Here is a 72089-nt window from a genome sequence, read left to right on the forward strand (position 1 = left end):
GTAAGGTTATTTATCCAACCGACTAGACTTCTGCTGGGTTAAGTATGATCTAATCTGAGTTCAGCAACATAAATGTATACAGACTGCAGGCCAGATGTATATAATCTATTAGCATGAGATGTATACCTGTTTTCTTTCCTACATCATTTCTCTCTTTGTGGATTGGAGATTATCCTTTCTAAGCACATCTGCCCATATGAATAGTTATAAAGGATTAACTTCTATTGTATTAGAAGGTTCTTATCCATTATAAATCCAGACAAAAAGCATACAAAAAGGATTTGACCCCCAAAATATGTTAGTGAAATATACAGTAATCATTAGTTTTACTATTAACTGCCACAAAGGGAGGATGGGGTGCCCGGATTCTGGAACCATTCCACTTTTGGTACTTTGAAATGGACGTGTGATAGAATAATACATGTTAATCATACAAGATTAGTTTATTAAGGCATGACTCTGGAGTATAAAACTATATATAGGAACTTTGCTAACTTTCTTTATTCCTTCTACCAAAGTTATAGCTGGGCTTTCCAACACCCAAGGAGATTTGGTTGTAGTGTGCCACGTGGATGAGAACAAAGCAAATCTTTTTTTTTTTTTTTTTTAATCCTCACAAATCCTCCTTAAATGGTGGAGTGAAGATCTTAATACACTTGAAAATGTAGACAAAATCTAACAGCCTTCAGTCCTCATGTAGATAGTACCCACTGATCTTCTCAACCTCATCCAAAATAGCATAATCTGATAGTCTGATGTAAATAACACCACTTTCCTCCCTTTAGCCTCCTCTAACTTGCAGCTCCATGTAGATTGCATCAGTCCTATGCTTTACCTCTACCATACTGCTCCTATTTTCTTTGTCAGCAGTGCAATGTAACCTGGGACATTACATCTGCAGGAAAAGCCCCCTGTTACACAATGAGTTGTTCCATACAGTTGCCATACAGTTGCTGGAGTCCTGACACATAGAGCGCCCTGTATATATAAGTGCCGAAGAGTGAAGTACACTAAACACACTTCTTCTGTTTTGTACAGAGCAAACTTCAAGGGCCCAATACAGTGCTTCAATGCAGCTTCGAAGTGGCAAAGAAAAAGCTTTGATGTTGTGCGTAATACCTTTTCGTAACACTCATGCCATGTTTTCAATGATTATGTGGCTAGTTAATGTGCATTTTATAATTTCAAAGTTGCTAACAGTCCCAGTTGTGAAAGGACAGTCCCAGCAAATTAATGTCCTGGGTATGTCCAGGCAAGCCGCGCCCTGTGACTAGGGATAAGCGAACCGGCTGAGGTTCGGGTTCGTATAAACCTGAACTATCGGCTTCTGATTCCCGCTGTCTGCCCGCTCCATGAAGAGAGGGTGGATACAGCCTGAGGACCGCCTAGAAAACTGGGATACAGCCTAGGCTATGGATGTATCCCAGTTTTCCAGGTGGTCCTCAAGGTTGTATCCACCCTCTCCACGGAGCGGGCAGACAGCGGGAATCAGAAGCCGATAGTTCAGATTCATACGAACCCGAACCTCGGCCAGGTTCGCTCATCCCTACCTGTGACATTAGGCCATGCCCCCAATACCCACAGCGAGAGGGATACATCAAGTGGGATATTAACTCTTACTGCCAGTTAGAGGTCACCCAGCTTTCCCAGCATGTTTTACTCAGTATGATGAAGGTCATCCAGCTTTCCCAGCATCTTGTACTTATGTGTATGGTTCTAACTGTAAGGGTCATACAATGAAGACAATATAGGGAAACTTCTAAAAACATTTAACACAGATGACAAGCCACACCCCAGCCAAACACACCCACAGTAGGCCATGCCCCCATAGAACACACCCACTATAAGCCACACCTCTTGTTACCAAAGCCTACGTGTCCTTGGGGAAAAGAATTTAATTGTTGGCACTATAACATTTCGATTTTTAGTAAAGAATTAAAATGATGCATTTTATTAAACAAATGATTGGTTTTAAACCTAGTCGATCTCCTAAATAAACGAGAGGAAGGTCATCAGTCAAATTGTGATTTTACTGATGCTTCTCACAGCAGGAAAAGAAGAGAAAAAAATCCATAGGGTAGCAGGTTAACGTTTAGCTTTTACTTTTCTCTTGTGCATAAAACACCTGCTACTGTTAACTGCTGGCATTTCAGAAGTCCAAAGAGAAGCCTTCTGGCATTTGATCCGACATTTAATGCAAAGTCATAAGAGAGGTGAAAAGGAGGAATGCAAACATTAAACTGAAATGTCATAAGTATTATTTTATGGAATTCTAATCCAATATTTTAAACGCCAGATATAAATAACTCCAGACCTCTCTTCGATTAAAAATATGTAGCTGGGTTGAAAAAAAAGAAAAAACTTGAACAGTTTTAAAAACAAGACTATCTTAACCCTTTAAGAGGTCATTCACATAGCCTGAAGCTGTGTAGTGGAATAATAGACCTCCCGTTGGCATGTACCAATTTGATGACGGGAGAGTCGAAAGTGTTTAAATGTTCATAGGACTGTACTGATACTAAATAACACACATTACAAAGTTATACAACTTTGTAATGTATGTTATGTATGTGAATGGCCCTTTTCCCCGTGTTTCCCCCCACCCACACCAGACCCAGGAGTGTGATGCACTATACTCACCTGATTGGTGTCGACCACCGTCCGCCATCTTGGGACAATGATGTCATCTTCAGGCGTCCGGCCAAACCGCTCCATCCGTCCCTCGTGCCGGCCCCCCTCTGCCGCGTCATCAGCTGCTCAGCCGCGATTGGCTGAGCATAACTGTGCTCAGCCAATCGGGGCTGAGCACAGTTATGACGCGGCAGAGGGGGGCCGGCACGAGGGACAGATGGAGTAGTTCGGCCGGCCGCTCGAAGATGACATCATTGTCCCAAGATGGCGGACGGGGGTCGACACCAATCAGGTAAGTATAGTGCATCACACTTCTGGGTCTAGCGTGGGTGGGGGGAAACAGGACATGACTACAAATATTTTCAGTATTTGGAGATTGTTAATGCACCGCTCATTGCTGTACAATGCAATAAAATAACTGAGGGCTTTGTTATCTAAAACAACTTATTTCAGACCCCTGTGGTCTGCTAGTCCCTGTGGTTTACTAGTGATTATCTGTGTGCAGACAAGTTAAGGTCTTCTACACCAAAGTTCTTACATGTTGGAACAGAATAGAGCCGTCTCCAAACTGTTCCTACAAAGTGAGTAGCATATTAATATCCAGAATGTCTTGGTATTCTGAAACATTGAGATGTTCCTCCCCTGGAACTAAAAGACCTAGCAAAACCCCTGAAAATAAGTCCAATAGCATGGAAAAAATTGTCTTCATGGAAAAAATCAAACTGCGCGCTGTTTGCTATGATTTGTTACCTTTTTATGGCTTGTTTCTGGATGTTTAGGCAGTTTACCTTGTACATTGGCTCCTTTAATATATTAATTGGCGCTGCCCTCAAATTTTGTTTTTAAATGATCAACATTTTTTGAGACCATTAGTTTTTTGATTATTATAATTTTTTAGGTTCCTACATGCAGAAGACTTCCTAGTCTATCTTCCTTGCGTCCTTTCTGTATACTCAATTTATATTGGACTAATACATATTAACCTATCTTGCATCCTCTGTATTTTTTCTCATAAACTTCCATAGACTTTCTCATAACTATCTGCTCTGGATGTCTAAAATCATCTTCTCTATGTCCACTCTGACAACGCTCAGCTTCCTCTTCCCCATCCCTTTGTAGACACAAGACATGTTATCTCCTCTATAGTGGCCAGGTTAGCTGTCTATTGACTTAAAGACATCATCTGCATCATCACCATGCACCTTTGCTGCTTCCATAGACTTGCATATGTCCCTAAGCTTAGGTTTCTGTAATATGAAAAGTTATAGTTCTATCTCTGTTTGCTGTCAGTGAATGCATGCATACTGTATGTATCTGTCTTTGTGTCACAGCTCTGTATATTGTAAGTGTTATGGGTGTTCCTAGAGTCTGGATTGAAATAGAATGTTTTCATTCGCAGTCAGCAAACAGAGATCTAAAACAACACCCACTGGTAAACAGATGCCCGTTGGCAAGCACATAGCTACAACATGCGTGCATCAGCTCTGCTACATCATCAATAAATATGGAATACATACTGGGGTGATGTGATGCAAAATCAGTGAAAAAGACAGTTCCGTGTTTACTGTGCAATAGTAATGACCGCAGTGGGCAGGAAAGAAAGCTAAGGGGGTGTGTACACAAATGGACCAATCAGGGAAATGTAGTTTCCTATCTTGGATAAAGATCGGCTTTTAGAAAAACTTGTAACTCAGGAATGGCAGCAGCTAGAAAGACAGAAGACAATTTAAAATACTCAGGGGGACTTAGAGAGTAAGACCAGTTAGCATTTAATGTTTTAGCTCTTAGGTGGATAACCCTCTTAAAGGGGTGGTGTCACAAAGCAAAGAAGGTAAAAGAACAAATGTGCTGTTTTTACAACTAAACAATTATTATTATTATTATTATTATTATTATTATTATGGAAAAAAAAGCTTACATCCAAGTTTTACAGTTTTTCTTCCCTATACATCTGATAGCCTTAGGCTATGTTCCCACATGGTATTTTTGGTCAGTATTTTGGCCAGTATTTTGCAACCAAAACCAAGAGTGGATTTAAAATGCAGAAAGGCTATGTTCACACACTTTTGAAATTGAGTGGATGGACGCTATTTATTGGCAGATAATTGCCATTATTTAAAAACTGGCTGTTGTTTTGAAATAACGCCCATTATTTGCCATTAAATAGCGGCCATCCACTCAATTTCAAGAGTGTGTGAACATAGCCATTCTGCGTTTTAAATCCACTCCTGATTTTGATTGCAAAATACTGGCCAAAATACTGACCTAAAATACTGTGTGGGAACATAGCATTAACCCCTTAGCGACCCATGACGTATCTGATACGTCATGGTGCCGCAGGGGGTGTTCAGAGCGGGGTCCCGCCGGGACCCCGCTCTGAACGGTACCGATCCCGGCTGCAATCTGCAGCCGGGCAGTGCCTCTATTAGCCGGCGCGGTCCCCGTTGCCGCGCCGGCTAATTAAGCCCTTCAATGCAGCTGTCAAACCTGACAGCTGCATTGAAGTGCTTTCCTCCGTGCATCCCTGGTGTCTAGTGGCACGGATCTCCCCCGTTCTTCTGCCCGGAATGACGTCGGAATGACGCTGATCCCGGCTCGGCAATAGATTGCTATGGCCTGCAGCAGGCCATAGCAATCTATGACCGATCTAATGGATCTTTGCTGTGTATATACACAGCATTGATCTCTATGAGAGATCAGTGCTATGTATATACAAGCCCCCCAGTGGGGCTTCTAGTGTATGTAAAAAAAAAAGTAAAAAAGTGTTTTTATTAATAAAAAATCCCCTCCCCTAATAAAAGTCCAAATCACCCCCCTTTTCCCATTTTATAAATATAAATTAATAAATAAATAAATTAATAAACATATTTAGTATCACCGCACACGTAATCGCCCGAACTATTAATTAATCACATTCCTGATCTCGCACGGTAAACGGCGTAAGCGCAAAAAAATCCCAAAGTGCAAAATTGCGCATTTTTGGTCGCATCAAATCCTGAAAAAATGTAATAAAAAGCGATCAAAGAGTCGTATATGCGCAATCAAGATACCGGTAGAAAGAACGCATCATGGCGCAAAAACTGACACCTCACACAGCCCCATAGACCAAAGGATAAAAGCGCTATTAGCCTGGGAATGGAGCGATTTTAAGTGACATATATTTGTTAACAATGGTTTGAATTTTTTACAGGGCATCAGATACAATATACGTTATACATGTTATATATCGTTGTAATCGTAACGACTTGAGGAACATGAATAAAAAGTCGTATATGGGCAATCAAGATACCGGTAGAAAGAACGCATCATGGCGCAAAAACTGACACCTCACACAGCCCCATAGACCAAAGGATAAAAGCGCTATTAGCCTGGGAATGGAGCGATTTTAAGTGACATATATTTGTTAACAATGGTTTGAATTTTTTACAGGGCATCAGATACAATATACGTTATACATGTTATATATCGTTGTAATCGTAACGACTTGAGGAACATGAATAACAAGTCAGTTTTACCATAGGGCGAACGGCGTAAATGCAAAACTCCCCGAAATCAAAACAAATTCATTTTTTTTTCAATTTGACAGCGCAAATGATTTTTTTCCGGTTTCACAACATATTTTATGGAAAAATTATGCCTGTAATTGCAAAGTACAATTGGTTTCTCAAAAAATAAGCACTCATATAAGTCTCTAGGTGAAAAAATGCAAGCGCTATGGACTTTTAAACATAAAATGGAAAAAGCAAAAGCGCAAAAACGAAAATTGGCTTTGACCTTAAAGGGGTAGTCCACCCAAAAAAAATTTCTTTCAAATCAACTGCTGCCATGAAGTGCCAGAGATTTGTAATTTACTTCTATTAAAAAATCTCAAGCCTTCCAGTACTTATCAGCTGCTGTATGCCCAACAGGAAGTTGTATTATTTCCAGTCTAGAGAGCAACAGAGGTTTTCTATGGGGATTTGCTACTGCTCTGGACAGTTCCTGACATGGACAGAGGTGGCAGTAGAGAGCACTGTGTCAGACTGGAAAGAAAACACCACTTCCTGCTGGACACACAGCAGCTGATAAGTACTGCAAGACTTAAGATTTTTTAATAGAAGTGAATTACAAATCTCTGGCACTTTATGGCACCAGTTGATTTGAAAGAAAAAAATTTTGGGTGGACTACCCCTTTAAGGGGTTAAGGGGTTTTCCTTTCTCAAGAAATTTAGTTAAACTTGTAGGGCTTGTCAAGTAAAATAGTTTTGCAAATACATTTACATGCATACATGCTTTTTCCCTCCTATTGTTGACAGTCCATACATCAGTGTGACCATTGCTTATAGAGCACAGTGGTGGTCGGTAACCTAGACCAGCGCTTATCAGTTCCAGTCCTCAGGCCTCACCAACAGGTCATGTTTTGAGGATATGCCATACAAAGAACACCTGTGATAATACCTGATGCACTGAGTATAATTATATCACCTGTGAAATACTAAGGAAATCCTCAAAACATGACCTGTTGGTGAGGCCTGAGGACTGGAACTAAGAAGCACTGACCTAGACAGTAAACTGTCAACATTAAAAAGGGAACAAATTGCATGTCAGGAGGAGACAAGAATGAAGATATGTGGAAAAATATTTTACTTGATGAGATCTACAAGGGGAGTCCAGCATTTTAAAATGCCCTGTCTAACCCAAAGTTATATAAACTGCTAATACACAGTAGTCAAGTCTATACAACCATTTCCCCTTTTTTGAACAATATAGTATTGGTAATATAATATTGGTACAAACTTCCAGCAGATGTGGTTGGTAAATCTTAAATAACGGAATTTAAACCTGCCTGGGACAAATATCTATCTGAAGATAATAATAAAGGAAATACTAAAAGGGCAGACTAGATGGACCAAGTGGTCTTTTTCTGCCAACAATCTTTTATGTTTCTATGAAATCATGAAAGTCAGGCTTTTCCCTTAACAGTCGCCCCTGTTCTGACAGATTGGTGCTATTTTGTGTCAATGAATCATTGACACATTTCAGCAGAGTGGGAACAGCCTGGTCTTGGCACAGAGAAATAGACCGCCCTCTCCCATGACGTGCGGCAATGACATCACTTCGCCCTACATCTATGGGCTGATCGTTTTCTCTATTCCACCGAGCGATTATCGGCCGAACGGGGCCGATTTGGACGATTATCGCTCCCGTAGAATAGGCCCCTTAGACATGTCAGAGCACTGTCAGAGAGTGCAGGGTTCCATGAAGGGTGGGTGTGAAGGGAAGGCTTTATTAGCTTGCAGAAATTATAGTAAATGTAAATATAATAAATGTACCAAGGCAGTGAAAACCCACCGAAAAGTTGCACACTTTTTAGTTCAAAAATTTCAGTTAAAAAATACCTCCTTCTGTTTCCCAGTTAGCTCAGTCCTCCCGCACAGACAAACATGCTAGAAAGCAGGTGTCCAGAATTAAGCATGACTAAAATAGGTGCTCAACCTTCTGTTTACACATACATACTATGTCTTTGATGTGCATTTGTGATATGTGTCAGGATATCTGCCTTATATTGGAAATGTACCCATTGAACCCCATCCCTTCACAGTGGCAAAATAATTTGTTTCTGGTTTCTGTATAGATGTTCTGCATCAGGGGGTTCCTATTTATTACTGGATAGAATAGCACAGACACTTCAAAAATGCAGGAGTAAGCCAAACCCAGACTCCCGGCTTATTCCTTGAGAATAAAAGGGTCGTCAGTAAATATCCATCAGACCCAACACTTTTCTCCACCAGCAGGTTCAGTGGTACTTCAATGCATGTCTGAACAGTGGGATCAGTAAAAGTGAAAGTAACAATACAGATTCAAAAAGAAAAAAGGTTTATGAAATTAAATTTTTATAGTACTTAAAATGCACATTTACATAATCTTTCCATATTTCTATTATGACAATATTCAAGAATAAACAATATATTTCTTTATTCTGATTGTGGAGCATAAGGAATATTGAGATAGAGTATTTAGTGCAAAAGATTGCTGACCTGCAGCACATAGGGACTATTATTTACAAAATCAATACTCAATGATATTTGGCTTAGTCTCATATTACTCTCTAAATCTTGCATATCCAAGTTTATTCATTTGTGTCCAGCATATCTCCTCAATCAGGGCAATATCTTCTCTAGGCATATTTATCTTCCATGTGTTTATATTTGCCGGGGAAATTTCCCCTTCATGGGGTAAATAAAATAAGTTAGTGTAACTTGCGAACATTATTTGATTTAAACTTGCAGGAGATAGAGGAATGCCAAAAAAGCTATATATTTTTTGTGTTGTTTCTTCAGGAAAATTTACAATGTCCTCAAATTTAACCAGAAGGTAACTTTTTGATTCTAAATCGTTATTTATTCGGATGGCTGCTGCAGTATTGGCTAGCCAAACATGGGTAAGTTTTGTCAGAGCGTGTGATTTACGATTAGTAAGCTCTTCTTTCGATGACTCATATTCCGGAGCATAGCCGGCATTTGACCTACATTTCTGCTTTTCTTCATCTCTGAACATTGTTGATAAACGCTGGTCAACGTTCCTTAAGGAAAACAAACTTGGACTGCTTTTATATAACATGGAATAGGCCCAAGCACGTGGGTCTCTTACAATAAATAATGCTCTTAACTGAGGTCCAATAATTTTTTCAATGAATGGAAGCTTTAAAGTCCAGCTACCACTGCTTAAGCCGAGCACTGGCTGAGCTTTGGGAAACAATGTTAAATGTTTGCGAAGTTGTCTAACATAGTCAGCATCTCTGTCATAATATCCTTTGTATCTGGTTCTTTGTTCAAAAAATGGGTCTCGTCTTTTATAGCGTTTTTTTTTATCCTTGGTAACTGGTAAATGGTGAAAAAGTTTAGGCTTTAAGGGTCCTTGCAAATCAATATTCTGTAAATGAAGTTTTGTGTTCTGGAGCAATGATTGAAGCCAACCCTGGATAAGTTTAAAATGTCCATCCACAACATCAGAGCTACTCCATTCACATGGATCCACAAATGAATCAATTTTGTATTCTGCCTCTGGAATGTCAATGTAAACTGTAGGAACCTTGATATAAACAAAATCTGAAGTGTTAAAAAAGAGTTGCTTTAAAATCTCAGCTCCCGAACCTGGTAAAGATGTAATTACTACAATGGGTAGATCAGAATGGACTTCACTTTTCTTACTACTTTCTGTATCGGCTCCCTCACTACTCCACTTTGTACAAATAGGCTGAGTGCATGCTGTCCATACATCGATAAATTCAAAAACCCACAGGGTTATAATTAATACAAGGATCCAACGCATCAACTTACCAAAGGGAATATAGAATCTCCAATGAAATACTAAAATGCCCAAGCCTGCACACAATATTAAGCCGATAACCAAATTGAATCTGAGCCCAAAGTGAAAAACATTCATATTAATTGATTTAGTTGTTTTCTTAATATGCTCAGTGCCCAAGCCAAATCGAACTATTCTATTCTGATCTTCTAACTTCCCATACCCTCCAAAGCCAAGAAAGTTGAATCTTACCTCAAGATCATTATAGTCTGTTACTATAGACACAAAATTTTCTGTATTGTTAACTTTAACAGATATTTTGACACCATGGTTGTTACTGTCTAGGAATTTCAAATCTGAAACATTAACGTACGGTCCATTAAATACATAAGCTATCCTTGACATTTTTTGGTTTAACTGAAAGGTGACATTTACAAATTGTGTCCAACGCTTTTTGAATTCCGCTGTCTGCTCAGCTTCCTGAATACTACCTACAGGACTATTACCATTTTGGTCTACCCAAATCATTTTGTAATGTGCATCCCATATATCCATCATAGCACCATTAAATTTATTAAGAAACCTAAATGGAACATACTTAAAATCTATATCTAAATTATGAAAAAAGGCACTGACTAAGGACAGTGGAGAATCTTCATGCTTTTCAATGTGATCGACTATAAGCAGTGTCTGGTGATTTAAAAGCAGCAAGCAACGGTAAACACTTTTTAATTTCATGGAAGACGAGTAGGCAGACACTGCTTCACCACATACAAACATTGTCTCCCCTTGTTGACTTGCTGTAATAACCTCACCAGCTGCATCTCCGGTGTCATTTGCTGTCCACTTTAGCCACTGTGAGCATTCGCCAAGTTGACCTTCCCATGGTTTATTGCACTGACTTGTAGGAGAAGGAGCAAAAACTAAAACATTATTTAAATGACTCAGTTTTGGTCCATAGAGTGCCTCTGAAACAAAAACCTGTCCATTAGGAGCAAAGGTGAACGAATTTTGATCAGGATGTTCATGACCGGGATTAAAACTTCTCCACCCATCTACCCAGGAATATGGCTGAAAATGAACAATGTCATATACTGCTCGACCACCAAGCTTTCCAGACTTAAATGAAACAAATGTGTTGGTTTGAGTGTTGGACAAACCAGCACCATATGTTACAACTCCCCAATTAGGAAACACATGCATTTTTGGTGTGCCATGATCAACTGGCGGATGGGGGGTAAATTCAGGATTATACCACAAATACTCTGTGTGAAGTGTACTCCACCTCTGTGCTGTGGACTGTACCATTGGTCCATCTTTTGGTCTGTGTTTTCTGATCTGACTGGCCAACCAGTTTCCAGCTCCATTCTTCAATATGAACGAATCCAGAAATACTAACTGGCTTTCGGGTCCATAAAACCAATTGTAATTAGAATCTGCAATTCCAATTGTTCTCTGATATCCTGGCAACAACGTAGAATAGTAAAACCAGAAGTGCATCCTCAGCCAGTTGTTGTCAAAATGATTCATACCAAAATGACGTTTTGCTAAAAAAACATATTGTGTAATTGATTTTGCTGTGTAGCTACCATAGGCAACTCCTTCATCGAGAGAGCCATCCACAACATGATTTAGGAGGAACATTGTTTTTTCCAGCACATCAACAACAGTTTGTTTCCATATATTAGCTTGTTTTGCATTGTGCTCTTCAACAACGAGTGCTCCGATAAGCAGTGCAAGCATATTAGTGGTTTGGTGGTTGTGGAGGAATTGTTTTCCCCATGCACGAACTTTGGACCATTCATACATTTCATCACTGACAGTCTCAATTTTTTCCAAATACTTTTGTCTTCTATCATTGTCAAGAAAACGGTATAAAAAATCAAAAGCTGTTGCAAATCCCGTCAAAGAGTGCGCTGGTGGTACCTCATCACCAGGTGCATTTTGAACCAGCCAGTCTTTGTAATTCACCATCCTGTCCATATATTCCAGTGCAAAGGTGAATGCAGTTTTATCATCTGGAAACAGCAAGCAATATAAAGCCAATGGAGGCAAATTGTTCCCATAAATCTCATTCCATTTAGCTGCAAAGTCAGCATGCTTTAGAGGGGGCAAGTAGTAAGATGGATTAGCCAGCATCTTGTTAACAGCATTTCTAATCGCTCTAAATAAGTGTATGTGAGTAGTGTGAGACTTCTGCCTCAATCCCGGAACATCTGCACCATCAAAATATAATCTTGGATGTGAAGGATTACTTTTCTGCTTTACACCAGCAGTAACATGAAATAATCTGTTATAAGGGCTGATATCCCCTTTAAGTGCCATCCAGTCATCGGTATAATTGCTACAACAGACAGGCGACAGAAAAATAAAAAACATCGCAAAAAAAGACTGTCCTGCAACATTTAGAGCCATGTTCCATTTGGCTATAAATCAATGAGACGTCTTTCTACTCTCTTCTAGGGTTTTAGGTATCCTTTGAAGTCTTTTGATATTTGAATAATTCCCTTTAAAATATATTGGTAAAATCATATCAGAGACTTTGTACATTCAGAATATCTTAGTTACAATTATTCCATCTATTTGATGGCTTTCCTTTGAGTGTAATGATTATGTTTGCAGTACTGTAATATAATAAGACATATACATGGTGCAGGTTATAGATTTTAAAAATCTGTGATTGCTATGGATACTTTGCTATAAGCGGGAGCAGTACAATAGTAGCATACTGAGTCTTTGTGAAGTGTATACATACTTGCTCACTTAAATAACTGTTGAGTACAACTGGCACATTTGCTTTGTGTTTTGAGTCGTGTCTTGAGTGACTGCCAAAAAGCAAACGTGAAAAGGGCTTTGTGCTATTAATTCATTTTTCTGTTGTCAGCAATTAAAAAGCCTGACACGTTGAAGAAAAGCTTTTCATTTTTTCTGGATTTGCCTTGTTATATTAGCTAAATACTGCTCTTCTTTGCTGTTTTATCCTTTATGTTGTTGACGCAGAGATAATCTCAGAAATATAACATCTGCTTTTCCAGTTCTGTTTGTTGTTTCAATTTCCCATCTTTAACTCCATGTCCTGAGAAGAGAAACAACGTGTCATGAAAGAATGCCAAACATTACCAAATATGCATGCTTTAAAAGAGAAATAGTAGTAGTATTACTATAATACTATAAGGCCTCTACAAATAATGCATATACATTGATTTGTACTAATTCTATAATGTTGTAATGAGGTAATCAGCTTTAACACAGAGCTGGATTCTCATACTTAGATGCTATAAATATTATATAAATCTCCACCACTGAACATTAGAGTTGTCTCATCCAAGACTCTGTGCTGATAATTTTCAAAATAGTGTTTTAATGGGCACTGTCATTTTAAATTTTTTTTTTGATATGTAGTAATGTTTTAACTGGTTAGGGTCAGAACACTAACTCGTTGCTAGACAGAGTCGGGAGAATTGCGCACTAAGCACATTCTCTCTCGACTGTGTATTACGTGACCAAAATGGTCTCATAGCATATGGAACAGTCTCATATCTAGTTCCATGGACAGAGGATGGTGAGAGAAGGGCTTTTCTTCCAGCTCATTCTAGCAATTAGCCAAGGTCTGAACCAATCGTAAAAAAAAATCCTCAGCTGATCACCTATTTAGAGCTCACTTCACATTTTATCATTATTGGCCGCACATCTTCCACTGTAATCAGGACATAAGCGGCCGGTAGGAAAAGGGAAACTGGCAGCCCGGATATGCATATATGCTGCTAGTCTCCAGATGCCGATCACACCAGAAGTGAATACATACCATCAGTGTCACATGTATCCTGCTTCACACAAGCTCTCCAAGTCTGTGACAGCCGGAGAAGCAGGGGCAGGAGTTACAGTGAACAAAGAGCAGGATGGGAGCAGGACGCATCTGTGACACAGTTATGGAGAAGGTGAAAACGCTGGATCACAGCAGTGCTGATGGTAAGTATACACAGCTGATGTCATGAGCATCTGGAAACTGGAAGCAAGGATATATGCATATCCATGCTGTCAGTTTTCCTTCTGTAAATACTCTAGCTGCACAAAGATGTTGGCATGGTTCATGAAGCCTGGCTGTTCGATACATTGTGCTGTGTAAATTGCTTCCTTGCACATCCCTGGGTCAGTTAGTGTAAAAGGACCCTTAGGGTATATTTATACATTGTATTTTGGTTAGTATTTTTATCAGTACTTGCTGCCAAAAATCAGGAGTGGAACTGACAGAGCAAAATGTAATAGAAGTATTTGCACTGTTTGGCCATGACCCCACAACATCTTTTTATGGCCGGTTCCCTGCATTTTTTTTTTCCAGCCAAATACCATCCGTTATTTCAAAGTACGTTATTTGGCCAGGAAATGACAGCCATTCAAAAGAAAGTCTGCCAAATGGCCAAAAGATGATTATGTATGGTCATGGCCTTTCTGTGTATTCAACTCACTACTGGTTTTGGTTGAAAAAAATACTTACCGAAATATGATGTGTGAACATAGCCTTTAAATTAAATAATGTTTAAATTGTAATTATACTTCTAAAGCATAAAAACCAATATGGTAGGCTAACTCAAGATACCATGGATCTGTATAACTTCCAGTGTACTTATTGAGTTTGTCTCAGTTAATCTTTGCTCGTTCTAGTGGGTTAAGCTCAAGAAGGATGCCCCTGGAGTAGATAAAATTTTAATTGCAATAATTAGAAAAGGATACTTGGGGAAATTATCATTGCTGTACACCTGTGGATTCATAGATTGTGTAAAGTCATAGATTTTAGAGGAATCGCTTCATTGCTCAAAAATATGCGACTATGTGTTACCTCTCATGTTTGTTGCCACTTAAGCGTTATTTGTTATATGTCTTGTTATAGTTGCCTTTCAATCTCACAGCATATTTATTAAAGGGGTACTCTAGTAAAAAAAAAAAAAATCTCATATCAACTGGTTTCAGAAAGTTATACAGATTTGTAAATGACTTCTAGTCAAGTTTTCTTTCCAGTCTGACACAGTGGCACAGATTTACTAATGTGCCTTCACCAGCATTTTGGCTGAAAAAAGTGATGCACTGGACTTTTCTCCATATTTATTGTACATTGTAGACACTTCTCCATCACTTAAATGGTTTAAGCAAAAAGAGGTCATGGTCAACTTTGCAAAAAAAAAAAAAAATGCATTTGAATCTGGCTGAAAATTCTCGCGGACTTCAAGCCAAGAAATAGCTAGTGTAAACTTTGCACCCAAAAAAAACTAGACAGTCTTTAAGTGCAAGAGAGTCTGATCAATCTGGCATGTTTGAACGTTGTCTAGTCTATGTTTGCACTTAGTTTTAGTAAATGTGGGCCAACATTTTCTGATTTTTAAATAGAAGTCATTTACAAATCTGTATAACTTTCTGAAACTAGTTGATTTTAAACAAATTTGTTTTTGATGGAGTACTCCTTTAATTAATGACTTTAGTTCAAAAGTCACTAAGGCTGGAACAAATCCACTCCAGTCCAAAGTACGCCAAATTATGGGCAACAGCCGGGTGGTGGCCGTCAATACAATATTGCTGACCCAGATCAAGATGGGCAAGGTACATGTGCTGGCACATGTTAGGAAAGCACACAACTAGGTGCAACTGGGAGGACTTTTGGTGTAGTCTATGGAGTCTGTGTGTACCAGGTGCTGTTTGTTTTAGAGCACACTGCACAGCCAGGATAGGTGTAGCTGCACTACAGGTCCCAGCAAGCCAGGGTGCAGCAGCAGAAAAAAATGAGTACTGAGAGGACTTTGGGCAATTTCTTTGGGGTCTATGTGGACCACGTGCTGTCCCCTTTCTGGCACCAGTCGCTCTGCATAGTGTGCAGCCAAGATGGCGGTAGCTGCATTACAAGTCCCAGCCAGCAGCCAAGAGGAGGCCAAAAAAAATTTAGTTGTAGCCCTTAGGTCTGTTGGGTTCTTTGTGGATGATTCCCGCCTAACAGACACTATTTTCCCCACCCTAACACTCTCCCTGACAGACAGCAGCTCTCTCCCTAAGCTCATCCAGCCTGCATCTGAAGCGAGCATCGCGGGATCTGGATCTTATATGCCTCGGTCATCTGATCTGGCTCAGCCAATCACTGCTATCGACATATAGGGTTTCCACGTGATGCTACAAGCTCCCAAAGACTCTCCTGCATGATGATTGGCTGAGAAAAAGCCGCCAAACATGCAGGAAGAGGAAGATGCCATTGTCTCGTGTATCGCAAGATGCTCTTCCGAGTAACGAGTACCATCGAGTACCCTAATACTCGAACGAGTACCAAGCTTGCATGAGCATGCGCGCTCATCTCTAGTACTAACCTTGCTGGGTTACTGCAGCTCAGTCTCCATTCAGCAGAAGCTAAGCTGCCATATATGAAGCCATATGATTTCAGTTTCATTCACTGTGTATTGCAGATGCAGTGGCTCTGATGAATAGCTGATTGGTAGAGTCATGGGGTGATAGCAGCACATTTATCAAATAGGATAGGCAATGAATCAAAAAGTAAAGAAAAACATATATATATAATATGTTTAGCACACTTCAAGAAGTCATTTTAATAACTGCTAACTTATTTAAGGAGTAATGATTTTTTTAATACACTGTTTTTATACAGTTGCATTATTTTTTAATAAAACTATATAAAAATGTATTTTATTATTTATTTTTTTTCCACTGCATAGTGAATGGTGTTTCCTATGACTGTTTGTTCTGCCAGTGGCTCTACAAAGCGAGCAGTGATAATAATAACCACTTGTCCTGTAGAGGCTGCCGCTTACAGAGAGATATAGTGGATTACAGCAGGGGTGAAGGGCCAGGGAGTGACACAAACATTGGTGGCAGCAGAGGGGCCTGTACTACAGGCACTCAATGTAAAATGATATCTAAATGTAAAAAACAAAAAGGCATTTATTTTAATGAAATTATACTATAACAAAGTAATATAACTTTAGTAAAGCAACATTTAAAAAATAAAATAAAAGTAAAATCATTACTCTCCTGAGTACCCCTTTACGTCACAAACTTATATGAAAAGGTTTTTTAAACTAACATATTGAGATGAATGTCTAAAATTCTACGCCAAGACTTTCATAAATAAAACAGCAATAAGATGTACTGCCAAACTTAACCCCAGCCAAAATATATCTTTACACTTTAAGGATTTCTAAGTAAGTGAACATTTCTATCACTATGAGTAGTGCTAAGTACTTTACCAAATGACTGATTTAATTCCACAGTCTGATACAGTTGGCTATATGTAAAAAGCCATGCATTAACAGTCCATTTGGCTCTATATATCAAAAAGAACGTCTTGGTAAACCTGTTACTAGATTAAATGTTCAAACATTAAAGTGTACCTGTCATCATAAAAGTCTCAAGGAAAAGTCTTAAAGCGTAACTGTCATGTTTTTTTTATTGCAGAAATCAGTAGTATAAGCGATTTTAAGAAACTCTGTAATAGGTTTCATCAGCAAAAAAAGCCTCCTTCTGTACTCAAGAAGCAATTTCCCAGCCTCCCCCCCTGACTTTTTATCTGTGCATTATCAGGCAAACACGTCTTCATTACAGAGAAGCCAGTGAAGACGGGTTCTGCTCTCTCCATTGTAAGCCTATGAAGGGGGGAGGGGCTGAGGGAGATGAGGGAGCAGGAAGAGGTGACATGAAGGTCAGCTGTTTGTAGACTCTCTGGGCACCTAAAACGCTAAATTCAGGTGTCAGAAACAGTGTCGGACTGGAGTGCTTGGGCCCACCAGGGGAAATCATTCTTGGGGCCCACCCTTCAGCCACTATACTTATCTATGGTAACATTAATAAGGGTCCATTAACACGGTGTGATATGGGGCAGCGTAGGGCTGCAAACGATTGCTAATCAGCAGGGCAGGAATGCACAGAGATGTGCGGCCAACAACAATGATTTATACAGCCGCACAAAAGATCAAATCAGCCGACTAGCGGGCATTTGCGTGTCAGCTGATCTCTGACACTTTTACATGGGGCTTCCTAGGAGCTTTTGTTACCTATAATTGCCCTGTGCAATTGGCTATAAGACAGGTTTCTTTGCATAACACTTTATACAGATACAAAAGTCATACAGCTACCAATAACACCAGTATATAAAGAGCAAATATCCCCACACATATTACCGCCATACTGTTACTGACCAGATCCTGTATACCAAGACTGATATTACCAATAATACCAGTATATAGGAGGGAAATAGTATCACCATACATATTACCGCTATACTGGTGCTGACCAAATCCGGTATACTATGACCAATATTACCAGTATACAAGGGGGAAATATTACCGCCGCTACTACTGACTAGTACCACCACATACTGACTTACACCGTCACCACTGCTACTGAATAAAATCCTCTGTACACAGACCACTATCACCTCATCCAGTCATATAGAGGCAGACCCAGCTCTACACAGGCTCTATACACTATATACATTACACTGCAGTTACATCAGGTGACTCACAGGAGACGTCTTCTCTGATCGGAGTTCTTCGCTTTTCATTTTCTTCTCCATCTGCCCTGGGCTATTAGAACTTCTCCGAGCCACGAATCCACAGAATCTGCCAGACAGACATATTAGGCTTCACACTCTGGCACCATCCTCATCTCTCTACACACTGCACATCTGTATTGGCCCCTTTACTGGTCCCTTGTTCAGTCTTCCATATAGATGGCCCCATGTGCATCTACTATAGTAGAAATCCCCCTATGCGCAGTCCCCCTATAGTAGATGACAACCTCTGTGCATCCCCTATACAAGGGGTAGGGAACCTTGGCTCTCCAGCTGTTGCAAAACTACAACTCCCATCATGCCTGGACAGCCAAAGCTAAAACTGTAGTTTTGCATTAGCTGGAGAGCCAAGGTTCCCTATCACTGCCCAATAGTATATGACCCCCTCTGTGCATGCCCTTTTATATACATATACTGTAGATAGCCCCCTTTTGTTGTCCATCCCCCTATACAGCCCCCTTATGTTGTCCATCCCCCTATATAGCCCCCTTCTGTTGTCAATCCCCCTATATAGCCCCTTATGTTGTCCATCCTCCTATATGGCCCCCTTATGTTGTCCATCCCCCTAAACAGACCCCTTTTGTTGTTCACCCCCCTATATAGCCCCCTTCTGTTGTTCACCCCCCTATATAGCCCCCTTCTGTTATTCACACCCCTATTTAGCCCCCTTCTGTTTCCATCCCCCTATATAGCCCCCTTCTGTTATTCACCCCCCTATATAGCCCCCTTCTGTTGTTTACCCCCCTATATAGCCCCTTCTGTTGTCCATCCCCCTATATAGCCCCCTTCTGTTGTCCATCCCCCTTTATAGCCCCCTTCTGTTGTTCACCCCCCTATTTAGCCCCCTTCTGTTGTTCACCCCCCTATAGAGCCCCCTTCTGTTGTTCACCCTATATAGCCCCCTTCTGTTGTTTACCCCCCTAAATAGCCCCCTTCTGTTGTTAATCCCTCTATATAGCCCCCCTTCTGTTGTTAATCCCCCATATAGCCCCCTTCTGTTGTCCACCCCCTATATAGCCCCCTTCTGTTGTCCACCCCCTATATAGCCCCCTTCTGTTGTCCATCCCCCATATAGCCCCCTCCTGTTGTCCATCCCCCATATAGCCCCCTCCTGTTGTCCAACCCCTATATAGCCCCCTCCTGTTGTCCATCCCCCATATAGCCCCCTTCTGTTGTTCACCCCAATATAGCCCCCCTTCTGTTGTTCACCCCAATATAGCCCCCTCCTGTTGTCCATACCCCATATAGCCCCCTCCTGTTGTCCATCCCCCATATAGCCCCCCTTCTGTTGTCCATCCCCCATATAGCCCCCCTTCTGTTGTCCATCCCCCTATATAGCCCCCTCCTGTTGTCCATCCCCCATATAGCCCACCTTCTGTTGTCCATCCCCCATATAGCCCCCCTTCTGTTGTCCATCCCCTATATAGCCCCTTATGTTGCCCATCCCCCATATAGCCCCCCTTCTGTTGTTCACCCCAATATAGCCCCCTCCTGTTGTCCATCCCCTATATAGCCCCCTCCTGTTGTCCATCCCCCATATAGCCCCCCTTCTGTTGTTCACCCCAATATAGCCCCCTCCTGTTGTCCATCCCCCATATAGCCCCCTCCTGTTGTCCCCCTAAAAATAAACAAAAACAACTCACCTTACAACACGCTCCCCCGTCGGTTGCGGGTGTCTTCTCTCTTCACGACAGATCAGCCGCATCCTGTTGAAGTCCCGAGCAGCACGTCGCCTCTGAGCTCTGTGTGCGCCGCGGTGGCTGAGACTTCCGGTACACGCTCCCAGACGGAAGTCCCAGCCGCCGCAGCGCACACTGAACTCAGAAGCGACGTGCTGCCTGGGACTTCCCCAGGATGCTGCGGATCTGTCGGGGGCGGGAGCGGAGATGCTTGCGGTCACAAGAGTGATTGACAGGGCGGGAAGCCTATGGCTTCTCGCGCTGTCAATCAGCACACTACATTTAACTGGAAGCGATTGTTGCGATCGATTCCAGTTAAAAAGATAGGTGCGGCACCTGAGTGGGCCCCCCGGGAGCACGGGGCCCCGGCTGGGCTTGCTGGCTGGAGACCACATGGTTGCAGTCTTCAGCCCTGTGTCCCCTGACAGGGGGGCGGGGCCCACTCCAGCTCGGGGCCCACCGGGGGTTTCCCCGGCCCCCCGGTGGCCCAGTCCGAGCCTGGTCAGAAAGGTCAGTGCTTATCTATGAACTTACTGAGAGAAGATTGCAGGGTGTTGTGCTTTGCAGGAATCCTCTGTGCTCAGTCACTCCTAACAGCTCCTCCCCTCTCCATAGACACATAATGGAGACAGAAATCCTGCTTCATTTGATGTGAGGGGGAAGGCTGGGAGATTGCTTTTTCAGTACAGAAGGAAACATTTTTAGTACATAAAATCTATTATGGTGCGTTCACACCTACAGGATCTGCAGCTGATTTTCTGCAGCAGATTTCATTTAAATAACTGAACACAGCATCAAATCTGCTGCAGATCTGCTGCAGATCCTGTAGGTGTGAACGCACCCTTACAGAGTTTCTTAAAATCGCTTGTACTGTTGATATTTAATGTTTTCAGAAAAATTACCCTGAAATGACAGTTACGCTTTAACTAAATTATTTAAGGCTAACATTAACGTTTAAAGGGAAAGTGCCATCAGAATATGACCTATAGTTAACTTTTTAATTAAATTTAGTTTGTTTGATAAACTTTTTTAAGAATGGTGATTTTTTTTTTCTAATTCTAGTGCTTGAAAAGCACTATATTGTAATTTTCCATTTTATTATCTATATTATAAAAAAAAAAAATCTAAAATACTGCAGTTTTAACTTTCACCACTAGGTCTAAAACTAAAGGCCCTATTACACAAGACGATTATCGTGCGAACAATCGTTATATTGTTCGAATTTAAACGATAATTGTTCTGTGTAATTGCAGACAGCGATCGAAAAATCATTCGTATGTCGTTGATCATTGATTTAGATCTGAACCTAAAATTATCATTAATCGTTCGCTAATCGTTTGCTGAAATTCCACATTTGTGCCCTAAAGTTCCACATTTCTTCTCTAATCGTTCACTGCAATTGCACATTGTTAATTGTTTTGCTGGGATCAGAAGGAATAAATGATCATAGTAATGATCGCAATAACGATCATAATGAATGATTATCGTTTGGTGTAATATGGTGAACGATTTCAGGTTAACGATAAACAATTGCGTTTGCGATTGTTTATGGTTAGTCGTTAATTGTTAAAAATCGCTCCATGTAACAGGACCCTAACCGTGACTTCCTGTTCCGTCTCTTGTGATAAGAGTAGGTGTCTGTAAAGTGATATGTACAGAATTAGGCCAGGTTAACCCAGCTGATCGGTTGCTAGGGGCAACTGAGCCAGTTTCACTTTACATCATGTTTGATAAATCTCCCCCTATGTGTATACACTCCAGCCCGGATCCTATTGACTGCAGTGCAATGTATCTTTTCTATTAATCACAGCCGTTGTTGCAAATGGGCAACAACGGCCGTGATTAATAGAAAAGATACTTTGTGTGAACTTAGCCTTTCAGAGACAGATGACACCAGTATATAGATAGCACCAGTAGAAGACAATAGCGGCTCCCTGTGGAATAAACCTTTTTTAATGTTTGTCAATGTCCATGAGGATTGTTGTAAAGCATAACACTAAATGCTGTTGAAAGCTGCTTAGGGAAAATGGCAGCCCCCATAACAATGTATAAAAAAATGAAATAAAAACAAAGACAGTCAGAAAACAGATTAGAGAAAAGTTATAAACTTATAATATCTGTCTCTAATCAGTAAAATAAAATCTAGGTTATATAAGTGCAATTGTAGACCTATAATTTTTAAGGGGCAGAGATTAAGGCTACGTTCAAATTAGCGTTCGTCCTTTCGGCACCATTCCGTCATCCTTTTCCGTTTTAGATAAAGCAAAACGGATATTGTCGGATACGTTATAATCCCCATAGGTTTCAATGACATTTTATTGTGCTCCGTTTGACCAAATAATGCTCCGTTAGCATGCAATCCGTTCAAGTTCCGTTTTTATGAATGGACGAAAAAATTGTGTTTGCAGTATTTTTTTTTTCCATTTTCAAAAACGGAACTTAAACGGATTGATGCAATCGTTTTTTTTTTTTATAATGATAGTCAATGGTGACGGATCGAAACGGTTAAACAGTTTGTGTCCGTTGTTCAAGTTTCCGTCCCATTCAGTTTTCTAGTTGGAGCATTCGCAGAAGAGGGGAGAAGACAGGAAGTTCTTCTGGGAAGGAAGGGGAGGAGCTGAAAAAAACTGTGAAAAACGGACACAAACAGAATTACAAACGGATGACAACGGAAGCAAATGGATGGCAAGCTTCTTCTAATTTTACTAAAATAAATAGATACACTAACATTTTTGGCTATCCGTTTACAAAAAATGAATGGATCCATCAGTTTCATGTAAAAAGGCTAGTGTGGCCGAGCCCTAAGAGAGAAACGACAACAACAAAAAACGCTATACCCACCCTTTACCGTATGTTGTGCGGTGGACAAGGAGTCATAAGTATAGTTGTTGGTTTTTTTTTCACCTAACCACTGTAACCTAAATTCCTGTTAAAGTACTAAACATACTTAACATATTTGCTGGGGAAAGACTCCTCAGTAAAAGCCAGGACAGTTTTTTTTATTCCAAACCACCATGCTAAGGCATTTTATAATAACAGCCATAAATATTATTAAATAACATTTCAATGATTTTTAAAGTTCAAGCTCTGCAGCGAACTTTGATCATCATTGGCATATAATTGCCCATTGGCCGATGGCAGTGTTTATGTATACACACTTTTACATAGCTCTGGGTGTGTGGCCTTTTTTCCCTCTGACATCATTTGGAAGAAGCTAGAATAACCAAAACCACATGTTTAAAATACATAAGCAGTTCCTTGTTCGTGGTTTTAATTATAAAATTATGTGAGTGTAAGAAATACTATTGATAATTTTAACCCCTTAAGGACTCATGCCGTACGGGTACATCATAGAATCCTGTCACTTAAGGACCCATGCCGTACCCATACGTCATGGAGTCTGGCAGTGCTTTGAAGTGCTCACTTCAAAGCATGCGGGGACTGGCTGCTTTATGCCGATCAGGACCCCTGCCAGTGTGACTGCGGGGGTTCCGATCGTTCTATCTGACTGTCGGAGATCTTTTACCCTCCTCCTGGCAGTCAGATTGGCAGTCTGGCAGGCTCAATGCAATGATCGCAGATTACACTGATCAATGCTATGCTGTGCTATAGCATAGCAGAAATCAGTGTAAGAAATCCAATCATCCAAGATCAATTTTGTCTCATTTAAACAAATATGGTAAAACATTAGAAAAGCTATGTAAAATGCATATCACTGTATTCAGACTAACCTATAGAGTAAATATATGTCAGTTATACTGTAAAGTGCATTACATAGCAACACAATCACCAGGTGTTTAAAGGTTTCCCACTATGCATATTCATGGCATGGGAGGGGCAGCACGGAAGGGGCATAATGGGCAGGCTGAGCTGGTGCTCGATGTCCCAAATGCTCCTAAGCCCCTGATTAGCATAGGGGTGATTAGGGGCCATCTACAAACTGCAGGGGAGAAGAGAGGAATCATTAGCAGCTTTGTAAAGGTAAAGAACTTCTGCGGCATATCAGTAGGTTCATTGGGCTGAACCTGTTGATAGTGCCGCTTTAGGGTAGCTTCACACATACCGTCTTGCAGCGGACTTGATGGTGTCCGCTGCAGATCTGCTGCCGATCCTGTACGTGTGAACGCACCCTTAAAGTCTCCTTAGAAAAAAAGTAAAGTAAAAAAAAGTAAAAGTAAAAAAAAAAGCTTACTAAGACACCCCACCCCCAAAAGAATAACAGGGGATTTTATAAAGACAGACGTATCTGTTCATTGGTCTTAAATTAATCAATTCCCAGATTTCCAATGGTCTGGCTAGGTGCAGGGAGCGCACCGATGGAATCCCTTACGACTGCTTCACCACCCCTTGTCAATAGGCAATAGGTGTTTTCTATTGTTATTACCGGCAGGCAGCAAGCACCGCCAGTCAGCTGTCTGATATGTCGTGGGGCTGGGACTTAAGGCCCCATAAGTATCTTCCCCATACATGTGTTCCCTGCCTTGTACTCAAAGTGTTTCTTGACCTAGCGTTTTGATCCAGAATTGCTATCCTAGTATCCCTGTCTTCTCAGGTTGACCTTAGACCTTAGGCCTCAAACTGCCAAAAAATACATTGTGGGAGCCTAGTCTGTGTTTTCAACCAGCTCCTGGTTTTGGTTAGAAAAGATACTGACCAAAATACTTAGTGAAGTACTATGTCCGAAAATAGCCTAAGGTTATGTTCCCACACAGTATTTTTGCGCAGTATTTTAGTCAGTATTCAGCAAACAAAATCAGGAATGGATTAAAAACACACATTTAATGGGAAATAACGGCCATTATTTAAAAAGAAACTTTTCAGATCTTTTTCTTCCAATATGCAAGGGAATTAAAATGTCATCTCTTTCAATGGATAACATAGAGACCTGACTCTTCCTCATTTGCCCACTGTAGGAACAAAACAAAGTGGAGATGTGCAGACCTGCTGGAAACACACCGGAAACCTACACATGAATAGGAAAGACCCTTCTACTTTCAGGAGATTTCGAAGAGTTACTAGAAACACTCCTTTGGCATATTGATTAGAAATGCAAAATGCCTCAGAGACAATTGACCCTGATAAACTAGAGAAATTTCATCAGGACTTTGGCTCCACTGTTCTTCAATCTGAATTACATTACATACAACCGACAAACGCTACTGAGATATACAGAAATTCTAATCATCTAAAATGTGCTCAACAACAAATAACTTTTTTTTCTATTTTGTATCTTTGTAATGATATGGAATCTGAGATCAGTAAAATAATTCTATACCGGGCCTTTCAGACATCAAATAACAGATAAATGTAATTTATACAAAGGATGGAAAATGGATTCCAGCTTGTACTTCAATTAGAAGTCTGCTAATGAAAATTAAATAAGCAACAACGAGGTGATGTATGAGCCAAGGAGAGGCAAGGCACTCAATATATTGATTACCCTGGGATCATACCAAAGCATCCAAGGGACAGAACATTTAAATGCTATATAATTGTTTTAAAAAAAAAATCACATAGTTAGTGCAGAATGAGTTTCGGGAGATTTTCTTGCTTGAACAAGGCAGCATAATACAGTAACACTGACAGGAGTTTATTAACCTTTGAAATTATTTGTTTTCATGCATCAATGGCATACTCCATTCTATCTGTCCCCTGCTTCCTGCTAACTTCCCCATTGTATAACATAAAAAAGAAGACGCAAGTATTATATACCGCTTGTCTACTATGTGTTGGAAAATATTGCATGTTCATCCTGCCACTGTGTTTATGGGCCATTTTACATGGGCCAAATGTACTTGCAGTGCCTTAACACAGCACAAATCATTGTGATCGCTGTATTATTCAGGTGGTACTTTAAATAAAATATTATCAACTGTTATCATTTGTTTAGATAAACATATGGCTGATAACAATGATTTTACTGGCTGCACAAAAATCAAATCACCCGACAAGCGGACATTTTCTCACTCATCTGATGATCGCTGGCCCTTTTACATGGGCTGATTGTAAGGAACGTAAAGGAGGGAGTAGATGGCAAAGCATTTCTAAGAATGCACATTAAAGATAATCAGGCGGTGTAAGAGGGCTTTATCCTATGCCAGATTCATAAGAAACATCCATATATAGACAGTGCATTAGTGGGGAAAAATGGAACTAAGTAGGCAGGTGTTGGATTAACGGGTACCTAGAGTTAAATGGGTTTTTGAGTTAAATCTCTTTCTTTCAAATCAACTGGTTTGAGAAAGTTCTATAGATTTGTAATTTACTTCTATTTAAAAAATCTCAAGTCTTCCCATACTAATCAGCTGCTGTATGTCCTGCAGGAAATGTTTTCTTTTCAGTCTGACACGGTGCTCTCTGCTGACATCTATGTCCGAGACAGGAACTGTCCAGAGCAGGAGAGGTTTTCTTTGGGAATTTGCTGCTGTTCTGGACAATTCCTGTCTTGGACAAAGGTGGCAGCAGAGAGCACTTTGTCAGATTGAAAAGAAAACAAAATTTCCTGCAGGATATAGAGCAGCTGAGTACGGTATGACTTGAGATTTTAAAATAGAAGTAAATTACAAATCTATATATCTTTCTGAAACCAATTTATTTGAAAGAAAAGATTTTTGCTAGACAACCCCTTTTAAAAAAAACTAGGAAAAAAAAAACTTAACTTGAAAAGCTGACATATCTTAGCGACATGCCAGAATTTTTAATCAGTGGGAGACCAGGCGATGACACCCCCCACAGATGGCTAAAATGAATGCTCAGTACCTAGGCCCCCTCTGATGAAAACCTCTGGCAACCTCTGGATATACTTTAAAGATCAGATATCAGGAATTTTTTTTTACTCAATATTTTTGAAGAATTTCTTTAGTCATTCTACCGTTGCTCTAAAAGCTTTTTTTTATGCATCCCAATGTGTGGCAGTGGCGCAATTAAAGGTACAGCTGGGCCACATGAATGATCCCTGTGTCGGCTATTTAAATGCATTGTTTTTGGCCACACATAACACTGTTAAGACAGATGTGCAACCGATATTGATTTTAGTGGCGGCACAAAAGATTCAATCCGGCGCCAAGTGGGCATTTGCTCTTTCGTCAGCTGATTGCTGGCCCTTTTACACAGGCCAATTATCGGCCAATTGATTGTTCCTCTGTCTCTCCTCACCCTTCCCCCACCCTTCTGGTACAGATGATGTAAACAAGTCCCTGATTGGCTTTATCAGCAACACTGTAGCTTCTTTGTAATGCTGGGAGGGATAATCACAGTGAGTTTATTAGCAACTTGACTCCAGATTAAGCCTCCCAGCATTACAAAGAAGCTACAATGTTGCAGTTAAAGCCTGCCAGGGACTTGTTTATATCAGCTCTCTCAGAAGGAGGGGGGCAGACAGAAAGACAGGCAGAAAGGCTCCCACACAATTTTTTGTCTTTTCAGCAGAAAGCAGCAGCTGAGAACTAAGAGAAGGAAACTGAATAGATAATAACAAGTATAGGATGAATTGTTAGTCTCACCATGGGCAGCAACATATCAAGTTATGTTTGAGTGGAATACCCCTTTAACAATAACTGGCCTGTGTAAAGAGTATTTAAGGGATACACATTATCTGTTTGGTAGTCTTATTTAAAATAATGGGTAGGTAGGTTGGAATGACAAAATGTCAGTATGACAACTCTATTGGTTTTTTTTATATCCCTAGATACACATTAGACAGTGCACTTTCTTAAAGGGAATGTGTCATCAGAAAATGTAATTTTTCTATCTAAATTATAAAATAATCCTCAAATCTTGCAGTTTTCATTCTCACCACTGAGTCTAAAACTACTAAATGATTATCAGCCTTACTTGGCCGATAACCAATCGTTCAGGCTATTAATAGTTTAGTGTAATAGGACATGTGAAAGGTCACGATCGTGATATTTCAACATGTTGCAGCGAAGATCTGCTGTTCGTCACTCTGCCACTGACTTTAATGGGTCAATAGATCTAAAAAAAAAAAAAATAATCGATCCTCAAACTCCTCCCTGCTCACTGTCTTTGTGTGAAATAGCAAAGGTAGTTAGCAGGAAATGAGAGGGAGGCAAGCTTTGAACTGACAGATTGGCACTTGCTTCCCCTGGGAAATTGTGCCATGTATTATGATCTTAAGCTGAGACTTCCTGTTACGTCTGTGGTAATAAAAAGGAGGCTGCAGTAAAGTGATACAGCATTGCAGCCACAGGTGACACCAGTAGATACAGGAGACAATAGCAGCTCCCTGTGGAATGACCTCTTCAAAGGTCACAGAGTATGCTTAGTAATGTTTCACATTCATTCCAAGGGGACAGACGTTATCAATTGTCATCTCTGTCCATGAGGCTTGCCGACAAACATGTCACTAAAAGTGAATATAAATAGCTGAGGCAAGTTGGCAGCCCCCCCCCATAATAATGTACAAAAAGTTATACTCAGAAAATAAAAACAGATTAAAAAATAATATTTTTAAGTATTTGATTCTAATCAGTAAAATAAAAAGTGACATATTTCCTTTAACCCTTCAACCCCTTAATGACCCATGACGTATCTCAAACATCATGGTGCTGTTAAGAGAGTTCAGAGAGGTGGCGCGCTACAACCCCCTTCTGAACCGCCGCAATCCTGGCTGCTTTCTGCAGCCCGGGATTGCGGCTATTAGTGCCTGCTAATAAGGACATTCAAATGCAGCTTTCAAACATAACAGCTGCATTTAAATGCCCGCCATAGCCTCTCCATGGTGGTCTAGTGGGACAATCGTGGAGGGGGGATCCCTTCTCCTTACCTGGCCGGGCCTCAGCTTCAGAATGACGCTGATCCCAGCTCGGTATTCTACATTCTATAGCAGACCAAAATGATAGAGCACTGATGCAATGGATCCATTGCTGGTTCACAGGTTTGTGGCTGGGGACGTGTGATAGGCGTACTGGTCAACCCCCCTGTTCTTATTACTTCCTATTGGTTGTATTAACCATTTAAGCCCTGTTACATGGTTTGAGCACTTGCATGCATGTATATATATATATATATATGCTATAGCATAGCATAGATCAGTATATGCAATCTATTGATTGCATGTTTTGAAGTGAAAAAGTGTAATAAAGTTTTTAAAAGTATTTTAAAAAAAAACTTATAACCCCCCCATTAAAGTTTAATTTACTTTCTTGCCCATTATAAAAATATTTAAAGTAAATAAACATATTATATATTGTAGCGTGCAGAATTGTCAGATCTATTAATATATTACATTATTGTTCCCGTACGGTGAATGGCGTAAAATGAAAAAAAATAAAATTAAAAAAAAAACACCAGGATTGCAGATTTTTTTTAAATTATATATCAGAAATTTTTTTATAAAAAGCAATCAAAATTTTTCTTTTACATCAATATGATATTAATAAAAACTAGAGATCATGGCGTAAGTGGAAAAATAAAAGCGCTATGGCTCTAGAAGGCGGGGAGGAACATTGCATTAATTTGAGCCGGACATCTGTGCATCAAAGGGCTCTGTCTTGAAGGGGTTATATAGAAACTGTAAACTTTCCAAAATAAATAGCTTAGCATCAAGAAAGAAGAAAAAGGTTACAGAAAAAAAAATACTTTTCTATTCTTACTGCCTTCCAAAGCAGCCCAATTTCTTTATGGCACTGTTGTATGAAGCAATGCAGCAAGTTCATTTCTAACAGCTATTCAATATAGAAGTGTTTATAAAATAGTGAGCTACAAAAAAAGTGGAAAAAAAAACAAAACATAAACACTCACTTGAGTCTATTGTTCTGCTATCATACAGCCCATGTCCGTTCAGTAAGGCATAGCCATAAGCTAAATATCTGCACAACTTGTAACACAAAAGCCAAGGGCAGAGATGACTAATTTACTATACATGCTTCAGCCCAGAATGAAAAAAAAAAAAAAAAAGTAGCTAACAGAACAGTAAAACTTGTTTTAGCATTCAAGAATGTTAAAAGAATGTCTTATTTTTTCTACTTGGGAACAGAATGACAAGTTACATAGATTCATTGGTCAGATGTACAAGATAAACTACAACATGCTAACTTACTATTGAAATTACAAGCACTCTAAAAGGGACAATAACATTTTATAATGGTCGGTACCTCCTGTTATGTGATATTTTGTTGGTCCTGCAGGTAACTAGAGATATAGAAAACCATTTATCTCCTTACCCTGAATATCCATTAACATTCAACAAAACTCAGAGATTGGTATTCTTTTAGTTAGCAATGCAGGCAAATCGAGTACCATGCCCAAGATGAAAGGAGTTACAACCTTTTAATATATAATATGTAAGTAAAAAGGTATAAATAACTTCTGTTACATATTTAAATTTGTTTTGTTGTAGATACTTTACAATAAAAAAAACCTTTACACTCTTGTTCGAATAGTGGGAGTAACTGGAAGGTGGAGGCCTTTTTTTTGTCCTTCCTATACTGTAGTAGCTGTATTGGCAGACCTACAGTATGCACGATACGAGCACCAGTCTGTTGGATAGGTGCTCCATATATAGGCCTATTATAGGGCTTCACCATCATATAGGCAGAGGCGCTTTGGCAATCACAGGATCATTTGTGGAGCCCTGTACTTTTATCATTGTCAGCCACCCAGCTCCTGATACACAGATGTGTGGCTGATAGAAGAGGATAGCTATATCAGAAACACTGTCCATTCCACACTCTTGGCCCTGCTTATAAGTTGACCAATGAAGCCACACGTGTGAGCACTTTGCCCTTTTCCCTATGTACATGGGTCTGTACAGTATATCTGCATGTCCCCCATTCTGTAAGGGAAAGTATTCAAGCCTTGTCCAATCTTATAAATGACACAATGCTGCAACACTTAAAGGGGTTGTCCAGTGAAAATCTTTCTTTCAAATCAACTGGTGTCAGAAAGTTATATAGATTTGTAGTTAACGTCTATTAAAAAAATCTCAAGTCTTCCCATAGTTATTAGCTGCTGTATGTCCTGCAGGAAATGTTGTTTTATTTTCAGTCTGACACAGTGCTCTCTGCTGACATCTCTGACCAATACAGGAACTGTCCAGAGCAGGAGAGGTTTACTATAGGGATTCATAGAAAAGAGAGACAGAGTTCCTGTCTCGGCCAGAGATGTCAGCAGAGATCACTGTGTCAGACTGAAAATAAAACAACATTTCCTGCATGACATACAGCAGCTAATAAGTATGGGAAGACTTGAGATTTTTTGATAGAAGTAAATTACAAATCTTTATAACTTTCTGATATCAGTTGACTGGAAAGAAAAAGATTTTCGCTGGATAACCCCTTTAATACCAGTGGTGCACAACCTGTTGCAAGACTACAATTCCCATAATGGATGAGCCCTAGAGATGAGCGAACTTGCTGAAACCCAAATAATCAGCACTTAAATCCCACTGCCTGGAGAAGGTAGGTGCAGCTCGAGGACTGCCTGAAACTTTTGGTGAGTTCGCTTGCTGTGGCAGACTTCTGGGAGGAAGGTAAGAGACTTCCGGCAGTCAGTAAAAACAGTCATGCTTTAGGGGTTCCAAACGGACAATGACAGGAGTCACTGTTTTAGATGCGATCGCGGCAGCCCGTCTTTAACAGTGAGGACCCAGTTACTTATAGCGAGGACCTGGCGTACGTCATAGGTTCTTAAGTGACAGGCTCCTATGATGTACCAGTATGTCAAGTGTCCTTAAGTGGTTTAAAAAAACAAAAAAACTTCTTTTTATTTATTTTTACATTTGGAACAAAAATCCTGAAATCACATAATGAAAGAATCACAAAACACAGGGAATTAAATGCTTATACTAACTTATACTAATTAAACTAAAATAAAAAAATGGCAGAAAATCATGGCAAATGAAGGAACAACATTGTAGGTATGCAGTTTTGTATTTTCCTACTCACTTCCAGTTAACATCTGGCTACAAACCGTGCATTTTCCTGGGCGTGTGTGAACCATCCTAAGCATCTTTGTACTTTGTACAATGGGTAAACATGCACCTACTTTTATTAATATATAAATAAAGTAACAGTACCATCCAGATGAACTCAATTTCTTTTGAATTGGAATGCGGGCACATTCAGGGGTGTCCACGTTCCAATTTACCATTGCAGACAATGTAAAGTACGGCTGGGGACGTACTATACATTGTCTGCACTGTCAATTTCTTGCGGCTGCTATTCAATGAATAGCAGCCGCACAAAATTGACATGTCAGTTTTGAGTGTGGCCGAATGGAATCCCAGACCGGAGTGTATTCTGTGTGTATAGCTTTAGTTGTCCTGGTCTGATTGGAATTTGCAACAACTAGACGGCTGCAGTTTAACACAAGTTCTCCAGATGGTATAAAAAGTTAATAAAGTTTACATGCCAATGTGAGCCCCTGTAAACTTTGGCACATCCCTAGGCCAGTTTCAGATGAGCATAAATAAGAAGCATTATTGCAACTACAGGTCTAGTAAGCTAAAAGCATCATAGATGCATCCACATTACGTTTGTCTGAAACTGGCATCAGACTATTTTAAGTTTAAAGTGAGCCTTAACTTTCATACAAGTTCTGACATATTATAGTAACATGTCATAAGTTGTGAATAGTGAAGGTGCAGAGTCCCCCACCAATTGTTACACTAGGGTGGGTTGACAATACCGAATCCACGCAGATAATTTCCAGCGGATTCTGTCGCTCATACTCACTCATAGCAGTGCGCCTATCCGCCCGTGCCATAGCCACCATTCTATGCATGGACGGATTCTGCTGTCCGACATGTCAATTCTTTCGGTGGATGGCGGAATTTGCCTGCCCATAGAACTGAGTCTTTGGGATGGGCAGGGTACGAGCGATGAAATCCGCTGGAACTTATCCATGTGGATTCTGTAGTGTAAACCCACCCATACTCTGTAAACTTCGCTTTCTTAGGAAAGAAGAGAAGAAATGAAGAGAAAAAAATATGTATCTGTCTTTTCCTTATAATGATCAGTGAGGATCTCATCCCCCTGGACTCCAACCAATCAGAACTTCAGATGTATCACTGTGACATATCACAAGTTGCATGAGGCTATGTTCATGTGCAGCAAAATAATAACATAATACAGCCGTAATTTTGAGTAAAAAGAGGTAAAAAAAGATTTGTAAAGATTGAGCATGTTCAATATTTGTATGGTCATAGTTACAGCCCTTATTCTATACTGTGTGTACACTGCGGACAATTTCCCATTGACGTACATGGAGCGTATGCATTGAAAATACAGCCTCATTTTTACTTCAAAATTACAGCCGTAATTTGGTATTACTTTACTGTGTGTGAACATAACCTAAAAGTTTAGATACATTTCACGCTAAGATTAGTACATTTGCTCTTATTTGTTTGAATCGTAAACATGGTGTACCCACAAGCTGTAACCTATTTTAATGTAAATATAATAAAGATTAATATTCAAAGTGCTAGAAACTACCTATTTCTTTTGTATGTCTTTTGTAATTACTATTTTATAGCCTAAGGTGTTGGTTACTATTCACCTTACTGTATTTATTAGACATAATTCCTGAGTTATGCAATGGCAGGTCACTCTACATAAAATCTAATTGATTTCACTGATAGACTGATCAGTAGGCAGTATTGCTTGCACATAAAAGTCCTGCCCTTTAGTCCTTTAGGCTGGAAGCTTATATATATATATATATATATATATATATATATATATTCACAGATCCCAGGGTCACTCCTTACAGAGGACCTGTAACTGGGAAGTTTTGGAGATAGATCTGGTAGTTGTCCATAAGGCAGCAGGCACAAACATACACAAATCTGGAGTATACAGTACACCAAAGTTTGTTGTCATTTACATTTTATGGCCACAGAGAAGTTTTTCATAACCCAGAAAAATTCCTGGCAGTCAAACTTGATGGCTGTAAAAATTTATTAAACAAAAAAAAAATATCACTTCCATTCACGTGAATAGTAGTATTTTGGTTGCATTCACACAGATATCTGCAAAAAATCTGCTGTGTGGTCATACTCATGTACTGTAAACCTTCCGTATACTCGGTTTCCTTTTTATCATTTATTTATGATATTGAGCAATATGAACTTTTGTCAGCCATGGCAAATGATTGCTTCACCATAAAACACAAACACTATTCAGACATCAAAAACGACCATATAGTAATTAAAAAAAAAAAACAGCATCCACTAGCCGGTGTCTAATCTTAATGATTTTCTAGCAACAAACAAGATCAAACAGAATTCTTGAGATACACCAACCCCAAGAAGTAGAAGCATATTGTATACTCACCACACAAGGCAGAGGAGAGGCTGGTGTTGCATGGGAATTAAGGCTTCCCTGTTGCTGCTGCTGCTGATGTGATGACAAGGGGGGCATTAATATTATTAGATTGCAGTGTATTATTTTGTTTTGTTTTGTCAGCAAAATAGAATCAGCAACAAAACTTAAGCTCTGCATTGAGATCAGGAAGGTCTATGTAGCATGGTTGATGTGTGGTATCTGCAAGCAGTGCAGCAATAATAGTCTACAGCTCAAAGTATAGGGAGGAAGTAAGAATTAGATTTCCAGTGTGCAGCAGGGACAAGCTTTCTTGTATGACTGCAGCAGCAGCAGCAGACTGTGTGCATTCCTTCCCAGCAGCACAATAAGAGGATCCTGCCATCCCTGTGCAGCAGGCTCCAGCTCTGAGACGTCAGCACAGGCGATCAGCATTCACCAGGGAGCACATACACATAGCAGGACCGCCACATCCAAGAAAGGGGAAATAAATAGATGATTCTGGAGTGCAGCAAAGGGTGAAAGCTTCAATGTGATGGGGATGTGGGTGGAGCTCAGCAGACAGCTCACTTACTGCCTGATGTCCCCTGGATCCTAGTGCTGCTCTTTATAGGGAAGGGAAAAACAAGCCAGAGGTTTTATACAGGCAATAGAAGGAAGGAAGCATGTTATTACTTCATAGGTCATTACGCTGCATGTCATGCATCTGCCGGATGTCAGTGAAGTCATGGGATTCTTAATGGAGAAATGAATGATACCAGTCTGAGCAACGCCTGTGTCTCACTTATTGGGACTATTTATTGATGTAAATTGAGGCCACATTAGAAGGTTACAGGCAGCACAAAGAGTTAATGAAATCTGTCTCTTGAAGAGGACAGAGCCGTCAAATGATTAGTGACACATAAATAGAGATGAGCGAACCTGGAGCACGCTCGAGTCCATCCAAACCCGAACTTTCGGCATTTGATTAGCGGTGGCTGCTGAAGTTGGATAAAGCCCTAAGGCTATGTGGAAAACATGAATACAGCCAATGACTATATCCAGGTTTTCCAGACAACCTTAGAGCTTTATCCAAGTTCAGCAGCCGCCACTAATCAAATGCCGAACGATCGGGTTCGGATGGACTCGAACCCAAACCCGGTTCACTCATCTCTACACATAAACAATGAGATTAGTCAGGGTTCATGCAAAGTGTTTTATGGCAGTTCTTCATTTAGCCTAACCCAGGACAGGGTGAGGCAAGAAGTACAAGTCCTTGCTTTATTTTCCCCATTCCATTAGTATCTACTACTGGCTTTAAAGGGAACCAATCAGCCCAGTTGGGCTGATATGGTTCTCTGGAGCACTGTATAAAGCTGCTCTTTCTCTCGTACAAAGCTGACGATGCAGTCGCACCGATACGTGCCACTGGCTGCTCGGGAGCTGTATACAGTGCTTCACGGAACCATATCAGCCCAATTGGGGTGATTGGTTCCCTTTAACATTAAAACCTGAATGATGAATCACCACAAAATGCTGTTTGTGGAACAACGTTCATGTTCAACGTTCTGTCCCGATGCTAGTAGGTGTCAGTACTCAGGTGTGGTGGGGGTATCAAAGGAGGGGGTATCAAAGTCTAAAATTGAATATGTTTGGTCCATTGAAATCAGGGTATCAATAGTACATTGTCGTATTGGCTGGCATAGCATTCTGCTGAGTTGAGGATGTATATCATAACCAGAATGTAGAACTAAATGTGAACGTAACCTTAGTCTAGTATTCTAGGTTTATTTATTTTTTTCTTTTATATCCACTGTCATTGCAGGTTTTGGAGTCAAAGTCAGAGGTGGATTCAAAACTTAACATGGGCACTGTCATTAATTAAAATAAATAAATGTTTGATACGTCAGTGAGACAGCGAGAGTTCAAACAGCGACCCTTCCAAAGAACGAGTCAGGAGAAGTACACGTACAGTGCTTTCACTCTCGACTCTAGACGGCCCTACACAGACTACCAGTGCAAGTCTATGAGGCTGTCTAGGTCCCAGACACAGAGCAAGGAGTCTTCTCTCCACTTGTTCTCCTGGTTGCTGTGTGAACACTCAGTCCGTGAGTGATAAAACTTTTTGATATATCAAAAGTAAATTGCATATATCAAAAGTACATTGCATCAAAAACTGTAGCAGCTTTTATTTGAGAAGGAAAAAAAATGCTGCATCTGATGCTTCCCTAATAGATCCCCTATGCGGCAATCAAATATATATATATATATATATATATATATATATATATTTTTTTTTTTTTTTTTTCATTTTGGACAGTATAAGCCAGTGTTCCTAGGATTCTATTTTGCTTACAGGAGTGTCCTCTAGGTTTGAGGTACCATTTGTGGACACCTCTAGTATCAGCCAGTTGGCAGGATATTACTTTACCTTCTTACCACAATATATGGATGTGTATGTCACAGTGTCTCTGAATACCCTCCTTGGTTCGTCTGTGAGTTTAGTGACCTACTCTTGCTAACGTACTAGTTGAACATTCTTCACATTTGGTCATAACAGATTTAATACTGCTCAATGGGATGTTCAAAGTTCTATTTTTACCTGTTTCGAGAACTCCTTGTTATTCATTTTGCTTACTAACTGGTGTTGCAGACTCAAGGGACTTTCAGAACAGGTGTCTGACGCATACTGATGCTTTCGCTGTACACATTACGACCTCATTCAGTTTTTTTACTTCCAAAGTAGAAGTAGTCTTACACTTTCAGGAACTATTGGCCGACAGTTATCTCTCCTTACCTCTCCATACACATACACATTGTGGCTATGAGGAGGATAGGGGTAAGCTGCAACCAGTTTTAGTGGCTTATCCCCCAGAACAATAGGATGCCAGAGGCAGCAGGTCTGGACCACTTAAGTCTAAGATATATAGTCACTAGTAAATCCAACAGGAAGAGGTACAGTTTAAACCATTCTATACAACTCATTCCTTACAGAAGTTCAGTGTAGCTGTAGTAATTTGTGTACCTGTCCTAGGGAGATGTCAAAAGTTTTTAGGAGTTAATATCTAAATGCTCAGACCCCAACAAATGAGCAGCGGGAGATACACCCTTACCAGTCACAAGGTGCGGCCATGCCCATCTCTCCCCACTTTGTTTCTATGAGACCAGGAATAAACATGCTAAGTGTGATCAGTTGGGATCTGAACCCTCCGAACTCGACCAGCAATAACTTTTCATTTGTCTGTACTACATATTCAATGTTTTTTTTAATGATAGGTACACTTTAAGGTCATTATTGCTCTGCTGGAGTGTGAACAACAATCCTGTCTCGAATCTCATCCTGAGGTTTTCCTCAAGAATTGCCCTTCACTTACTGCCATCTATCATTTACTTCAATCTTGACCAGTTTTTCAATCCCTGGCAGTGAAAGCCATCCACGACCTATTTGGAGCGCTCCTTGGTCTTTATGTTGCTTGTTTTGTGGGGTTCAGGGGCTTTTCAGAACATTGTGACTTCTTAAGTTAATTGGTTTAACCAGATCTTTTTAGATATTTCTTAGCAAAGGCTATGTGCACACTGAGGAAAAGGCGAGGAATTCAGCTTGAAATTCAGCTTGAAATTCCTCTCGTAAAATATGTACAGAGCAAAGTCCCATTGTGTTTAATGGGTTTTCTGCTCTGTTGTTCACACTGCAGAATTTCCAAGCAGAATTTTCTGCTGTAGATCTGCTAGAGGAATCCTATAGAAGTCAATGGGGGGGCTTAAATTCTGCTTGAATTCTGCCTCAAAGCTTTCTGCTTCAATTCCTCGAGAATTGCTCAGTGTGCACATACCCAAAGGGGGTAAAAATATACATACAATCAGGGGCGACACTAGGCCTAAATATCCAGGGCCCAAGCCCCAAAGAAAATTAGGATAGCCCCAAATGTTTTTTGCCTCTGCAGCAGAATAAATAAATAAATAAAAACTAACTTTTTCTGTGGGCTGGATCCGGGTTTTCGTCTGTTCCCTCAGGGCAGTGGGGGGCTCATGATATAAAAGAAAAAGTGCGGGATCTGGTGCTGCTGGCTGCTGCTGGCACATAGGACGCTTTCCCCACAGGACCTGTTAGTGTACCTGTCACCAGCCACACTTCCAGATTTGCATTGAAATCCACCACAAATACAAAAGTTTGGGCCTCTATGGATACGTGCCTCACCAAGACACTGGGATGGCCGCTCCGGGACATAGGAGAGCTGCTGAAGGCCGGGGAGCACCAGAAGGCTGCAGGGCAACAGGTAATGCCCTGACTACACTGGCAGCATGCCATACCAAGGGGGAGGGTTAATTGCTGGTAATGGTGGGTAAGCGAGGTTTAATTGCAGGCATGAGGGATGGAGGTGGTTAATAACTGGCAGTGGGGAGTCAGAGAGGGGTTAATTGCAGGCATAGGGAGGAACATAATTACTATGGGGGCGACAGCAGGTGGCATTATTACTATGGGACTGCACAGTAGAGGGCATTTTACAATGTGGGGTAGCACAGCAGGGGGTATTATTACTATATTTAGGGCACAGCAGGAAGCATTATTATTATATGAAGGGCACAGCAGGGGGCATGATTGAGATAGATATATATATATATATATATATATATATATATATATGCTGTGTATGTAAAGTTGTTGATGCCAGGACAGTCACAATACAGATTATGTAAATCCTGACACCAGCTTGTACAGGGTAAAGTATCTGCTGTTCTATATATGTCAATTGTGCAAGCTATATAGCATTCAATCAGAGATTACTTTAACTACAGAGGAATTATTTTCCCGATTTAAGTCCCAACTGTCGGAAGTCACACAGGATAGTAAATCTCAAAAAAAGGAGGGGGACACTAGAGAATATTTCAAGAAAGGGTCTAGGAAAGCATATTCAGAGGAATCTGATGGTGATGTTATTGTTCTTTCAGAGAGAGAAATTGAGTCAGCTAAGTCAGTCACAGAGGTCTCAGAGGATTGTTTCTTTTTCCACAAGGACAGAGCTGCTAAGATAATAAAAGCTGTTACAGACATAAATAGAAACATATGAAGAAGTGGAGGACATGGCTAATAAAGATTTCTTTTTCAAAAGCTGAGACTTATACCAGGACATTCTAAATTAAAGACCCATTTAGAGAATTACTGTAACTTTCCAGATTGCAAACAATTGGTTCCAGATACAAAGCAGTAGATCTTCTAGACCAGAAAGCAGAAGCAATGATGAGACGCACTCTAGTACACAAGGATTCTCTGGTAACTGTATTAGTGGCAAGATCCCTCCAAATGTGGATAAGTAATTGAGGGTGTGATTTTATAAGATAGTGTTCCTAGGAATCAGATTATTGATATTCTCCTCAGGTCTCCTAATGGTGCGTTTACACAGGCAGATTCATCTGACCAATTTTGGAAGCCAAAGTCAGGAATGGACTTGAAAAGACAGGGAATCTCAGTCTTTCCTTTATGACCTGCACCCTGTTTACAGTCTGTTCCTGGCTTTGGCTTCAAAAATCTGTCAGATAAATCTCTCTGTGTAAACGTACCATTAGGTCCTAGGAGTATTATATTAAAAAAATTATTTTACTACCATCAAGTCTCCTTGAATCAGGATTAAAAAAGATTTTAGATCTAAGAAGGTAAAGGTGACAGTTTTTTCTCAGTCGCCCCAAAAGTATATAAGATTATTCACGTTCCAAATATATAATCAGTCCACAGGCAAAATAAATTTTTACAGGCAATAAAGAACATACAAAAATCTTTAAAGCTTTAAAGCCTTAAACACAAGAGTTCAAAATCAGAAATCTGATATCAGGGGAAAAGCCAAGGACCTAGAGCAGTCTTAAAGGGCCAGATGCGCCATGTAAGCAAGCGCCGATCTGCTAAAGCATATTATATGGCTTGATTTCATGCATCAATGGCTGTACGAACATTGTTAACAATGTCGGTGCAGTCCTTGCTTTATATAGAAAGTAACAAAAGTTTTACTTACCTGTCCGTGCTCCTCAGTGTCCTCCTGAATGAAGCCACCTAAAGCCTTTATACCCATCATTGAAATGAAAGCGGCTCAGCCAATCACAGGCCGCAGTGCTTTTCTGTCTCAGTCAGTGAAACAGGCAGGAGGACATCGGGGAGCATGTACAGGTAAGTATAGATCTTTATTATTTTCTATATACTATAATCAGCACACCTCCTATTACATGGACCACTTTCTCCCAGGTTCCAGTGTCCTGACAGGAAGCACCCACTCAGCCAGTCACTGACCAGCTAGGAAGGCAATCCTGAGCTGTGTCATGACATTGCAGATGCAGGAAATCCATAGTTCCGTTAGGGGTGATGCAGCACTACAGCCGGGCTCAGGACGGGTAAGTATAGATGCAGCAGATTTTTCATTTTGGCTGGATTTCTCCTTCAAAAAGGAACTTTGCAAAAACAGGTTATAAGCATTTTATGAGAATGTGCGTATTTATTATTTGTACAATCGTATTCAACTACAGCTGTTATTTCTCATTGACTTCAACAAAGCACATTATGGTGTGTGTATATAAACACAGCCTTAGCGTGTCATGATTATACCTCATAAACCCTTGGTTTCAAGCTTTGGTCACCGCATACGGCCGTTGCCGCAGACTTCCATTCTCTGGGAAGATTTCTTTCAGCAAGTATATGTTAACACCCTGCCTTGCATAGTGATTAACAGCCTGTTCCTCCTCTCTGGTTTCTTGTTTCTCTGCTCCAATCACCTCTGTGACTGGAACCTTGTATCATTTAAAACTCTGTCATTTCCTATGCCTGATGCCTGCTATAGGATTACACTTGCTGTACCTATTTCATGCTCCTTATCTTTGATTATTCTGAACTACTGTTATACCTGACCTCAGCTTGTTTATGACTACTGTTTAGCTTCGAAATTTGGTCTGTATTTTGACACTTCTGGTCCTGATCGTTTTTTTTGCTGTCATTGTGTTTTTTCTGCCCTTGCCCTGTCTTTTGTCTCATCATACATGCCACCTTATTCTAGATCAGGGAATGGCTCCAAGTTGTCCACCATCATTTTGGGTGGTCTTGAGACAAGAAGCCAGGGACAGAGCGTTTGGGACAGCGTCAGGGCTTGATCTGTCTGTGTATATTCCCTTTATGTACCCTGATCTATCCTGTCCTGACAGTGTTCCCCTGGCCTGTAAAAGCCCAGCAATGGGTTTTTGCAGCACATGAAGCATGCTCCATGTGTAATGTAATTTAAATGTTAGAGTTGTCAGTTGAACCTTGTACTATTTCAATGGGCCAAGTGTATTTAGCTGGTGACTATGTTCAGAACAAAAATGCTAATTTCCAAGACTCAGCAGTGTGGTCTGCTATGTTGTGTCCTGGTAAATTAAAGCATACCAGCATGAAGTGGTCCAAAGACTGTTGACTATGGGCTCTATTCCACAGTAACGATAATCGGCAGGATCAGCCCCATTTGGCCCGATTCGGCCGATTATCGTTCGGTGAAATAGAGAGAACGATCAGCCGATGATCGTGTCATCAGCTGATCGTTCATTTAGGGCCAGACCTAAAATCATCGTTCCCCCACCGCGCATCGCTACGGTCGGTTGAATAGCGGTGCGTGGCGGGCGACCGACGATTTGAGAAGAAACAGCAGCATCATCATACATTACCTGGCTGCAGGGCTTCTTCTCCACACTGTCTTCATCCCCGGGTCCCGCGCGCTCTATCTTCTGAATGGCCGGTCAGCTGACAGAGCGCTCAGCCAATCACAGGCCGGGACCGCCGCGGCCTGTGATTGGCTGAGTGTGGCCTGTCAGCTGACCGGCCATTCAGAAGATAGAGTGCGGGGGACCCGGGAAGGAGACGGAGCGGAGGACAAGCCCTGCAGCCAGGTAATGTATGATGCTGCAAGGGCAGCAAGGACATTGGTAACGATGTCCTTGCAGCCCTCGCTCAACGATCATCGGGCCGTGGAATAGGCCCAGTAAACGAGCGGCGATCTAGCAGTTCGCCGCTCGTTTACATCGTTGATCGGGCCCTCCTCGGCCCGTGGAATAGGACCCTATGTTTAGGGCAGAACTGCCAGTCAAAATTAAGCGAGAGACACCAAGCATTGTGAAGATGGTACACATCTTTCTTGTATCTGCTTGTAACATGAAACATTAACAGTTGATATTTGGCAATATAGATCTTTCTTTATCTGCAGCCAATTATAAGTCCACATAACCACAACTGGAAACAACATTCTTTAGTAGGAGCAAAAACTTTCTCTTTGACATGTTTCAGGCTCATTAGTCCTTAAAGTGGTTATCCAGCAAAATTCTTTTTCTTTCAGATCAACTGATATTAGAAAGCTATATAGATTTGTAATTTACTTCTACTTCTCAAGTCTTCCCATACTTATTAGCTCCTATATGTCATGCAGGAAATGTTGTTTTATTTTAAAGGACAACTCCCACAAAAAATTTTTTTTGCTCATTTAACACACATTACAAAGTTATATAACTTTGTAATGTGGTTAAATACCCGGCCTGGCCCCCTTCCCCCACTTTCGGACCCCCGACCCCCCACCCCGGAAGTTAAGGAATGTATACATTACCTATTACGATCGTCACGGTCCTCTTCTCCGGGGCGGCATCTGGTGACGACGACGTCAGAGCCGAGGGGCGGTCCGGGTCTTCTTCCTCCTCGGCGTCTTCATGCAAAGTGAATGGGGATGAAAAGGCTGCTGGTGCACATGCGCACCAGCAGCCTTTTCATTGGCTGGAGCGCATCACATGGCTTCCAGCTTGCTCAGCCCTGATTGGCTGAGCTTGCTGGAAGCCATGTGATGCGCTCCAGCCAATGAAAAGGCTGCCGGTGCGCAAGCGCACTGGCAGCCTTTTCCATCCCCTGGACCCGGAAGTTGGAGTCATCGCTGGATGGCGGACGGCGGCGACGGAGAGGCGGATGGCGGGCGAATCGAGTGGCGATCGTCACCGGAGAGATGGTGAGTATGGTGTCTGTGTGTGTCTGTGTTTTTTTTTTTTTTGGGGTCCCGAGGGAGTTGTCCTTTAAGTCTGACACAGTGCTGTCTGCTGACATCTCTGGCCGAGACAGGAATTCTGTCTCGGTTTTATATGAATCCCCCTAGAAACCTCTCCTGCTCTGGACAGTTCCTGTCTCGGCCAGAGATGTCAGCAGAGAGCACTGTGTCAGACTGGAAATAAAACAACATTTCCTGCAAGACATTTAGAAGCTAATAAGTACTGGAAGTAAATTACAAATCTATATAACTTTCTGACACCAGCAAAAGATTTTCGCTGGACAACCCCTTTAATCATAGCTGTTGAGTTTGAAACATGTCAGAGGCAAAAACTATTTGCACCTGCTAAAAGGGACAATGTGGTCTTAAGTTGTGGTAAAATGGGCATTTAATTGGATGAAAATAAAGAAAGATTAATCTGTGAAATTCTGCTTATGTAAACTGTATCCTTACCTTCAGGATGATGCTCAATGGGAGTTTCAGCTGCTGGACGTTAAATGGTCATGTTTAATTATCTAGACAGAGCTCCAAGAAGAAGCTTCAAGGCTAGAAAGACTCGTTACCTAGATGGCTGAAGGATGTTATAATTGACGCTTACAATCAACAACCACATTTTATTGCTTGTTGTGTCCCCTTCATCATTTCATGCTGCCCGAAGGAAGAAAAAAGTAAAATTTCATTTTGCTTTCCTGCAATGTCTGTTTTTTTCCTTCACAAAAATCATTGCATGGTGGTAATGGTGGTGGGGGTCTATTATAGGGCTGGTTACACTAATTATGTTATGTTGCCATTAGTTTTATTTTGGTTTTGTGTTATCTGCCACTCACTTGTAATCCATATAGACGCACTTGTAACTGTCCCATCTATGATATGAATGATTTCTGAGTATAAATATCAGCAGTGTTCAAAGTTAACTATCATTTTGAGCTCTTTACTAATTTTACAAACACATTTTCTTACAACGAAGGAAAGGAAATAACTAATTTCCTTATAAAACATCAGTATTCAATGCAAAACATCAAACTATTTACCATATACTGCATTCATCAACGGTGCACATTTAACAACATAGCAAGCAGGTACAGTAAGGGTACATGCACACAACGGAATGTCGATGAAAAATCTGTTGCGGATTGCACAGCTCGCACTCACTCGCAGACTCTGCCGGCCACGCACATTTCCGCCCGTGCCATTGACTCCATTCTATGCACGGGCAGATACTGCCCTCTGTCCGAAGAATGAACCTGTCCGCGATCAGGTGTGAGCTGCAGAGTCCGCAATTTGTTTTTTAAGTCGCCATTCCATAGTGTGCACGTACCCCAAGTGAGAGTACTTCCATCAAAGTATCAGTTTTGCAATAAATGTTAGAATTGGACAACTACACACGTTATGATACTGGTGCGCAGTCTTTGAGTGAAATGAAGAGGTAGCAGATTTGACAGGAGGAAATTACTATAGAAACCGCTATCAGGGGCTGATTTCCCCAAAGACAACTCCCAATATTTTATAGACAATTGCCTAATTAAATGACTCAGTACCATTCACATCAAAAACTCGTCCCACACCACTAATACAGAAAATAACACAATGCAACTGAGAAATATAAATAAAGCACGGTATAATATAAACTCCTGGAAGAAATCAATACACAGCGGGAACTCTGTTGACAACGTGTAAATGAATATCATCAGGTTACTGTTCTGCCTGCTGTTGTCACTGGAATTAGACACCTCATAAATCCCCTAGAGAAAAATGATCAGGATACAGTTCCAAATGTCCAATATTTTCATACCTGTTCTATGTTTAAAATAGGATGTGGAGACAATCTAAAAATAACACTATTACACTATTAATATAAAAAAAAAAAATAACACTTAGACTCTTTTCACATTTTAAGCAAAGAGGTGTATGTTTTCACTTGATAAAATCTACATAAAACTGGTAAGATACAGTTGCATACATCTATTTACTGTTATTGTTAAAAATGCGCACACAGTTTCATAGCATCTAATTGTTTTTATATTTTATTGGTTCAGCTCTGTGACTTAGCATTGTTGTCTAAAGCCCCTATTATAGGGGGCGATGCGGAGAGCAAGCGAGCGCCGACCTGTCAGGTAAGCGCTTTCTTGCTACTTGTTTCCCTGCCCGCTGCCAGCGCCAACAGCAAGCATAGAGGAGCAGGTAAGACCGGGGAGGCCGCGCTGGGGTGGGGAGTTATGTGGTCTGCCCAGGTGATCGTCAGATTGTCCAGGCAGCCCATAGGAGACAGTAGTGATCTGCTTCTTCTGCATGGAGCGACGGCTGCAGATCGTTGCCAGGCTGATCGTTGCCGTTTCAGCCTGTTGAAAGACAATGATCACTCGACATCGTGCATGTCGGCTTATCGTTGTCTTCTATTACACAAAACAATTATCGGCTGTAACGGCTGATACGAGCCAAATACGGCCAATTATCGCTCCGTGTAATAGGGCCTTTAGTAGTACCGAAGTGCTCTGCTTTAATACGAGCCAAAACAATATTTTGATGAAGTTAGTGTTTTCTCCCTCCCTTGAGGAAAAAGAAAAAGAGTATGATGTATACAATCCCATTTGTAAGATTGTGTAGCTCATGGCACCTTGATTCCAATGCAGTTTTAGGTTAGTATCCAAGAAAATGTCCATTTGTGCATTAATGCTGCAGCTATATAGAAAATATTCACATCTTATGCCTAACTCTCCATGCTCCTCCAGTGTTATCCTGTCACCACCCACTGACCGCAGCCGATACCACTTCCGAGAGAAAGTCATCTTGCTCAGCCAATCACTGACTGAGAAGGGACAGTGCTGTTGCCAGTGATTGGCTGAGTAGGATGTCACTTCTAAATTCATTACAAATGTGGCGGCTCGGGTAAGCTGGGGGCCCGAAGTGCCGCAGTAGGACACTGGGGCGTGGAGAGGTAAGGATAAGATCTTTATTATTTTCTATATAACTGCAGCATTAAAGGGATACTCCACTAAAAACATTTACCCAAATTTCTATTTCTTTCCCCAACATATACATTACTCACATAGGGATGTTTTATCTGTCCTGCTGTTTTCAGCCACTTTTCTGCTCTCAGCTGCTGCCCAGGAAGTTCTGTAGTTTCTATTTTTTCTATTACTGGTGACCCATCTTATCTCTAGCTGCCGCCATTTTGTGTCAGCCTGTCAGTGTGCAGCCATTTTGTGTCAGCCTGTCAGTGTGCAGTCACTGCTCTGGGCTGGGCATTCTCTGTCCTGGCCTGTAAACCATCTCCCTTCCTCATGGCTAATTTGCATCAGTTCTCCTGTTACTTTTGATTGGCCTGTTAGTCACATGTCGCTTGCTGGCCAATAACCAGGCAGGCGGGAATACTGATCACATGCTCATGCTGGACTAAGGGGATCTCTTATATATGGATGTCAGTAATGGCTGTGCACCTTCCCAGCTACAATATCTGTCTATTACTGACTGGTATTTGCACAACTCTGCTACCTGGGTAAGCAGGGTGCTTGTATGTGTGACTCAGACTAAAGGGCAGAAGTGTATATGTTATTCCTGCACAGGCTTTCATATGGTCTCATAACAACATGTGTGATGAACAGGTGTGAGGGGGAGAGGTATATAGGGGGAGATATACAGAGATAGCAGGAAATGGAGAGACAGAAAAGGGTGAAGCATGAGAGAAGAGGGAAAGAGACAGAGAAGAGGAGAGGGTGATGTTTGAGAGAAGAGGGAAAGAGACAGAAGGGGGGAGGGTGATGTGTGAGAGAAGAGGGAAAGAGACAGAGAAGGGGGAGGGTGATGTGTGAGAGAAGAGGGAAAGAGACAGAGAAGGGAAGAGGGTGATGTGTGAGAGAAGAGGGAAAGAGACAAAAGGGGGGAGGGTGATGTGTGAGAGAAGAGGGAAAGAGATAGAGAAGGGGAGAGGGTGATGTGTGAGAGAAGAGGGAAAGAGACAGAGAAGGGGGAGGGTGATGTGTGAGAGAAGAGGGAAAGAGACAGAGAAGGGAAGAGGGTGATGTGTGAGAGAAGAGGGAAAGAGACAGAGAAGGGAAGAGGGTGATGTGTGAGAGAAGAGGGAAAGAGACAGAGGAGGGTGATGTGTGAGAGAAGAGGGAAAGAGACAGAGAAGGTAAGAGGGTGATGTGTGAGAGAAGAGGGAAAGAGACAGAGAAGGGGGAAGGGTGATGTGTGAGAGAAGAGGGAAAGAGACAGAGAAGGGGGAAGGGTGATGTGTGAGAGAAGAGGGAAAGAGACAGAGAAGGGGGAGGAGGATGTGTGAGAGAAGAGGGAAAGAGACAGAGAAGGGGGTGGGGAAAGAGGGAGAGAAAGAGACAGAAAAGGAGGAAGGGTGATGTCTGAGAGAAGAGGGAAAGAGACAGAGTGAGGTGTTAATGCCCACTGTAAATCACCCTGATTTCCTAGGTGCAGACACATCGTCAACTCATTCTAATTTTTGTAAGTGGCTGTAGTTCTGACTACTTTAAGCTTGGTTTATCTGCACCTGGGAAAGTTGGGTAGCTGTTATCAAGAAGTGCATTATTATCTCTCTCTCTGTGTATATTTGCATCCCTGTCTCTGTCTATTCTCTACCTATCCCTTTTCATCTCACTCTCTCTCACATTACCCTCCCCCTTCTCTGCCTCCTTATTTCCTGCTCTCTATATATATCTTGCTCTCTTTCTGTCTCCATGTTGTTATTAGATCATAATTATTCAACTGTGATGAAAGCCTGTGCAGGAATAACATATACACTTATGCCTTTCAGTTTGATTCACACAGGCAGGCACCCAGCTTTCCCTGGTGCTGATAAGTCACTGTGTGATGGTTACATTCCCTCTGCAGGCTGAGGCAGGAGGGGCTGTGGGGTGTCTGTTGGGTTGTGTGATATGATATCCTGGACTGTTGTTATTGACCTCATTGAGGTGAGGAGGTGGGGAGTGGGCTGTCTTAGCAGCAGTGGGTGTTACTAAGGGGTCTGGCTTGCACACAAGGAATGCTGGCCTCAGTAGTTTTAGCCCTCACAGGCAAACACAATATAAGGCCATGTTCAAAGAAAGTAAATTATTAACCCCTAGACGACCCAGGGCGTATAGTTACGCCATGGAAGTCTGTCCCCAGACGACCTAGGGCGTAACTGTACGCCCTGGGTGTTTCTCCCGCTCTGAAGCGTGCTCCGGAGCGGAGCGCGCTTCATAGGAGGTGGGGGCCGGCTGCAGTGAGCAGCCGGGACCTCCCCGGTAATGACACGCTGCAGCGATCGCGCTGCCGCGTGTCATTAACTCCTTAAACGCCGCGGCGCGACCGCGGCGTTTAAGTGTAAGTGACAGGGGGAGTCCCCTGTCACTTACCGATCGGGACCCCCGCAGTGTGACTGCGGGGGTCCCGATCGGTAAAACGGACTGCCGGAGGTCTCTTACCTGCCTCCGTGCGGTCCGATCTGCGATCTGCTGCACTAAGCCTGCACAGGCAGGCTCAATGAGCAGAGCGCCGATAACACTGATCAATGCTATGCCTACGGCATAGCAATGATCAGTGTAAAAATCCAAGTACTGGATGTAAAAGTCCCCCAAAGGGACTTCAAATGTGTAAAAAAAAAAAAAGTTAAAAACACTAACACACTACCCCAAAACCCCTCCCCCAATAAAAGTTGAAATCACCCCCCTTTCCCATTATATAAATAAAACATATAAAAATAAATAAACAAATAAACATATAACATACCTTAGCGTGCGTAATTGTCCGATCTATTAAAATATAACAAGCTTCATTGCGAACGGTAAACGGCGTACACGGAAAGAGGGAAAAAAGTGCGCGGATTACCGATTTTATGTTACATTATATAGAAAAAAAATATATAAAAAGTGATCAAAACGTCCGATCTTCACAAATATTGTATTAATAAAAACTAGAGATCATGACGGAAAAAATGACACCACATACAGCCTCATTGGTGAAAAAATAAAACCGTTATAAGCGTCACAATAGTCCCATTTTATTTATAATTAATTGCCAAAAAAAAGGATTTAATTTAAAAAAAATATATAACATTAGAGAATCTGTGTAACCTGCATATGGTTGTGTTCGGGCTGACCTATAGAGTAATAGTATCATGTCGCTTTTACCATATAGTGCATTACGTAGACACAGGAACCCCCCAAACATTACCATATTGCATTCTTTTTTACGATTTCACCTATTTATATCTTCATAAATAATATATTTGGAATTCCATCATACATGTTATGGTAAAATGAAAGACGCCATTACAAAGTACAACTATTCCTGTAACAAATAAGCCATTACATGGCCTTGTAGATAAAAAACTGAAAGTGCTAGAGTTCTTAGAAGGGGAGGAGGGAAAAACGGAAACACTAAGATTAAAATTTGCGCGGTCCACTGGGTCATTTTGGGCCTGGTCCTCAAAGGGTTAATCACGGCCGTTGTTGCCGATTTGCAACACGGCCGTGATTAAAATTTCACTTACATTGTGCTGTAGCTAGAGGGAATCCCGGCCGGAGTGTATACACATAGTATACACTTCGTCCGGGATCACTAGTGTCCATGCAAAAAACTGACATGTCCGTTTTCTGCGGCTGCTATTTATTGAATAGCTGCCTCGCACAATGAAGTGTGCAGCGGGGAATTCGGATGCGGGCGAACACGGGTGCACCTGCAACCCAATTCAGCAGACGTGAAGAGCATCCGGCTGATACTGCAGTACCAGCTGGGATGATCTTCAGTAACACTAGCCGTTCTGCGACCAGGACAGGATTACACGTAGTGTGCACATGGCCTGAAACAGTACGTGAAGAGAATATGAATGGTAGGGAACGGCTCCAGAGCAGCCACAATAAAGATCATATAGCAACAAAACTTGGCAGGGATATTTAGATAAGCCTAGACACAACACCAGCAATTTTTAATTTTTTTGCTGATAGCTAAAGAACGCCTTTAAATCAAAAGTTTCCAAATACCTTTTTTCATTTTAAACGTGTAAAATACACTACAAAATTATAAATAAAAACGTGAGATGAAATCGAAAATGAGATTGCAATTATTTTTTTTTAATTGAGAGGGGGGGGGGTTGCTTAAATTAACTTTATACCCTATGTTAAAGCGCAAAACTGTGTGGTCACTTTTGCCTGTGAGATTCCCAGTTCCATCTCTGTTTGCATGTTTGGTCTCCTGAGTACTTCTGCATGTTAACCACCTAAACTGAGTAGGTTGGCAGCAATAAGAGTTTATTGGAGAAGTATTTACTTACTACCTTATCTCTATTAGCACAGCTGCCGCAGTAATAATTTCTTAATCTATAAGCGTCTCCTTACACAAAGAGATTAGTGTTCTTTCAGTGCAGTTGCCAAATGAATGCACCGTTTTTGATTTGCAACTATCCCTTAAAAATGTGCTGCAGTGCAGCCAGATTTGCTAAAGTTGGGACATGACATTACTGTATTCTGCTGACTACATTAACCATTATGTCTCCTATTCTGTGATGTATACATTATTTAGTTAATATTTATTTTAATTCAGATTTTATATAATTCTACTTACTACAAATAAGAAAAACTTGGTGTGTGGTTATATTTTTCTACTGACTTCCTCCAGCAAAGGATTTCTGAGCAGTGCTATGTGTGGCATCATCCTAAACCCCTTGAAGAGATCCTGACAGCTATGCTATGCTGCTTTCAATGAGGTCGGCATGAAATAGGGACAGACACACTGTTTCCAGAAGTCTCTTCTCAATTTCTTACAGGTGAATCTAACCTGCTGATGCACATGTGGCACCGAGGAGGAAGGTATGTCTCTTACCTTCCTCCTCGGCTCCATTCCCATGCTGTTAGCAGTATAATCCTTAGTCTGAAGCACCGTTAGGAGCACTGCCCTGCCTCTATTGTGCAAGCCAGCCCGCTCTTTCTAATGACAATAAATTTAGCAGGTGGATCTCATTCTGGGGGCTGGGCAGTGCTCCTTGCGGTGCTCCAGACTGATAATTACATTGCTAACTGCACAGGAGTGGCACCGAGGATGAAGGTAAGAGACATAACTTCCTCCTCAGCACCCGTGCACAATAGGGGGACTTTGTCTAACCTGCTGATAGTTCCCCTTTAATGCTGCTTCATGTTGTAGATTTAGAGAAAAGGAACCAGATAGCTGGCATGGCACAGTCCTAAAAGAATGGCTCCTACCAGAAAAGAGTCACAGCTGCCACTGCCTGCCCATTTACTCATGATTGTCAGTTTTTTTCATATGAACAGTGACATGAAAAAAACTGAATCATCAGAAGACGGAGGGTAGGCAGCATCGGCAGTAACTCTTTTGCGTTCACACCTTGCCAGATAGTGAATTATATATTGGGAAAAATAGCAAAGATATGTAATTGTATAATGTATAACTTAATAGCCCTAAAGTCATTTAAATATATTAAATTTAGATTAAATGAAGCAAGTAGTTACTCCATACTAAATTTTTCATATAAGACAAAATATGCTACTGTATTGGCCAAGGACCCTCATGAATCGTAAGCTACCAGTGTACAACATTATTTACCAAGAAAAATTAGGTGCTAAAGAAGATTATTTTTTGACCAATACATCAGCAAGGGGAGGTTACCATGACATAATGTATATACCTGCATATAACAATATTTTGCACTGCTGGAAAAAACCTATATAACAAGCTATTCCAATGACTGACATTTATGGTATATCTGACCCAGCTGCTTCCGTGATGGATATGCCATAAATGTCAATCATTGTACTACCCCTCAAACTATAAATGATGTTGTAAATGGAGTGGATAATGATTTTGCCCCTCTTAGCCGTTCACTTGTATTATCATGTAAATAATAGAAGAAGGTTACTAAGGTCACGATGCAGTTTTGTGAACTGATTTTATAATATTTATTGATAAAAAGTACAGGTGCAGGTACTTCACATCTATATTCATGCACTCGATGTGCACCATACATTTTTAATAAAGAGCAGAACATAGCGCACAGCACACACTTCTCATTCTGTACATTTTCTACCTTTTGTGACAATTAGTGTTCACTGTCATCATGTTCCTTTTCTCCCATCAAATGAATAGTTAATATGGAACACGCTCTCACAGAGATATAGAAACAACTGTTCTTTTTCCAGGTCTGTCCAACACATTCTGAATATACAGTTCCTGGAAGAAGAAGAATAGTGAGCAATAATGGTCAGAGAGAATTAGTACATGTGGATGATGAAATTAATTGGTATTACAAAATTAAAGGGATTCCAAATCAGCTGCACTGTATATCCCTCCTGCTCCCACCTCCTACTGTGGGTCATAGGTGGGATTGAAAACGTGTGCCTTCTCATTCACTTTATTTACTTCCCTGCACTAATCATCAAGAATTCTTATTTGCTAATATATTAGTGTCAGGAGCTGACCATCACGCTCGGCTCTGGCACTACTGGAGCATGAGGCCGGCACCCTGGCAACTCCGATAGTGTCCCCAGCAACCGACCCTGCCAGGTGCGGGGGATGCGCCAACAGCATCCCTGATGGTTAATAGGGATGTAGTGGTTTCCTTCCTTGTTGCCACAGTTGGCCTCACCAACCCCAGATGATCAGCCCAGGTGGTCGGTACCGCCAGTCAACTTTGCATTAAGGTCTGGGGCTGTAGTCTCAGTCCAAATCCCGCTCTGGGGCTGGGACTCCGGCCTCCATATGTATGCTCCCTTGTGTGTCATTCCTTGCCTGCAATAGAACCTTAGTACCTAAGTGTCCCTTGACCTAGCGTTTATTCTGATTGAACTCCTGGTTTCCTGATTTTGGTTTTTGGCTTCCGTCTTTCCCTTTTGACTCTGTGCCACACTGACCATCTGTTACTGACCTTGCTTCCCAACCCGGATTTATTGTGTTTGTTCGTCTTGTCCGCATTCTGTGTTTACACCTGTTCAGGCTAGGGATTTTCTCCCAGTTATCAGTGTCACTGAGGGCAGTTGCGGTAAGCTGGCAGAGAAGATAACACAGGGTTATCTTCAGCTTGTAACTTGGGGTTTGCCACTTTATAGTAAAATAGGTCAGTACAAAGAATCAGTAAGTGTACTCAATGTATATACTGACAGCAGCCCCCTGTTTACCTCATAGAGCTAAAATAAGACTCCTCTTCACCAGGCTGGGCTGCCCTGCTCTGTTTTGTTTCAGTCCATAAAATGGCTGACATGGAGGAGCATGTGACCATGCCCTGTCCCCTGTGTCCTCCATAGACACATACAGGCTCAGTGGTGGACACAGGGGGGCGGGGCATGGTCACATGCTCCTCCATGTCAGCAATCTTATGGACCAAAACACCACAGAGCAGGGCAGTACAGCCTGGAGGAGGGGAGTCTGATATTAGCTCTATGAGGTACACAGGGAGCTGCTGTCAGTATATACAGTGAGTACACTTACTAATACTGTACACTGAGCTATTTTACTATAAAGTGGCCAACCCCTTTAAAAAAAAAAAAACTATATTTTTTACTAAGCTTGAGGGCAGAGTCCTCCTCTCTTATCCTCTTCCTCCAGCATGGACTTCTTAACTTTGTTTCATTTTCCTCCCACCAGTCTACTAGTTTATAACTACTAGCTGTTCCTTCTTTGAATGCTCAGTAAACCACAAGTTGGCCAATCTCCCATGATGTACAGCTTACTCCCACTGTCCTTGTAGGCCTCACTGTAGTTCCCAATAGGGATGAAAATGTCACAATTGTAATTTTTTTTCCCTTGGACTCAAGGTATTGCATAGTCCACATAATGGCTCCAGAAATTACCTCTTACTGGATGGTTTAACATAGCCCAACAGTATATTCAACCAACACATGGACTGCTCCTCCATGATGACAAATGGGCTTTGATAAGTTATACCACTCTAGGACTTCTCTAAGGGCCCTATTTTATCGGACGATTATCGTTCGCATAATTGTTAACGATTAATGATCTCAAACGACCGCTATTGGGAAAACCCTGAAAACGTTCACTCATTTCCATGGAACGATAATCGTTACTTATGATCGTATTTTATTTCTTCGCTATTGCGTTCGTATCTACTGCGAACGACCGAACAACGTCTTATTCAATGCGAACGATTTGCGAACGAGCAACAATAAAAATAGCTCCAGGTCTTATAAAGCGATAAACGATTTCTCGTTCGGTCGTTTATCGTTAACTGCTATTCAAACGAACGATTATCGTTTAGATTCGAACGATTTAACGATAATCTGAACGATAATCGTCCGGTGGAATAGAGCCCTAAGGCTATGTTTATATTGCAGTTTCATTGCAAAACTTAGAATGGCTCAAAATCCACACTGTGCGCTCAACTAATTATACTTTGTCTTAATTAAAGTTAAAAAACTTTTCTTGGCAAAAATAATTATAGGTCTATCCTTAGGCAAACATTCCCTATCCAGCAAGCTGCCATGGCCTAATCATTGCTTCATATGCTGTGTAGTGGCCATGCCTGATTACTGCAGCTCAGCTCCCATGCAACTGAACAACAACCACCAGAGATTGGTGACCTATTCTGAGGACAGGCCTTAATTATTTTTGCCCAGAAAACTACTTTTATATTTACTTGTGGTTTCAGGTCCGAAGTGCAGTCCTGATTATTTCACAGCAGCAAGCAAAGGAAGTAATTCTTTGAATAATAGATGCAAGCTCTATGACTTTAGTAAATGCACCACTGAACTCCTCTAAGATGTTGTATGTAACCTGTTTGACAGTATTCTGACTACATAAACTCCCATCAATGGTCTTTCTTTTTATTCCATCATTCATAATGTAGGAGAATTTTCCCATGCATTCTGTGTTTTGTTTCCATTGTGTATATCGATTTACATCAAAAATCGGATTATGTGCAATAAATGTAATTCCGAATATTGCTTAAGTGCATTGCTTACATGTACTAAGAGCAAGAGTAAGAGCAGCTTTACATACATTAAAATGGCTTCATTTAATCGGTTAAAATCCTACAATACCTCTAACTATACGATGCAGTGGTGATCTATGTTCAGTAGAAAGTTATAAATGGAAATTTAAGTTGTATCTCGAGGTAGTCTCATTAACCTCTAGACGACCCTGGGTGTACCCGTATGTCCAGGATCGTCTACGGGTGTTCAGAGCGGGGCCGCGTGGCGGCCCCACTATGAACCGCCAAGTTCCTGGGTGCCACAAGTAGCCTGGGACCATGGCTATTAGCGGACATGGTCCAATCGCTGTGCCCACTAATTAAGCAATCAGATGCAGCTGTCAAAGTTAACAGTAAAGCATTTCTGGTGTCTGGTGGAGTGGATCACCCCCCCAGGACGTTGTCCTGGAGGAGCGATCCACACATCCGGCACCGGCCAGGGTCTGTGCCGTAATAACGCTGATCCCAGCTCTGCACTCGATTGCTTTCGGCTGCAGCAGCCGGAAGCAATCCAGTGCCTATCTCATTTATCTATGCAGTATAACTATAATGCATAGATCTCAATGAGAGATCAGTGTGCTTATACTAGAAGTCCCCCAGGGGGGCTTCTAGTATAAGTGTAGAAAAAAAAAGTGTTGTTGTTAATCAAAAGCCCTCTCCCCTAATAAAAGTTTGAATCACCCCCTTTTCAAATGTTAGAAATAAAAATAAATAAATAAACATGTTTGGTATCGCCGCATGCATAATCACCCAAAATATTAATTTATTTCATTTCTGATCTCGCAAGTGCAAAAAAAATCCCAAAGTGCGCATTTTTGGTCGCATCAAATCCAGAAAAATTGTAATAAAAAGCGATCAAAAAGTCGCATATGAGCAATCAAGGTACCGATAGAAAGAACACATCATAACGCAAAAAAATGACACCTCACACAGCCCCATAGAAGCTTGGGAATAGAGCGATTTTAAGGAACATATATTTGTTAACAATGGTTTGAATTTTTTACAAGCCATCAAATAAAATAAAAGTTATACATGTTGCATATCGTTGTAATTGTAACGACTTGAACGAACATATATAATAAGTCAGTTTTACCCCAGGGCAAACGGCCTAAAAGCAAATACCCCCCAAATAAAAGAAATGCTTTTTTTTTTTTTCAACTTCACCACACATTAAATTTTTTTCTGGTTTCACAGTGTACTTTATGAAAAAATACAACCTTTCATTGCAAAGTACAATTATTGGCGCAAAATATAAGGGCTCATGTGGGTTTCTAGGTGAAAAAATGCAAGTGCTATGGCCTTTTAAGCACAAGGAGGAAAAAACAAAAACACAAAAATTGAAATTGGCCCGGTCCTCTAAGGGTTAATTATAAAGCATTTATTAGACGTGAGCTTATAAGGGATAAAATAACTTATACATGCATATTGCAGAGATATGAATTAATTGTACTTCATAGATCTATTCATGGCTTTCATAAAAGTGGCAATATAAAATGTGTAAAAACTTATAAAATGTGTAAAAACCGCAAGGCCTATACTGTGATCAAGTTCACCACGTTAGTTGGCCATGCATAGGTATATCAGGTACTTTATATTGTGGCAATAGGACTTTAAATATAATCCACCTATTAGGATCAGAAGTGCCCTTAATATAGATCCAATGACAATTGTTTGTTCAGGCTTGTAAGGATTATAACTGGCTTAATAGCACAAAGTAGCTTGAGCCTATAATATAACAAAGTCTATAATATATTAACTGGGTGTTGTAGAGAAGTTTGTGAGTGCATGATGTCCCCCACAGCACTACACTATCTTCAGCTCAGAACACTAATAAGGTGACCCGTAGACCTTATAAATAAAATATAAACTGAATGTATAGTATGTATTCAGCACATATGCTGCCTGACACTACTTCAGGACAGCAATGTCTATCAATGATAAAGTTATAATGTTATAATGAAAGAATGTAATCTGTACCTGGTCACTGTAGCAAAAGGCAAGGGCCCTCTGACCAGAGTTGTCCTGATGACGACAACCGTACACTGTGGGTAATTGTGGCCTATACTAGGATTTGTACCACCGGCGCTGACGTCAACAACCCCATGGGTAGTATGTATTCTCCGACTAAACATTAATGGTTCTTGCCACTGGCCAGGGCGCCTCATCTATAGGAAATTAGTATGGGGAAAACATACCTAAATTCTACAAAGATAAGGAACATCCGTTGGCCGCTTACAGCCCTGGAAAGAGGGCCTTTTGCTAAAGTGACCAGGCCAGTTATAATCCTTACAAGCCTAACAAAGGATTGTCATTAGATCTATATTAAGGGCACATCTTGATACTTAGGCCTAATTTACATAACCATGAATGTGCTTAGGACCAATACATTTTAATGGCCTCATTCACAAATTCATATGTGTGTACGAGGCCTTGATTCGTGCCGCAAAAAAATAAAAGCTAGGTCTTAGTACACACCAATGGCAGCACAGTCTATGCAGAGGTCTTTGAATTGCGGACCGCTACTGAAGCACATCCGCTATTATGTGTCGCACTACAAATGAGGCCTTAGGCAGCAAGAAAGACAATATTTAAAGTTCTATTGACATATTATAAAGCAATTATAACATGACCTGATATACCTAGTGTGCTGAACTTGATTACATACACATGCAAATATGAGTTTTCTCTACAAGGGCCCTACAGTTTTTACACATTTTATATTGGCATTTTTACGACACTCATAAATTTAACTGTGAATTACAATTAATTAATGTCACTGCAATCAATATATTTACTACATACATGGTTTTTATTACCTCTGTGATATGCAGGTATGAGTTATTTTAGCCCCTTTTACTACCACCTCTAATAAATAATGTTTATTTTATGAGAATACCTTGAACGACAACTTAAATTTCCATTTTTCCACTTTTATGGATCTCTAGGGTACAAGATCAAGTTGTGCACTCAGTCATTTCTATTACTCCGTTCTTGGACTGATTGAGCTTTCACATAACATTACTATTAGAATATCACAAGTATGACTGTGACACAAGGGGTAAAATATGACCGTAATGCAACCATGTTAAGTTAGGTCGTCAGAAGAAACTAGTGATGAACATTGGTTAATATATACATTGGGCTTAAGTTTTAGGCTTGTATCTTCATACATTGTGAAAATGATGGCTGTTTGTTATAAAATATTATTATAAATGTTGATGGTGTGTGAACATAGCCTTAAATTCCCATTAATGCACAAAGTATCTATCTGATCATAACATTAAGGCTATGTTCTGTTGTGCCGTTGTTGCAAAGTAATCATTAATTATCAGGACTATTTTCTCTTTTTTTTTTTTTCTTTTTGTGGGAACATAGCCTAAAAGACAACAAGTCACAGATGAAATTTTTCCGGCTATAACAAACATTATACTAATTAATAGCATCTTATTAATTATAATAATCCAGTTTTGTTGAAATATTTAACTTTTTGATTTTATGACCTTGTTCTATAAAGAACAGTTTAGTAACATAAATCAATTGTTGTTTTTACATTTTTAGCAGGAATAAACTTGAACTGCTTTGAAAGAATGCTGTATAGGCTCCAAGCTATATGTTCTCCTCATAGTAAATTAAAACTAAATTTAATAATACATGAACACCTGTCTTTGATTTGTTGAGGTCTTTGCTTTGCTAGAGGTGTGCTATTTGATCACTATTATTAATGTAAGACCCTGGTCACAACAAAGATTCTATTATGCTATGCTACACATCATTGTGCTTTGCTACTCTTTTATGTCTAAAATGGCAAATAGCAGAAAAACGATCAGCCACATCATTTAGAAGCAGTAATACAGAACACATTAAAGCAAAAAGAATCATCTCATGTTTCAATGGATGCTGTATCATGAAGATGTTCCCTTTTTCCAAAATAATATCTCAGTATTACTGTGTCATACAGATTCAGGTAGCCTGATCATAAGGCACAACACAATAGTGCTAATCATCGGGGGGGGGGGGGGGGGGGGCTGCACAAATGATCACTGGTACAACAAGAGGCCATGTACTGCAATTAGCCATCATTAAATATAAGTTCTTTAGAACAACAACTATGGCAGTATGAATATTGTGCTTTTCTCTGCTTTTTTTAACTTGTATTTTTTTTATTGGGAAATAAAGGTATTATTCCCAGAATATACTGTATTTACCATTCCTGAAACAAAAGTATTTAACCCCACAATGTTATATATGGATTATGCCATTTAAGACACTCATGGATTGAAGGGCACTATACTACTTTTATAGAATGGACCATTAGATACATCATCCACCACAGAGGAATTTTGGTAAGTGCTTTAATGCTATACTAAACACTGAAGTAATTTTTATGCAACCACAAAATAATGCATATTGATTAGTAAGCAAACATGAAATGCACAGGAGTGTATAGCAGACTCATGAAATTTTAATATAACCAGTAATGCATAGTGAAGGTATTCTGATCCACCCCGCCTGAACATATGCCAAAAGGAAACACATTTGGCATGTGTCCGGTTATCCTGATTGCGGACAGTCTTGTCTAGGCTATGTACAAATGAAGCTATTCTTAACCCCTTCACGTCAGCCCGTGCAGCAGAAACGCATATAAACATTCCTGACATTGAACTGTTTTTATTATGTGCAGGGCCGTTTCAATGCAATCGGCCCTGCACACATTACTGTCCCCAGATCCGGGCATAATAACAGGCAGCCACAGTCCCGCAGCTGCCCATCATTAACCACCTTAAACGCTGCGATGCACAGCGATCATTGCATTTAAGATAGTCAGTGACAGGACAAGGATCTGTCACTGACTAATCAGGATCCCGATTGCTTGTACTGAACGGTGGGGGTAAGCCAGTCTTTTCTCAGACAGACTTTATGTACAGATCGTCGATAACAATGATGAATGCTTTGCTATGGCATAGGATTCATCAGTATATGCAATCAGAGCATTGCATATATAAGCTCCCTAAGGCAAAATGTGTAAAAAAAAAAAAATATATATATATATAAAGAAAAAACATAAAACATAATAAATAAACATATTCCATATTCCATATTGTAGCGTGCAAAATTGTCTCATCTATTAAAATATAACAATAAGATGAACAGCGTAAATGAAAAGCGGAAGAAAACATCAGGATTGCTGATTTTTTAAAATTATATATCAGGAAAAGAATTAATAAAAAACAATCAATTTTTTTCTCCTACACCAATATGATACCAATAAAAACTAGAGATCATGGCCCAAAAAATTACACATTTTTCCGCTCCTGATCTTCTGAGGGCTGTAACACTGTCTCTCCTCCTATCCCTTACACTCTGTTTGGAGTGCAAAATGCAGCTGACTGTTAAAGTTATTTGTAACTACCTCTTTCATCATTTCAGTATGCATTTAGAGGAGAATATTTCTTGGTAAAAACAGCCTGATAGAGCCTCCATACAAAGGAGCTGTTAAACCTTAAAGGAGTTGTTTGGCCAAGATAACAAATTTGCTGCAGGAAGGGGGTGCGGGAACATAATAAAGAAGCTCTACTTACCTATCCCTGTGCCCCTGCTGCACTTCCTTACCGCTCACTGACCAGCACTGGGCTCCTGGATCTCCTGCTCCTGCTGGCTGAGCAGACCCTTCCTGCTGGGTCACGATGACACTGAAACAATAGAGACTGGAGCCCAGCAGTCAGTGAGCCTGTGACACAGCGCTGTTGGGGCACAGGGACAGGTAAGTAGAGCTCCTTTATTATGTTCCCACACTCCCCTGCCTGAAGCCGATTTTTCATTTTGGCCGAAGTTTCCTTTTAATGCAAGAAACCTCAATGCAGGCACATTAATCAGTATGGTAATTTACCTCAGAAAATTGCATTTAAACAAGGTAGTCAATAAATTTAGAGAAATATTTTACTTTACAAAATTGCAACTATATACACATTGGGGGAGATTTATCAAAGGGGGTGTAAAGTAGAACTGGCTCAGTTGCCCCTAGCAACCAATCAGATTCAACTTTTCATTCCTAACAGACTTTTTGGAAAATGAAATGTGGAATCTTATTGGTTGCTGGGGGCAACTGGGCAAACTCTACACCAGTTTGATAAATCTCCCCCATATTTATACTTTTATAGTTATAGGCTATAATGTTCATACATTATATTTTGATCAGTATTTCTGTTAGTATTTTGGTCAGTATTTATATCCAAAATCAGGAGTGGAACTGACAGGGCAAAATTATCATGAAAAGAACTGTACAGTTTCCGTGTTTTCAACCCACTGGCTATCTTCACACAACGTTCTTTTTCAGTAAAGAACGGACACTGATTGCAATGGGCTCAGTGCCCATTCTTTAGTGCCGTACTTTACATTGAAGTAAATGGGTAATTGATTTGCGGGCACACCTGACGGTGCCCCCAAGTCAATTGTAAAAAATCAAAACAAAAAAACCTTACTGCAGCTGATAAAAAGATATTGGCTGCAGAAACGTCCTGAATGCAGCCCGGCGGATGGCAGTTTAACAGCGTCCGTTGCTGTTCAACAGACGCTGTTAACAGTAGTGTGAACATAGCCACTCCTGGTTTTGGTTCAAAAAAGACTGACCAAAATACTGACAGAAATACTCTGTATAAACATAGCCATATAATATTTTACCTCAGTAGCTGGGTAGTAAAGAATGATATTTATTCGAGATATTACACTTAGTAGGAATATTTTTAGTTTAATCACACTGCAACTATATACACCTTGTTTTATAATAAACTGCCTATTTTTGTATTCATGGTTTGCAATTAACAAAGAATAACCTTCTGGTTTTGTTATCTGGCACCATTACCCGACTGCTCAAGTACTGATGAATTGTACAGCTTAGTGAAAATCTGAGAATAAAGAGAAAAGGCAGGTATTGTAATTTTTTATATCATCAACTCTAGTGTGACGTTTTTCTCTTCGATATTCCAAGACCTATAATTAGAGTTCCATTAACATTGTTTTTCTTACAATAGATAATCAAATAGCAGTTTTATCTAACTATTCATTTTGCCTACCCTGCTGTGAAAATATAAGTAAGCCTAGCATTTAAAACATCACAGTAGATGCTTCTACGGTGAGCCAGTCCCTCCAATATTGCATGATTTCCAATGCAGTTTTGAGATTTATGCTTATAAAAAAGAAATATTTCTTCGGTTCATTGTAAAGAAACATGCTTGTTTATGGCTGGATTCTCACAGTCTGTCACATATTCCTACTGACACCAGTAGGCACTATTTTCTTCCTTTTTTCTACCTTCTTCCATTTCTCTCTCTTCCTTTCTCCATAGTATACCTGGCTGACCAAGATCCGAGTGACCAAAACCTCCCTTGATTGGGTACACTAGTAATGTGGAAATGTAATACACTGTAAGGCCATGTGTTACTGAAGATTATCCCAGCTGGTACTGCAGTATCGTCCGGATAATCTACATTTATGGTGCCCGCATCCCAATTTACCGCTGCCGACATGTTAATATATATTACAAAGTTGTTCTTATTTATGGGCTGTATGTATGCAAAAGTTTTTAAACTTTTCTATGGGTCCAAATGATAATTTTTTCAATAGTTATCTATAAATATTTTAAGCATAGAAGTTCAACGAAGACACGGTGTGGATTCCGGCACTCCAAACATGGCAACTTAAAACATAACTTTTAATAAGATAGATTAAAACATGGTACGCACAGGTCGTCTTGTGTGTACCATGTTTTAATCTCTCATCTATCTTATTAAAAGTTATATTTAAAGTGGCCATGCTTGGAGTGCCAGAATCCACACCGTGTCTTCGTTGAACTTCTATGTAATGTAAAATTGAATTTCCATTTCCAAGTAAATAAGCGGGGGGAGATGAAATAAGTAAAATCAGACCCCAGATCAGCCCCCCCCCCCCCTAGTAGGGCAGTCACTAACCCCCCTCCCCCGGCGGCCATCAGATCTAAGATGGCCGCCGCCATCGCTGTGAACAGACTGTGTCTGTTCACAGCGATGGAAATGTAAAAATAAATCAAAGTCCCATGCTCTCCGCCACCGGAGGTAGCGGAGAGCATGGGGCAGTGATCGGGGACCCCCCTGTGGGGTCCCGGTACAAGCGATCAGCTGTATATACTATATACCGCTGATCGCTTGTGCCATGTGCTGATCAGCACTTTTTATCCCCTGCCACCATAAATGATTGGTGACAGGGGATAAAAAGTGATAGTGTCCCCCCCCCCCAGTCGCCCCCCACCCCCCCAGTCACCCCCGTCCCCCAGTCACCCTCCCTACCCCTTATACCTTTCCTTGACCCCAGGTTGCCCGTGACCACCCCATGTTGACCGTAACCACCCCAGGTTTTCCGTATCCACCCCAGATTACCCATAACCACCTCAGGTTGCCCGTAACCACCTCCAGATTACCCAGAACCACCCCGGACTGTCCGTAACCACGGCTGTGTGCCCATACAGTGGTTTATGCCCACATATGGGGTACCTTTTTACTCAGGAGAACCTGCCTTACAGATTTTGTGGTGCTTTTTTTCTCTTGTTCCTCGTGAAATTGAGAAATTTCAAACTAAACGAACATATTTTTGGAAAAATACGAGTTTTTCATTTTTACTGTTTAATTTTGAATACTTTCCTCCCTAAAAAATTTCTAAGCCCCTGTGGGGTCAAAATGGTCATCCTGCCCCAAGATGATTTCTTTGAGGGGTGTACTTTCCAAAATGGGGTGACTTTTAGGGGGTTCTATTCTGCTGACACTACAGGGGCTCTGCAAACGCACCTGGCGCTCAGAAACTTCTTCAGCAAAATCTGCATTGGAAAAGCTAATTGGCGCTCCTTCACTTCTGAGGCGTGTGTGCCCAAATAGTGGTTTACGCCCACATATGGGGTACCATTGTACTCAGGAGAACCTGCATTACAAATTTTGGGGTGCTTTTTGTCTCATGTTCCTTTTGAAAAATAGAAACTTTAATCTAAATGTATATATTATTGGAAAATTTTAATTTTCCATTTTTTTATGGCCTAATGGTGAATACTTTGCTCCAGCCCCTGTAGGGTTAAAATGCTCATTATACCCCAAGATTAATTCTTTAAGGTGTGTAGTTTCCAAAATGGGGTCACTTATGGGGGTTTCCAGTATACAAGCCTCCTAAATGAATGTAAAAAAAGAACTGGTCCCTAAAAAAATCAGTTTTGGAAACTTTCACGAAAATGTGGTAATTTGCTGATAAATTTCTAACCCCCGTAACACCCTAAAAAGTCAAATATGTTTATGAAATGAAGCCAGAATAAAGAGGACATATTGGTAATGTGACTTAGTAACTAATTTATGTGAAACAACTTTCTTTTTTTAGAAGCAGAGAATTTCAAAGTTTATAAAATGCAAATTTTAAAAAAATGTCATGATATTTTGATGTTTTTAACAAAAAACACACAAAGTAGTGACCAAATTTTGCCACAAATATAAAGTGCCATATGTGTCGAAAAATAATCTCAGAATCGCTAGCATACGTTAAAGCATCACTGAGCTATAAGAGCATAAAGTGAGACAGGTCAGATTTTGAAAAATGAGCCCAAATAGGCCCAAATAGGCTTGGTCTTGAAGGGGTTAAGCATACTTCTACTGCTCAACCAGTAGAGACAAGTATATCTCCCTAAAATAGTATTTATTATTAGGCCAGTTTCAAAGGACTTAATTACAATTAATTTGAGTCATTAAAACAATAAACTTTACACACACACCCTCCTCGCCCCAGTGCCACCTCAGCTGCATAAGAGTAATGGCATGTTTTGACCCCCGATTCTGGAAGATTCTGGAACCAGCACATCAAACAAGGCTTTATTATAAACAAAAGCTTAACAAAAAATACAGGAGTATATGCATTTACATGTTGTCAGTTTCTCCTTAAATCTTTCCTAATAGGTTTCATGCTTCAGACCACCCACCATTTTTGTAGCCTATCTTTGCCATCTTTCTATTTGTTCAATATCTTTTTTCATTTATTATATTATTAATTTATTTTACTAGGATATAGATTTGACTTTTGTCAGTTTTTCCATGGTCTGTTCTGTCATGTAAAAAGCGAAATAGCACATATAGTTAATTTGATTTATCTGTACTGTTTGTCAGAAAGGAGCACAAACCAGGACTGACATTAGAACATCTTACATTAAGACAATCAAATATTTGTGAAAAGGTTAAGGGAAAAGGTTAGTAGGAATGATTTTTTCGATTTTGGCCTTTTCAGTGAGCTGCAAGATAACTGATGACTACAATTAGTGAAATCGCTTCTGCAGCATGCCAAATGGCCTTTCAAGACTTAACATAAAGACCATGCATTGGTTTATTGATTTTTTTTCTCAATTGACAGTTAACCTATATGAATGAAATAGGTCTAAGTAAATGGTTACTGGAATAGTATAAAACTTTTAAAATGAAAATAAAACTCACATTTTTAATCAGTTTATTTATTATTTAACTGATCCTTGTAGCTGTGGAGTCTTTTTTCCTTCTGTGGACTATTACACGCTGATATTGTGATACAAGTGTGTGGACATGATGTGGACTGACACAGTCTAATGTTGTTGTTGTTGTTGTTTTTATATATTGTTGTTTTTTCGATTTAAAATATTAAAACACAGCCATGCTGAATGTTCCAGTGTATGGGGAGGACGGGAGAGATTATTGTCTGCCAAGCAATCCTTATATTCCTACAATTTACCTTATTAAAATAGAATATGAATATGGCATGAACATTTATAACAATTTGATGGTGTGGGAAAAAAGTTTTGAGGTTGGAAGGGCCAAGGATATAGTATTTTTCCAAATGGTTCATGCATTTCTGTTGTTCCCCCACAATAGATAAAGAAAGATTTGATTTCCATTGCTGTTTGGTGTTATATATGATGTCTTAGCTACTTTTTCTTTACAAGTTATTATTACATAATATCCAAAAGGTACATATTCAAATTATCAATACCATTACAAAATACAATATAACCAACCCTCTTAACCCTCCCACCGCAATCATCCCACCCCCTTTTTTTTACTAATTAAATTTAGAATTTTACAGAAAATGCATGTCTTTTTTTAACATTTGTGAGATGTGAGCCTATATACTCCTCCACTGCAAACTGCCTTTTGTGTTATCTCCACCCTTTTACAGCTAGTGTTAGCTTTCCTGCAAGGTTTCTTTTCCATCATCCACTCTTTTAAGGGGTATTCTCAGGTGCCAAACATCTGTCTTGTCACCATTGCATCCCTCTCACTTCCCCTCAGCCACAGGCAGAAACGACAGGTAGGAATCACAGACAGGAAAGTTGGAACCCCAAGCTTTGGATAAGCATGCAGAGGCTCCAACAAGGGAGCCAGGGAAGGGGCTGTAATTTATAGCCCCAAGGCTGCTCTGTAGCAGCCAATTAAGGGCACGCTGGCCCTTTAAGCAGAGGCAACGAGCATGCGACCTGGGAAGTAGGGATGCACACGTTGCCCCCAGGATGCAAGAGAGGAGGCAGCACTGAACGGAGCAGGGAAGAGAGAGCCAAGGGAACACTGAGAGGCCCCTGACAATGTGCGGCCACGGCGGGAAATATGTGCCGCAGACGCAGCCATTGTAGTATTGTGAACTATATGGGAGGAGAAAGCAAAAGCATTTGAAAAATGTCTTACTTTTGCAATTTTTATCACATAATAAAGTTTAGGTGATAACAATAACCCTTTAAGCTGGTGTGTTTGTGTTACCTTTCTGTGAATGGCAGCTTGAAAGTTTTATGTAGACTATTTCGAAAATTGCTTCATTTTGCATTAAGGAAATAAATCACTAAAGAAAAACGATAAATGGGTATTCATAGCCTTTAAGTTATTCTTGTATTTCTTTCAAAGGTGGGATGATACCATTTTAAGAGTTTGAAGGGTAAATAAGTTAATTTCATGCTTCATGGACTAGTGCAAATTTGTTTAAGAGCCAGATAAATTTTTTTAACTCAGGCTAAGATTTAAAGGAGAAGTTCGGCAACATTTTTTATTAAAGTATTGTATTGCCCCCCAAAAGTTATACAAACTACCAATATACACTTACCACTTTGGTAATTATCAAATAACCTATCCCTGTACTTACCACTGCATCACGGCTTCACTTCAAGGCTTCAAAAATGATGGCAGAGGGATGCTCAGTGTCCCCTCCAGTGCCCTGTGTGCCTCAGTGTCCCCCTGCCATTATCCTCTCCAGCAGCCACAGCCCGCACAGCTCTGGGAGTCAGGTCGTGACATCACCATTTTATCCAGGAAGTGAAGCCTTGATGCAGTAGTAAGTGCAGGGCAAAAGCACTTTATAAGCATCCCCTGTAATAAGTGTATATTGGGGATTTGTATAACTTTTGGGAGCAATACAATACTTTAATAAAAAATTTTGCTGGACTTTTCCTTTAATATTTGAAATGATTGATATTATGAATAGATTTAAAAAAAAAAAAAAAAAAAGCAGATGCAGAGCTAGTGATAAATAAACTACTAGTAGTTTAAATGCTTTACTGCCCAAACAGGAGAATCTAGATTTTCAAAGAAATAATTTATACTTTTGTATTATAAAGTATACTGTTATGGCTGTACCTGTTGTGACCTTGGCACAGTTCTCAGTTTGTAAGACCAAGACTGGGGTTTTTGGCCATAAATTTGACCTGACCGTTTGCTACAGGACCTGTCTATCCACCTGCTTTTGATCACTTGTACATGTGCTGTCCTCTGGTTGTGACTTTGACTTTGTTACTGTCCACATACAATCTGGCTCCACTCTACATCACAAATAGTGGTGTGCAATGGCCATTGATGTTAGTTTTGCTTTACTTTGCCCTCCCCGATAGGCAAAATATGTATTAATGAGGATCTATCACCTCTCCTGATCTGTCCTACAACCGCTTATATCTATATCATAAAAATCAAAGTCTGTCTGTCTGTCCTTCTGTCTGTCCTCTATAGACTTCCAAACGCCTGAACCGTTTGACCCCAAATTTGGCACACAGATACATTGGGTACCCGGGAAGGTTATTGCGAAGGTCCCGTCCCCGCCAGATGTACAGGAGGGGAGGGGGAGGGGAAAGAGAGGCGCCCCATAGAGATGAATGGGAAAATCTACTCACTGCAAACACAGGTGATATAATTAGCTGCAGCAGACACGGCAGTTGGAGCCTTAGCAACCAATAGGATTACTGCTTTCATTTTCACAGGGAGCAATGGTTGCTAGGGAAGCTGCCTCACAACATCCACAGTAATAACTGGTAGATCCCCTACTCCATCTATACAGTACATGTATATACAGGACCCCCTACTCCATCTATACAGTACATGTATATACAGGACCCCCTACTCCATCTGTACAGTACATGTATATACAGGACCCCCTACTCCATCCATACAGTACATGTATATACAGGACCCCCTACTCCATCTATACAGTACATGTATATACAGGACCCCCTACTCCATCTATACAGTACATGTATATACAGGGCCCCCTACTCCATCTATACAGTACATGTATATATAGGACCCCCTACTCCATCCATACAGTACATGTATATACAGGACCCCCTACTCCATCTATACAGTACATGTATATACAGGACCCCCTACTCCATCTATACAGTACATGTATATACAGGACCCCCTACTCCATCTATACAGTACATGTATATACAGGGCCCCCTACTCCATCTATACAGTACATGTATATACAGGGCCCCCTACTCCATCTATACAGTACATGTATATACAGGACCCCCTACTCCATCTATACAGGACATGTATATACAGGACCCCCTACTCCATCTATACAGTACATGTATATACAGGACCCCCTACTCCATCTATACAGTACATGTATATACAGGACCCCCTACTCCATCTATACAGTACATGTATATACAGGGCCCCCTACTCCATCTATACAGTACATATATACAGGACCCCCTACTCCATCTATACAGGACATGTATATACAGGGCCCCCTACTCCATCTATACAGGACATGTATATACAGGACCCCCTACTCCATCTATACAGTACATGTATATACAGGACCCCCTACTCCATCTATACAGTACATGTATATACAGGGCCCCCTACTCCATCTATACAGTACATATATACAGGACCCCCTACTCCATCTATACAGTACATGTATATACAGGACCCCCTACTCCATCTATACAGTACATGTATATACAGGGCACTACAGGTATACCAAACTGTTACTGGGTAACACTGCCACACCAGACCTGACCAATACCGCCATACAGTGCTGGATAACACTGTCATACCAGACCTGACCAATACCACCATACTGTGACTGGATAACACCGCCATACCAGACCTGACCAATACTGCCATACTGTGCTGGATAACACTGCCATACCAGACCTGACCAATACCGCCATACTGTGACTGGATAACACTGCCATACCAGACCTGACCAATACCGCCATACTGTGCTGGATAACACTGCCATACCAGACCTGACCAATACCACCATACTGTGACTGGATAACACTGTCATACCAGACCTGACCAATACCGCCATACTGTGACTGGATAACACTGCCATACCAGACCTGACCAATACCGCCATACTGTGTTGGATAACACTGCCATACCAGACCTGACCAATACCGCCATACTGTGCTGGATAACACTGTCGTACCAGACCTGACCAATACCACCATACTGTGCTGGATAACACGGTCATACCAGACCTGACCAATACCGCCATACTGTGACTGGATAGCACTGCCATACCAGACCTGACCAATACCGCCAAACTGTGACTGAGTAACACCGCCACACCAGACCTGACCAATACCGCCATACTGTGACTGGATAACACCATCATATCAGACCTGACCAATACCGCCATACTGTGACTGGATAACACCGCTATACCAGACCTGACCAATACCACCATACTGTGACTGGGTAACACTGTCATAACACACCTGACCAATATCACCATACTGTGACTGGATAACACTGCCATACAAGACCTGACCAATACCGCCATACTATGACTGGATAACACTGCCATACCAGACCTGACCAATACTGCCATACTGTGACTGGATAACACTGCCATACCACACCTGACTAATACCGCCATACTGTGACTGGATAACACCACTATACCAGAACTGACCAATACCGACACACTGTGACTGAAAAACACTGCCATACGGGTAAATACGACCCTGCAGGTATACAGGACACTACAGGTATACAGGACCCCAAAACTATACACTACAGGTGCACGGGACCTCCACCAACTATATACTACAGGTATACAGGACCCCAAACTTTACACTACAGGTATACAGGACCCCAAAACTATACACTACAGGTATACAGGACCTCCACCAACTATATACTTCAGGTACACAGGACCTCCACCAACTATATACTACAGGTATATAGGACCCCAAACTATACACTACAGGTATACAGGACCTCAAAACTATACACTACAGGTATACAGGACCTACACCAACTCTATAATACAGATATACAGCACCTTCACCAACTCTATACTACAGGTATACAGGACCCCAAAGCTATATACTACAGGTATACAGGAACTCCACCAACTATATACTTACTACAGGTATATAGGACCCCAAACTATACACTACAGGTATACAGGACCTCCACCAACTCTATACTACAGTTATACAGGACCCTCAAACTATGCACTACAGGTATACTGGACCTCCACCAACTATACATTACAGGTATACAGGACCCCCGAACTATACCAGTACAGGTATACAGGACCTTCACCAACTGTACACTGCAGGTATACAGGACCTCCCTCAACTATACACTACAGGTATACAGCCCCCCCAACTACACACTACAGGTATACAGGACCCTCCCCCAACTATACACTTTAGGTATACAGCCCCCCCCAACTATGCACTACAGATATGGGAGACCCCTAAAAACTATACATTGTGGGTATACAGAACCCCTCCAACTATGCACTACAGGTATACATTAATTCCACTGATTAACTCAGATGAAACAATACCTTTAGCTTGGCCTCTTGGGCACCTTAGAACAAATCTAATTAAAACACTGACACTTTATACCCGGGCAGCGCCGGGTACATTTTCTAGTATAAAATTACTATTCTGATAAATGTTTTCTTAAAACAGAGGAGATTCATAATGAGGGCTATGGGCTGTCACCCTTGCCCATAGCCCCCTATTCAGACGGCTTCACTGTTCCTTGTCCTTTCTGCTCCTATGATATTTTTCCTAGAAATGCTTGAACAATTTGTCAACTAGCTGTTAATATTTCCCTTGCCAAAGGGTTGTATCCCCACACCCACAGTGCCCAATGTTTGGTCTACACTGATTCTTTCTATATCACTATTGATTTATTTTACCTATGAAGTGACAGCTGACATCCAGAAGATTACATGCAGCTTTATGACTGTGTACTGTGGCTATAGGGCCATGGTTATAATCAGTTAGTTGCATCACAAAAAGTCTCCATATTGGCCAGATTGCTTTTACTTTTCTAAAAGCAATAACCCAGGAACACATAACATAGATGAATTTTATAGCTGTCTTACAGTAGGAACGTCCTTTGTTGCCTACAGCAACCAATCACAGCTAAGCTTTCAAATACTCAC

General features: G+C 40.7%; 1 protein-coding gene across 2 annotated transcripts; it reads right to left on the reverse strand.

Moving 5' to 3' along the window:
• Positions 1-8521: 8521 nt before the first annotated feature.
• Positions 8522-35034, reverse strand: DSEL (dermatan sulfate epimerase like). Of its 2 annotated transcripts, none has more exons than XM_069957835.1 (2): positions 34452-35034; positions 8522-12994 (listed from the first exon to the last, which is right to left on the reverse strand). In XM_069957835.1, exon 2 carries the CDS (start codon positions 12331-12333, stop codon positions 8713-8715), a length of 3621 nt encoding a protein of 1206 aa, XP_069813936.1. In that variant the 5' UTR covers positions 12334-12994; positions 34452-35034; the 3' UTR covers positions 8522-8712. The 2 variants fall into 2 exon arrangements, with proteins under 2 accessions (XP_069813936.1, XP_069813937.1); XM_069957836.1 differs by lacking the exon at positions 34452-35034 and adding an exon at positions 29920-29966.
• Positions 35035-72089: the final 37055 nt, after the last annotated feature.

This window comes from Dendropsophus ebraccatus, chromosome 2 (assembly GCF_027789765.1).
Source record: "Dendropsophus ebraccatus isolate aDenEbr1 chromosome 2, aDenEbr1.pat, whole genome shotgun sequence".
NCBI classification, from domain to species: domain Eukaryota; kingdom Metazoa; phylum Chordata; class Amphibia; order Anura; family Hylidae; genus Dendropsophus; species Dendropsophus ebraccatus.

Excerpts from the sequence above, each read along its gene's own strand:
- DSEL (XM_069957835.1), bottom strand. The coding sequence starts at position 12,333 with ATGGCTCTAAATGTTGCAGGACAGTCTTTTTTTGCGATGTTTTTTATT.